This window comes from Salvelinus alpinus, chromosome 3, assembly GCF_045679555.1.
Source record: "Salvelinus alpinus chromosome 3, SLU_Salpinus.1, whole genome shotgun sequence".
NCBI classification, from domain to species: domain Eukaryota; kingdom Metazoa; phylum Chordata; class Actinopteri; order Salmoniformes; family Salmonidae; genus Salvelinus; species Salvelinus alpinus.
Genome location: NC_092088.1, coordinates 96207711 through 96265709, shown reverse-complemented (window position 1 = coordinate 96265709; position 57999 = coordinate 96207711). Strand labels below are relative to the sequence as shown.

At 44.0% G+C, this 57999-nt stretch overlaps 1 long non-coding RNA gene across 1 annotated transcript; it reads right to left on the bottom strand.

The window, feature by feature from the left end:
• Window positions 1-2591: 2591 nt before the first annotated feature.
• On the bottom strand, window positions 2592-33505 carry LOC139571587 (uncharacterized). Its single transcript, XR_011674323.1, has 4 exons — window positions 33397-33505; window positions 13898-14018; window positions 5245-5353; window positions 2592-2730 (listed from the first exon to the last, which is right to left on the bottom strand). It is a non-coding gene; the product is annotated as an uncharacterized lncRNA (long non-coding RNA).
• Window positions 33506-57999: the final 24494 nt, after the last annotated feature.

Genomic DNA, 57999 nt, shown 5'->3' with positions numbered 1-57999 from the left:
ATTCACTATCTCAATAAATATATCACACAGTATTTGCAATAATCAACACATTATCCCCAGTAACACAATGATCTAGCTAGCTAATGTAGACGTCAACAACTTGCTGTACCAGTAGACACTGAGATGAATAACTGTTTGAATCTACTGGCATTTCCACACGACCACGAGTCACGGACAATCAACGTTGTGTCTGAATATCATGATATATATCCACTCTAAATAACGAATGGCATCAAGACGGAAAGACTATTTCACTCACAGAGAGGGAGACTTTTCAATCAGACCACTGCTAGCCTACCTGCTAACCCCAGTCTCTCAGATCGACTTGTATTGATCTCAACGAGAGACAGCTGCTGTATGAGGAGGTGGTGAGGGAGGGAAAAGGTATCCTCTCCCACGGAATAACGCATCATTAGGATTCAGTCAAATCAACATCACGAAACAGCTACGTTCAATAGATGTCTTCCGTTGGCAGCTAGCTAACACAGGCCGCTGTCTGACAAACAGCTAGCTAACACAGGCCGCTGTCTGACAAACAGCTAGAGACCTTGACACACAGGCCGCTGTCTGACAAACAGCTAGCTAACACAGGCCGCTGTCTGACAAACAGCTAGCTAACACAGGCCGCTGTCTGACAAACAGCTAGCTAACACAGGCCGCTGTCTGACAAACAGCTAGCTAACACAGGCCGCTGTCTGACAAACAGCTAGAGACCTTGACACACAGGCCACTGTCTGACAAACAGCTAGAGACCTTGACACACAGGCCGCTGTCTGACAAACAGCTAGAGACCTTGACACACAGGCCGCTGTCTGACAAACAGCTAGAGACCTTGACACACAGGCCGCTGTCTGACAAACAGCTAGAGACCTTGACACACAGGCCGCTGTCTGACAAACAGCTAGAGACCTTGACACACAGGCCGCTGTCTGACAAACAGCTAGAGACCTTGACACACAGGCCGCTGTCTGACAAACAGCTAGAGACCTTGACACACAGGCCGCTGTCTGACAAACAGCTAGAGACCTTGACACACAGGCCGCTGTCTGACAAACAGCTAGAGACCTTGACACACAGGCCGCTGTCTGACAAACAGCTAGAGACCTTGACACACAGGCCGCTGTCTGACAAACAGCTAGAGACCTTGACACACAGGCCGCTGTCTGACAAACAGCTAGAGACCTTGACACACAGGCCGCTGTCTGACAAACAGCTAGAGACCTTGACACACAGGCCGCTGTCTGACAAACAGCTAGAGACCTTGACACACAGGCCGCTGTCTGACAAACAGCTAGAGACCTTGACACACAGGCCGCTGTCTGACAAACAGCTAGAGACCTTGACACACAGGCCGCTGTCTGACAAACAGCTAGAGACCTTGACACACAGGCCGCTGTCTGACAAACAGCTAGAGACCTTGACACACAGAGGACCCTGACAGAACAACACACTCTGACAGAACAACACACACTGACAGAACAACACACACTGACAGAACAACACACCCTGACAGAACAACAACACACCCTGACAGAACAACACACACTGACAGAACAACACACCCTGACAGAACAACACACACTGACAGAACAACACACACACTGACAGAACAACAACACACACTGACAGAACAACACACCCTGACAGAACAACACACACACTGACAGAACAACAACACACACTGACAGAACAACAACAAACACTGACAGAACAACAACACACACTGACAGAACAACAACACACACTGACAGAACAACAACACACACACTGACAGAACAACACACACACTGACAGAACAACACCCACTGACAGAACAACACACACTGACAGAACAACACACACACTGACAGAACAACACACCCTGACAGAACAACACACACTGACAGAACAACACACACTGACAGAACAACAACACACCCTGACAGAACAACAACACACCCTGACAGAACAACAACACACCCTGACAGAACAACAACACACCCTGACAGAACAACACACCCTGACAGAACAACACACACTGACAGAACAACACACACCCTGACAGAACAACAACACACCCTGACAGAACAACAACACACCCTGACAGAACAACACACCCTGCCAGAACAACACACACCCTGCCAGAACAACACACACCCTGACAGAACAACACACACCCTGCCAGAACAACACACACCCTGCCAGAACAACACACACCCTGACAGAACAACACACACCCTGACAGAACAACACACCCTGACAGAACAACACACACTGACAGAACAACAACACACACTGACATAACAACAACACACACTGACAGAACAACAACACACACTGACAGAACAACAACACACACTGACATAACAACACACACACTGACAGAACAACAACACACACTGACAGAACAACAACACACACACTGACAGAACAACAACACACACACTGACAGAACAACAACACACCCTGACAGAACAACAACACACACACTGACAGAACAACAACAACACACACTGACAGAACAACAACACACCCTGACAGAACAACAACACACACTGACAGAACAACAACACACACTGACCGAACAACAGTGTGTGTGTGTGTGTGAGTGTGAGTGTATGTGTGTGTGTACTTGCCGTGTTTGTCCTCGGTCTCTGTGATGGGGGCGGCAGCAGTGGCACAGGGGCACATGCCCTGGCATTTCACACTCAGCTCCTTCCCTGTTAGACAGCCCTGCTGCTCCAACTTACACTGGAGGAGAGAGAGAGATAGAAGGGGGGAGAGAGAGAGGATAAAGCAAGAGGGAGAGAGGGAGGGAGAGGGTGAGAGAGAGAGAGAGAGAGGATAAAGCAAGAGGGAGAGAGGGAGGGAGGGAGAGGGAGAGAGAGAGAGAGACAACAGGGAGAGAGAGACAGGACGGAGAGAGAGAGAGAGAGAGCGAGAGAGCGAGATTACACTGCCGTTCAACAACAGTACAAATCTACACACCATCTACACTACATGACCATGTGGACACCTGCTGGTCAAACATCTCATTCCTAAATCATGGGCATTAATATGGAGTTGGTTCCCCCTTTGCTGCTATAACAGCCTCCACACTTCTGGAAAGGCTTTCCACTAGATGTTGGAACATTGCTGTGGGGACTTGCTTCCATTCAGCCACAAGAGCATCAGTGAAGTTGGGGGTACTGATGTTGGGTGATTAGGTCTGGCTCGTAGTCGGCGTTCCAATTCAGAGAGAGTAGAGAGAGAAAGAGAGAGAGAGAGAGCGAGAGAGAGAGAGAAAGAGGGAGAGATGGGGAGAGATAGAGAGAAAGAGGGAGAGAGAGTAGAGAGAGAAAGAGAGAGAGAGAGAAAGAAAGAGGGAGAGATAGGGAGAGATAGAGAGAAAGAGGGAGAGCGAGTAGAGAGAAAGAGAGAGAGAGAGAGAGAGAGAGAGAGAGAGAGAGAGAGAAAGAGAACAGAGAGAGCAGAGAGTAGAGAGAGAGATTGGACAGAGAGTAGAGAGGAGATAGAGAGAGAGAGCGAGACAGAGAGACAGAGAGAGAGGGAGAAGCGGTGCCAGGTCCAGGGACACACACACAAACACACCTGAGGCGGTGCCAGGTCCTGGCTTGCCTGAGTTGAGCAGGCTTAGCTTGAATGCCGATAAAATATTTATGGGGGTGACCACAGAAAAACAGATTGCTCATTCAAATGACAGAGGAGGCACAGAGGCAGGAGAGAGGAGAGAGAAGCTGGAGAGAGAAAAATAGAGAAGAGAGAGCGAAAGACAGAGAAAATTAGGAGAGAGGATGGAGAGAGGAGGGAGAGGAGGGAGACAGGCAGGAGAAAGGAGGAAGAGAGGAGGGAGAGAGGAAAGAGAGAGGTAAGAGAGAGGAGGGAGAGAGAGAGAAGGGAGAGGAGGGAGATAGGAAGGAGAGAGAGAGAGAGCAAGAGAGAGAGAGAAGAGGGAGAGAGGAGGGGGAGGGAGAGAGAGAGAAGGGAGAAAAGAGAGACAGTAGGGATAGAGAGAGAGAGAGAGAGAGAGAGAGAGAGAGAGAGAGAGAGAGAGAGAGAGGGAGGGAGGGATGGAGGAGGGAGAGAGGAGGAAGAGAGGAGGGAGAGAGGAAAAGAGGCAAGAGAGAGGCAAGAGAGAGGCAGGAGAGAGGCAAGAGGGAGGCAGGAGAGAGGCAGGAGAGAGGCAGGAGAGAGGCAGAAGAGAGGCAAGAGAGAGGCAGGAGAGAGGCAGGAGAGAGGCAAGCAAGAGAGAGGCAAGAGAGAGGCAGGAGAGAGGCAAGCAAGAGAGAGGCAGGAGAGAGGCAGGAGAGAGGCAGGAGAGAGGAGGAAGAGAGGCAAGAGAGAGGCAGGAGAGAGGAAGAAGAGAGGCAAGAGAGAGGCAAGAGAGAGGCAGGAGAGAGGCAGGAGAGAGGCAAGAGGGAGGCAGGAGAGAGGCAGGAGAGAGGCAGGAGAGAGGCAGAAGAGAGGCAAGAGAGAGGCAGGAGAGAGGCAGGAGAGAGGCAAGAGAGAGGCAAGAGAGAGGCAGGAGAGAGGCAAGCAAGAGAGAGGCAGGAGAGAGGCAGGAGAGAGGCAGGAGAGAGGCAGGAGAGAGGTGGGAGAAGGGGCTGAGTGAGCAGTCATTCTCATCAAGGTCAGAATTAAAAAGTACATAAATCAATAAAGGGGGAAAGTAGTGGCCAGTGGTACGGTGCTACGCTGTTCAAACCTGAGACAGACATTCATCACACGCATGCATTCATCCTGACCTGGGTCCTAAATGACAGCCTATTCCTTATGGGCCCTGGTCAGAGTAGTGAACTATAAAGGGAATTAGGGTGCCATTTGGGACAAACACCTGCATTTGCATTCATCCAGCGGTACAGTGCACTTGTCCTCTTGCTACCAGTGTGGAACCAGATTACAGGGACAGACGAGAGAGGGGCGGAGAGAGAGAGGGGGGAGAGGGAGAATTGATTTGAGAGAGAGGAGAGAGAGGGGGAGAGAGAGAGGGGAGACGAGAGAGAGGCGGAAAGAGAGAGGGGGAGAGAGGGTGAGAGAGGGAGAATTGAATTGAGAGAGAGAGAGGAGGAGAGAGAGAGGTTGGGAGATAGGGGTATTTAATTGAGAGAGAGAGGAGGAGAGAGAGAGGGGGAGAGAGAGGGAGAATTGAATTGAGAGAGAGAGAGGAGGAGGAGAGAGAGGGGGAGATATAGGGGTATTTAATTGAGAGAGGAGGAGAGAGAGGGATAATTGAATTGAGAGAGAGAGGAGGAGGTATGTTAGTACCTGAGAGGCGTAGTTGTGTCTATCCGTACCACACACAGGGGAGGCAGCGGCCACAGGGCAGGGCTTACAGGTGTTCTCATGAGGCATCAGCTCTACAGGCTCTCTGCTTCTAAAGAGGAAACATGGAGATTAGTTAACAGACACAGACAACGCCTACTTGCTTATCTATATGTTACGGGATTTTTGTGTTTAATTACTAAAATATGTATACATTTGACTTGGAATTATAACTAAACAGAATACTACTATATTACTGTAAGAATGAATCTTATTATAATCATAATGTTGAATGTTATGTGTTCCTTGTTAGAAAGAATGGGTTTATCTTCAGACAGGCTAGAATGATGTCTCTACCCAGGGAGGGGAAAGACCTTGGGTTGGTTGCAGATAGTGTAACAGGTGGCAGACAGTAATGAGAACTCTAACTGTATTGCCATTGTATCCGAGAGGAGGTTGGACATTAAAACCTATGATAAAACCTATCTTTATTATATAACCTGATGTAAAATGTATTATGATCAGTACTCTCGAGAATAAACGCTATTGATTGATTGATTTTAAGACTGGTTTCTGTCCATTTAATGCTGATAATTATCTTACAAATTCTTATGTATGGGCAGAGTGTTTTAATTTAATTGGTTGATAAACAGGAATTAAAATTCCTTTAACACTATAATAACTCCTGTAATACAACTTCTAAACAATCACAAAGAGGAGGACATAAGATACAACTTTTTTTTAAACTACGTCAACTTGACTCTGCTTGGCTTGTTCATCTCCTCTACTGAACATTGGGGTTGATACTTAGTGAGCAGCACATCCACTTCCAAAAGCAAACCCCAATAGCTTCCTGTACTCTACATTAGCAGTAGCAGTAGTATGAGCAGTAGCATTAGCATTAGCATGAGCAGTAGCATTAGCATGAGCAGTAGCATGAGCAGTAGCATGAGCAGTAGCAGCAGTAGCATTAGCATGAGCAGTAGCATGAGCAGTAGCAGCAGTATCATTAGCATGAGCAGTAGCATGAGCAGTAGCAGCAGTAGCATTAGCAGTAGCATGAGCAGGGCCTCTTACTTAATGATGCTGAGCAGGGTTAGCAGTTAGCACGGCTGTGTTCATGCTTATAACTCTTCATTCCACACCACTGTGGCTCCCTCATCTCAAGGGTAGCGTCAAGAAGATGAAGCTGTTTATTGAGGAAGATAAATGTCTTGCTGTCGCTGCATATAGACTTTGCAGGGAATAATGTTGAAATCCGTTAACACGTCTTTTTCCGATTACGTTTGTTCCCGGCCACTATTTCTGTTTTTCACGAGAAGCAGATATATAGCGATACGAGAGATAGACAGCAGTGGGGCATTGTGTTGCCATGGCCACCATGGTTGTTCTGTTATTTAATTATTGCGACGCCGTCCTTTACATTTGGCCTTGAAAGCCTGAGGTTCAGAGACTAGGTCTCTATCAGAGGTATTTAAGTCTCATGCTTTCACTTAGATCAAAATGTGTCATAAATAATAATATCCCAAAGATTCATCTATAACCATCATGGTGTATCTGGTCTACTGGGTAAAGGTTTATCTATAAACATCATGGTGTATCTGGTCCACTGGGTAAAGGTTCATCTATAACCATCATGGTGTCTCTGGTCTACTGGGTAAAGGTTAACCTATAACCATCATGGTGTATCTGGTCTACTGGGTAAAGGTTAATCTATAACCATCATGGTGTATCTGGTCTACTGGGTAAAGGTCCATCTATAAACATCATGGTGTATCTGGTCTACTGGGTAAAGGTTAACCTATAACCATCATGGTGTATCTGGTCTACTGGGTAAAGGTTCATCTATAACCATCATGGTGTATCTGGTATACTGGGTAAAGGTTCATCTATAACCATCATGGTGTATCTGGTATACTGGGTAAAGGTTAACCTATAACCATCATGGTGTATCTGGTCTACTGGGTAAAGGTTCATCTATAACCATCATGGTGTATCTGGTCTACTGGGTAAAGGTTCATCTATAACCATCATGGTGTATCTGGTATACTGGGTAAAGGTTAACCTATAACCATCATGGTGTATCTGGTATACTGGGTAAAGGTTCATCTATAACCATCATGGTGTATCTGGTCTACTGGGTAAAGGTTCATCTATAACCATCATGGTGTATCTGGTCTACTGGGTAAAGGTTCATCTATAACCATCATGGTGTATCTGGTCTACTGGGTAAAGGTTGACCTATAACCATCATGGTGTATCTAGTCTACTGGGTAAAGGTTCATCTATAACCATCATGGTGTATCTGGTCTACTGGGTAAAGGTTGACCTATAACCATCATGGTGTATCTAGTCTACTGGGTAAAGGTTCATCTATAACCATCATGGTGTATCTGGTCTACTGGGTAAAGGTTGACCTATAACCATCATGGTGTATCTGGTCTACTGGGTAAAGGTTCATCTATAACCATCATGGTGTATCTAGTCTACTGGGTAAAGGTTTATCTATAAACATCATGGTGTATCTGGTCCACTGGGTAAAGGTTCATCTATAACCATCATGGTGTCTCTGGTCTACTGGGTAAAGGTTAACCTATAACCATCATGGTGTATCTGGTCTACTGGGTAAAGGTTAATCTATAACCATCATGGTGTATCTGGTCTACTGGGTAAAGGTCCATCTATAAACATCATGGTGTATCTGGTATACTGGGTAAAGGTTAACCTATAACCATCATGGTGTATCTGGTATACTGGGTAAAGGTTCATCTATAACCATCATGGTGTATCTGGTCTACTGGGTAAAGGTTCATCTATAACCATCATGGTGTATCTGGTCTACTGGGTAAAGGTTCATCTATAACCATCATGGTGTATCTGGTCTACTGGGTAAAGGTTGACCTATAACCATCATGGTGTATCTAGTCTACTGGGTAAAGGTTCATCTATAACCATCATGGTGTATCTGGTCTACTGGGTAAAGGTTGACCTATAACCATCATGGTGTATCTGGTCTACTGGGTAAAGGTTCATCTATAACCATCATGGTGTATCTAGTCTACTGGGTAAAGGTTAATCTATAACCATCATGGTGTATCTGGTCTACTGGGTAAAGGTTCATCTATAACCATCATGGTGTATCTAGTCTACTGGGTAAAGGTTAATCTATAACCATCATGGTGTATCTGGTCTACTGGGTAAAGGTTCATCTATAACCATCATGGTGTATCTGGTCTACTGGGTAAAGGTTCATCTATAACCATCATGGTGTATCTAGTCTACTGGGTAAAGGTTAATCTATAACCATCATGGTGTATCTGGTCTACTGGGTAAAGGTTAATCTATAACCATCATGGTGTATCTAGTCTACTGGGTAAAGGTTAACCTATAACCATCATGGTGTATCTGGTCTACTGGGTAAAGGTTAATCTATAACCATCATGGTGTATCTGGTCTACTGGGTAAAGGTTAATCTATAACCATCATGGTGTATCTAGTCTACTGGGTAAAGGTTAATCTATAACCATCATGGTGTATCTGGTCTACTGGGTAAAGGTTCATCTATAACCATCATGGTGTATCTAGTCTACTGGGTAAAGGTTAATCTATAACCATCATGGTGTATCTGGTCTACTGGGTAAAGGTCCATCTATAACCATCATGGTGTATCTGGTCTACTGGGTAAAGGTCCATCTATAACCATCATGGTGTATCTGGTCTACTGGGTAAAGGTTAACCTATAACCATCATGGTGTATCTGGTCTACTGGGTAAAGGTTAATCTATAACCATCATGGTGTATCTGGTCTACTGGGTAAAGGTCCATCTATAACCATCATGGTGTATCTGGTCTACTGGGTAAAGGTTCATCTATAACCATCATGGTGTATCTGGTCTACTGGGTAAAGGTTCATCTATAACCATCATGGTGTATCTGGTCTACTGGGTAAAGGTTAACCTATAACCATCATGGTGTATCTGGTCTACTGGGTAAAGGTCCATCTATAACCATCATGGTGTATCTGGTCTACTGGGTAAAGGTCCATCTATAACCATCATGGTGTATCTGGTCTACTGGATAAAGGTCCATCTATAACCATCATGGTGTATCTGGTCTACTGGGTAAAGGTCCATCTATAACCATCATGGTGTATCTGATCTACTGGGTAAAGGTTAACCTATAAACATCGTGGTGTATCTGGTCTACTGGGTAAAGGTTAACCTATAACCATCATGGTGTATCTGGTCTACTGGGTAAAGGTCCATCTATAACCATCATGGTGTATCTGGTCTACTGGGTAAAGGTCCATCTATAACCATCATGGTGTATCTGGTCTACTGGGTAAAGGTTAACCTATAACCATCATGGTGTATCTGGTCTACTGGGTAAAGGTTAATCTATAACCATCATGGTGTATCTGGTCTACTGGGTAAAGGTCCATCTATAACCATCATGGTGTATCTGGTCTACTGGGTAAAGGTTCATCTATAACCATCATGGTGTATCTGGTCTACTGGGTAAAGGTTCATCTATAACCATCATGGTGTATCTGGTCTACTGGGTAAAGGTTAACCTATAACCATCATGGTGTATCTGGTCTACTGGGTAAAGGTTAACCTATAACCATCATGGTGTATCTGGTCTACTGGGTAAAGGTTAACCTATAACCATCATGGTGTATCTGGTCTACTGGGTAAAGGTTCATCTATAACCATCATGGTGTATCTGGTCTACTGGGTAAAGGTTAACCTATAACCATCATGGTGTATCTGGTCTACTGGGTAAAGGTTCATCTATAACCATCATGGTGTATCTGGTCTACTGGGTAAAGGTCCATCTATAACCATCATGGTGTATCTAGTCTACTGGGTAAAGGTCCATCTATAACCATCATGGTGTATCTAGTCTACTGGGTAAAGGTTAATCTATAACCATCATGGTGTATCTGGTCTACTGGGTAAAGGTTCATCTATAACCATCATGGTGTATCTGGTCTACTGGGTAAAGGTTAACCTATAACCATCATGGTGTATCTGGTCTACTGGGTAAAGGTCCATCTATAACCATCATGGTGTATCTAGTCTACTGGGTAAAGGTTAATCTATAACCATCATGGTGTATCTGGTCTACTGGGTAAAGGTTCATCTATAACCATCATGGTGTATCTGGTCTACTGGGTAAAGGTTAACCTATAACCATCATGGTGTATCTGGTCTACTGGGTAAAGGTCCATCTATAACCATCATGGTGTATCTGGTCTACTGGGTAAAGGTCCATCTATAACCATCATGGTGTATCTGGTCTACTGGATAAAGGTCCATCTATAACCATCATGGTGTATCTGGTCTACTGGGTAAAGGTTCATCTATAACCATCATGGTGTATCTAGTCTACTGGGTAAAGGTTAATCTATAACCATCATGGTGTATCTGGTCTACTGGGTAAAGGTCCATCTATAACCATCATGGTGTATCTAGTCTACTGGGTAAAGGTTAATCTATAACCATCATGGTGTATCTGGTCTACTGGGTAAAGGTTCATCTATAACCATCATGGTGTATCTGGTCTACTGGGTAAAGGTTAACCTATAACCATCATGGTGTATCTGGTCTACTGGGTAAAGGTCCATCTATAACCATCATGGTGTATCTGGTCTACTGGGTAAAGGTCCATCTATAACCATCATGGTGTATCTGGTCTACTGGATAAAGGTCCATCTATAACCATCATGGTGTATCTGGTCTACTGGGTAAAGGTTCATCTATAACCATCATGGTGTATCTAGTCTACTGGGTAAAGGTTAATCTATAACCATCATGGTGTATCTGGTCTACTGGGTAAAGGTTAATCTATAACCATCATGGTGTATCTAGTCTACTGGGTAAAGGTTAACCTATAACCATCATGGTGTATCTGGTCTACTGGGTAAAGGTTAATCTATAACCATCATGGTGTATCTGGTCTACTGGGTAAAGGTTAATCTATAACCATCATGGTGTATCTAGTCTACTGGGTAAAGGTTAATCTATAACCATCATGGTGTATCTGGTCTACTGGGTAAAGGTTCATCTATAACCATCATGGTGTATCTAGTCTACTGGGTAAAGGTTAATCTATAACCATCATGGTGTATCTGGTCTACTGGGTAAAGGTCCATCTATAACCATCATGGTGTATCTGGTCTACTGGGTAAAGGTCCATCTATAACCATCATGGTGTATCTGGTCTACTGGGTAAAGGTTAACCTATAACCATCATGGTGTATCTGGTCTACTGGGTAAAGGTTAATCTATAACCATCATGGTGTATCTGGTCTACTGGGTAAAGGTCCATCTATAACCATCATGGTGTATCTGGTCTACTGGGTAAAGGTTCATCTATAACCATCATGGTGTATCTGGTCTACTGGGTAAAGGTTCATCTATAACCATCATGGTGTATCTGGTCTACTGGGTAAAGGTTAACCTATAACCATCATGGTGTATCTGGTCTACTGGGTAAAGGTCCATCTATAACCATCATGGTGTATCTGGTCTACTGGGTAAAGGTCCATCTATAACCATCATGGTGTATCTGGTCTACTGGATAAAGGTCCATCTATAACCATCATGGTGTATCTGGTCTACTGGGTAAAGGTCCATCTATAACCATCATGGTGTATCTGATCTACTGGGTAAAGGTTAACCTATAAACATCGTGGTGTATCTGGTCTACTGGGTAAAGGTTAACCTATAACCATCATGGTGTATCTGGTCTACTGGGTAAAGGTCCATCTATAACCATCATGGTGTATCTGGTCTACTGGGTAAAGGTCCATCTATAACCATCATGGTGTATCTGGTCTACTGGGTAAAGGTTAACCTATAACCATCATGGTGTATCTGGTCTACTGGGTAAAGGTTAATCTATAACCATCATGGTGTATCTGGTCTACTGGGTAAAGGTCCATCTATAACCATCATGGTGTATCTGGTCTACTGGGTAAAGGTTCATCTATAACCATCATGGTGTATCTGGTCTACTGGGTAAAGGTTCATCTATAACCATCATGGTGTATCTGGTCTACTGGGTAAAGGTTAACCTATAACCATCATGGTGTATCTGGTCTACTGGGTAAAGGTTAACCTATAACCATCATGGTGTATCTGGTCTACTGGGTAAAGGTTAACCTATAACCATCATGGTGTATCTGGTCTACTGGGTAAAGGTTCATCTATAACCATCATGGTGTATCTGGTCTACTGGGTAAAGGTTAACCTATAACCATCATGGTGTATCTGGTCTACTGGGTAAAGGTTCATCTATAACCATCATGGTGTATCTGGTCTACTGGGTAAAGGTCCATCTATAACCATCATGGTGTATCTAGTCTACTGGGTAAAGGTCCATCTATAACCATCATGGTGTATCTAGTCTACTGGGTAAAGGTTAATCTATAACCATCATGGTGTATCTGGTCTACTGGGTAAAGGTTCATCTATAACCATCATGGTGTATCTGGTCTACTGGGTAAAGGTTAACCTATAACCATCATGGTGTATCTGGTCTACTGGGTAAAGGTCCATCTATAACCATCATGGTGTATCTAGTCTACTGGGTAAAGGTTAATCTATAACCATCATGGTGTATCTGGTCTACTGGGTAAAGGTTCATCTATAACCATCATGGTGTATCTGGTCTACTGGGTAAAGGTTAACCTATAACCATCATGGTGTATCTGGTCTACTGGGTAAAGGTCCATCTATAACCATCATGGTGTATCTGGTCTACTGGGTAAAGGTCCATCTATAACCATCATGGTGTATCTGGTCTACTGGATAAAGGTCCATCTATAACCATCATGGTGTATCTGGTCTACTGGGTAAAGGTCCATCTATAACCATCATGGTGTATCTGATCTACTGGGTAAAGGTTAACCTATAAACATCGTGGTGTATCTGGTCTACTGGGTAAAGGTTAACCTATAACCATCATGGTGTATCTGGTCTACTGGGTAAAGGTCCATCTATAACCATCATGGTGTATCTGGTCTACTGGGTAAAGGGAGAATATTATTAATTATGCAGAATAACACCCAAGAGAGATACTCTACCTGCTTATTGTGTGTGTGTGTGTGTGTGTGTGTGTGTGTGTGTGTGTGTGTGTGTGTGTGTGTGTGTGTGTGTGTGTGTGTGTGTGTGTGTGTGTGTGTCTGATGCACAACAAAACAATACGAGGGAAGTGTCACGTTTAGTTTGACTACATTTTTATGGATGCACCCCAAATGGAAAACCTATTCCCTACAAAGTGCACTACTTTTGAGGAGAACCCTATGGTCAATAGTAGTGCACTATAAAGGAAATAGGATGCTATTGAGGATGCAGCCTATACCTTTTAAATTAATCATGGCACAGCAGGAATGTTCTAGTTGAAATGACATCATTCTGGAAGTACAGACGTACAGCACGTTGGCACGACGACAGCGATGTAATCAATAGTGCTGCTGTTCAGAAGACATGCTGACTGACGCCTGCTGTCAACGATAACACCACGGAATAAGCTCCCCTGGCGAGCACAGTTTTCCCTCCAGGACCAATGATATGCAGACTCCCCCCACCCAGATGCCTCTGCCTGTGAATCTCGGAGTGATTGACTCATTGATTGATTGATTACCCACCTGTGCTCCAGCTTTTTCCGGTTGACATTGACACACGTTGCTCTCTGGTAACCCTGGGTAACACAGATCTTGTGGCGGCTACACTTCACCTTCTGGCACGGATCCTTGGTGGTGTCCACAGCTGGAAGAGGAGGAGGAGGTGGAGGAGGGGGATGGGGAGGAGGGGGAGGGGGAGGAGGTGGAGGAGGTGGAGGTGAATGAATAGGAGGAGGAGGAGGAATAGGAGGAGGAGGAGGAGGTGGAGGAGGAATAGGAGGAGGATGAATAGGAGGAGGAGGAGGAGGTGGGGGAGGATTAGGAGGAGGAAGGGGAGGAAGAGGAGGAATAGAAGGAGGAGGTGGAGGAGGAATAAAAGGAGGAGGATGAGGAGGTGGAGGGGGAGGAGGAGGAATAGGAGGAGGAGGAGGTGGAGGAGGAGAGAAAAATAAAATATAGAAGAAGAAGAAGAAGGAAATCATTTTCTGATCATATAAAAAGCTAAAAAATAAATTAACCCCAGAGAAACACAGATGGTGCAGTTCCCCAGTTTTAGGGGTTAAGGGCCTTGTTCAAGGGCACAACGGCTGGAGAGACAATAGCAGGTATGATACATAGCAGATGTGACATATAGCAGGTATGATACATAGCATGTATGACACATTTTTAAAACATTTTTACCTTTATTTAACTAGGCAAGTCAGTTAAGAACAAATTCTTATTTATAATGACGGCCTACCAGGGAACAGATTTTTATCTTGTCAGCTCGGGGATTCAACTCAGCAAACTTTCGGTTACAAGTCAAACGCTCTAACCACTAGGCTACCTGCTGGTTACTAGTCCAACGCTCTAACCACTAGGCTACCTGCTGGTTACTAGTCCAACGCTCTAACCACTAGGCTACCTGTGTAACGATTGTTCTCCTCCTCGTCTGAGGAGGAGCATGGATCGGACCAAAACGCAGAATGTGTGGAATACATGATGAATTTATTTAGACAAGACGAACACGAAGCACACTTGAGAAATTACAAAACAATAAACGACGTAGACAGACCTGAACATGAGAAACTTACAGAACACGAAGAACAGAAACAGACTAGACAAACGAAACAGTCCCGTGTGGTACAAACACTGACACGGAAGACAATCACCCACAAACAAACGGTGTGAACAGCCTACCTTAATATGGTTCTCAATCAGAGGAAACGTCAAACACCTGCCCCTGATTGAGAACCATATAAGGCTAATTAACAATGAAACTAAACATAGAAACAAACAACATAGACTGCCCACCCAGCTCACGTCCTGACCAACTAAACACAGCTAAACAAAGGAAAATAAGGTCAGGAACGTGACAACCTGCTGGTTACTAGTCAAATGCTCTAACCACTAGGCTACCTGCTGGTTACTAGTCCAATGCTCTAACCACTAGGCTACCTGCTGGTTACTAGTCCAACGCTCTAACCGCTAGGCTACCTGCTGGTTACTAGTCCAACGCTCTAACCACTAGGCTACCTGCTGGTTACTAGTCCAACGCTCTAACCGCTAGGCTACCTGCTGGTTACTAGTCCAACGCTCTAACCGCTAGGCTACCTGCTGGTTACTAGTCCAACGCTCTAACCACTAGGCTACCTGCTGCCCCTAGCAGGTATGACACAGTACATAGCAGGTATGATACATAGCAGGTATGATACATAGCAGGTATGATACATATCAGGTATGATACATAGCAGGTATGATACATAGCAGGTATGATACATAGCAGGTATGATACATAGCAGGTATGATACATAGCAGGTATGATACACAGCAGGTATGATACACAGCAGGTATGATACATAGCAGGTTTGACACATTGCAGGTATAATCGATGCAGGTATGATACACAGCGGGTATGATACACAGCAGGTATGATACATTGCAGGTATGACAAATAGCAGGTATGACACATTGCAGGTATGATACATTGCAGGTATGATACATAGCAGGTATGATACATTGCAGGTATGATACATTGCAGGTATGATACATTGCAGGTATGATACATTGCAGGTATGACACATTTCAGGTATGATACACAGCAGGTATGATACATAGCAGGTATGATACACAGCAGGTATGATACACAGCAGGTATGATACATAGCAGGTATGATACACAGCAGGTATGATACATTGCAGGTATGATACACAGCAGGTATGATACATTGCAGGTATGATACACAGCAGGTATGATACATTGCAGGTATGATACACAGCAGGTATGATACATTGCAGGTATGATACACAGCAGGTATGATACATTGCAGGTATGATACACAGCAGGTAATATACATAGCAGGTATGATACATAGCGGGTATGATACACAGCAGGTATGATACATTGCAGGTATGATACACAGCAGGTAATATATGTAGCAGGTATGATACACAGCAGGTAATATACGTAGCAGGTATGATACACAGCAGGTATGATACATAGCAGGTATGATACACAGCAGGTAATATACGTAGCAGGTACGATACACAGCAGGTATGATACATAGCAGGTATGATACACAGCAGGTATGATACATAGCAGGTATGATACACAGCAGGTAATATATGTAGCAGGTATGATACACAGCAGGTAATATACGTAGCAGGTATGATACACAGCAGGTAATATAGGTAGCAGGTATGATACACAGCAGGTAATATAGGTAGCAGGTATGATACACAGCAGGTAATATAGGTAGCAGGTATGATACATAGCAGGTAATATAGGTAGCAGGTAATATAGGTAGCAGGTAATATAGGTTGCAGGTAATATAGGTAGCAGGTAATATAGGTAGCAGGTACAATACACAGCAGGTAATATAGGTAGCATGTAATATAGGTAGCAGGTAATATAGGTAGCAGGTAATATAGGTAGCAGGTAATATAGGTAGCAGGTAATATAGGTAGCAGGTAATATAGGTAGCAGGTAATATAGGTAGCAGGTAATATAGGTAGCAGGTAATATAGGTAGCAGGTAATATAGGTAGCAGGTAATATAGGTAGCAGGTAATATAGGTAGCAGGTAATATAGGTAGCAGGTAATATAGGTAGCAGGTACGATACACAGCAGGTAATATAGGTAGCAGGTAATATAGGTAGCAGGTAATATAGGTAGCAGGTAATATAGGTAGCAGGTAATATAGGTTGCAGGTAATATAGGTAGCAGGTACGATACACAGCAGGTAATATAGGTAGCAGGTATGATACATAGCAGGTAATATAGGTAGCAGGTAATATAGGTAGCAGGTAATATAGGTTGCAGGTAATATAGGTAGCAGGTAATATAGGTAGCAGGTACAATACACAGCAGGTAATATAGGTAGCATGTAATATAGGTAGCAGGTAATATAGGTAGCAGGTAATATAGGTAGCAGGTAATATAGGTAGCAGGTAATATAGGTAGCAGGTAATATAGGTTGCAGGTAATATAGGTAGCAGGTAATATAGGTAGCAGGTAATATAGGTAGCAGGTAATATAGGTAGCAGGTAATATAGGTAGCAGGTAATATAGGTAGCAGGTAATATAGGTAGCAGGTACGATACACAGCAGGTAATATAGGTAGCAGGTAATATAGGTAGCAGGTAATATAGGTAGCAGGTAATATAGGTAGCAGGTAATATAGGTTGCAGGTAATATAGGTAGCAGGTAATATAGGTAGCAGGTAATATAGGTAGCAGGTAATATAGGTAGCAGGTAATATAGGTAGCAGGTAATATAGGTTGCAGGTAATATAGGTAGCAGGTAATATAGGTAGAAGGTACGATACACAGCAGGTAATATAGGTAGCAGGTAATATAGGTAGCAGGTAATATAGGTAGCAGGTAATATAGGTAGCAGGTACGATACGTAGCAGGTACGATACGTAGCAGGTACGATACACAGCAGGTAATATAGGTAGCAGGTAATATAGGTAGCAGGTAATATAGGTAGCAGGTATGATACACAGCAGGTAATATAGGTAGCAGGTAATATAGGTAGCAGGTATGATACGTAGCAGGTAATATAGGTAGCAGGTAATATAGGTAGCAGGTATGATACACAGCAGGTAATATAGGTAGCAGGTAATATAGGTAGCAGGTATGATACACAGCAGGTAATATAGGTAACAGGTAATATAGGTAGCAGGTAATATACGTAGCAGGTATGATACAGGTACATTGAGATTCAGACATGCGGGTGCACAAGTCATCAATCAAATACTGTATATACACTATGTATACAAAAGTATGTGGACACCCCTTCAAATTAGTAGATTCTGCTATTTCAGCCACACCCGTTGCTGAGAGGTGTATAAAATTGAGCACACAGCCAAGCAATCTCCATAGACAAACATTGGCAGTAGAATGGCCTTACTAAAGAGCTCAGTGACTTTCAATGTGGCACCGTCATAGGATGCCACCTTTCCAACAAGTCAGTTCTTCAAATTTCTGCCCTGCTAGAGCTTCCCCGGTCAACTGTAAGTGCTGTTATCGTGAAGTGGAAACGTCTAGGACCAACAACAGCTCAGCCGCGAAGTGGTAGGCCACACAAGCTCACAGAACGGGACCGGCGAGTGCTGAAGTACGTAGCACGTAAAAATCATCTGTCCTCGGTTGCAACACTCACTACCGAGTTCCAAACTGCCTCTGGAAGCAAGGTCAGCACAATAACGGTTTGTCGGTAGCTTCAGGAAAAGGGTTTCCGTGGCCGAGCAGCCGCACACAAGCCTAAGATCACCAAGCGCATTGCCAAGCGTCGGCTGGAGTGGTGTAAAGCTCACCGAAATTTGACTCTGGAGCAGTAGAAACGTGTTCTCTGGAGTGATGAATCACGTTTCACCATCTGGCAGACCGACGGACGAATCTGGGTTTGGCGAATGCCAGGAAAACGCTATCTGCCTCAATGCATAGTGCCAACTGTAAAGTTTGGTGGAGGAGGAATAATGGTCTGGGGCTGTTTTTCGTGGTTCGGGCTAGGCCCCTTAGTTCCAGTGAAAGGAAATCAACGCTACAGCATACAATGACATTCTAGACGATTCTGTGCTTCCACCTTTGTGGCAACAGTTTGGGGAAGGCCCCTTTCCTGTTTCAGCATGACAATGCCCCTGTGCACAAAGCGAGGTCCATACAGACATTGATTGTCGAGATCGGTGTGGAGGAACTTGACTGGCCTGCACAGAGCCCTGACCTCAACCCCATCAAACACCTTTGGGATGAATTGGAACGCCGACTGCGAGCCAGGACTAATCTCCCAACATCAGTGCCCGACCTCACTAATGCTTTTGTGGCTGAATGGAAGCATGTCCCCGTATTAATGTTCCAACATCTAGTGGAAAGCCTTCCCAGAAGAGTGGAGGCTGTTATAGCAGCACAGGGGGGAACCAACTGCATATTAATGCCCATGATTTTGGAATGAGATGTTTGACGAGCAGGTGTCCACATACCTCTGGTCATGCAGTGTATTTTGACTTACTGCAGTGAGTCAAAACTGAATTTTATTGTCAGCTCTACAAGAGAAAACATACAGCTGTTTTCTAATGTCTCTAGACAGACAGCGCTTCTGTTTTACAGACTGTCTGATATAACAGCTGTTCTCTAGTGTCTCTAGACAGACAGGGATTATATTTTACAGATATAACTGTATATAACAGTAAGTAAACAACAACCAAGCAAATACATTTCCAGACGCTATTATCCAAAGCAATTGGGTATCTCTCTGATTACCAGTATCTCTGACAAGATTGATTGGGTATTTCTCTGATACCAGGATCTCTGACAGGCTGGATTGGGTATCTCTCTGATCACCAGTATCTCTGACAGGATTGATTGGGTATTTCTCTGATTACCAGGATCTCTGACAGGCTGGATTGGGTATCTCTCTGATTACCATTATCTCTGACAGGCTTGATTGAGTATCTCTCAGATTACCAGGATCTCTGACAGGATTGATTGGGTATCTCTCTGATTAGAGTATCTCTGACCAGATAGATTTTTGTCTTACTGAGATTTACTGTCAGGGCCCAAGTCTGACAGAATCAGTGCAGAAGATCTAGATGCTGCTGTAGGCCCTCCTTGGTTGGGGACAGAAGCACCAGATCATCAGCAAACAGTAGACATTTGACTTTAGAGTCCAGTAGGGTGAGGCTGGGTGCTGCAGACTGTTCAAGTGCCCTCGCCAATTTATTATATATATGTTGAAGAGGGTGGGGCTCAAGCTGCATCCCTGTCTCACCCCACGGCTCTGAGGAAGGAGATCTGTGTGTTTATTGCCAATTTTAACTGCACACTTGTTGCTTGTGAACATTGATTTTATAATATTGTATGTTTTCCCCCCAACTCCACTTCCCATCAATTTGTATAGCAGACCCTCATGCCAAATTAAGTTAAAAGCTTTTTTGAAAATCAACAAAGCATGAGAAGACTTTGCCTTTGTTTTGGTTTGTTTATCAATTAGGATGTGTACTTGGTCTGTCATATGGTATTTTGGTAAGAATTTGACAAGTCTGCTTTCTCTCTCTCTCTCTATTCCTATCTCTGTCATTATCGTTCCCTCTCTCTCTGTTTCTCTTTCTCTCTCACTGTTCCTCTCTCTCTCACAATTGTTACCTCTCTCTGTTCCTCTCTCTCTCTCTATTCCTATTGTCATGACGTGGCCCTCTTTGGATATAGCAAGCACCAACTCTCTCTCTCTCACCACCTCTCTCTTCCCCCTACACCCAGACTCTGTTATCTCAGGTCGTAAATTCCTGGAGGAGACTCTCTTCCCGCCCTGGCCATGCAGTATAGAGAGAGGGTTCACAGTAGAACAAAGGAACTTCTTCTATCTTACAGAGCTTGAGAACTGAACAATATCCATGTTTTGGGGAATGTGTAAACGGTCGGTGGAGAATCCAGCTACGACCCGGTCCATTTTGTTTAATGTTTGTGACCTCATGAGAGACAATACAGCCACATTACCATAACTCTGTCTATACAAGAGTCTCCGTTATGAGATTTGCATCTAATTATTGTATAAAATGAATGAGTAAAGATGAAACTATTTGTGAAATTATGTAATGTGATTTTAAACTGTTTAATGAAAGAGAATCCAATTCCCTTTAAAGTTTCACTAAGTCATTGGCCCGCCCCCATGAGCACAGACATCGATCTGGCGTCATGGGACAGCCTTTTTTACTGTGCCGAATAAAACCCCCACCTGGAGAAACCATCTTCAGACCATGCGTACCTCGATTACCGAGAGGGCTAAGGTTTGAGTAGAGACCATGCGTACCTCGATTACCGAGAGGGCTAAGGTTTGAGTAGAGACCATGCGTACCTCGATTACCGAGAGGCCTAAGGTTTGAGTAGAGACCATGCGTACCTCGATTACCGAGAGGCCTAAGGTTTGAGTAGAGACCATGCGTACCTCGATTACCGAGACGCCTAAGGTTTGAGTAGAGACCATGCATTCCTCAGTTGTTGAATTCCTAACCAAACCACGTGGAGCATTGGCTACACTGGTGGAAATGGGTAAACTCTGAGACTATCGATACCGACAGAATAAGAGCAAATCTTCGATACTAATTACTAGTCTGCAGCTAGAATTTATGTTGACTGAATGCGAAGACCGACAACCGCTGAAACATCTATACCATAAGATAATTTCTGAATGGGACTCTGAAGTATCCATTCTAACCGCAAAAGACTCCAGGGACGCAAAGAGAAGTTCAGATGAACTTTCCAACAGAAAGACGGACGATTCCAACAGAGATCATGACGACACACTGAGCGTAAATATATAGATTGATTGCAATTATTCCCAAATGAGTGAGCGTTCATGTGCAAAGGATTAGCATTTAAATTATTATAATTATCAACTGTGTAGTGTCTTTTGTCTTTCGCGCCCTTCTCAGTCCCTTTGTCTACCAAGCCGTCATACCGGTTTAGCCCACTAGGGCACATCCCCTATCATTTCCTTGTAACCATATCTACTGTTTGTTTGTTTGTTATGCATTTCTGTGATTATTTAGTTAGTTAGTAAATAAATGATTAAGACAATTGATGTATGGATGATTCATAGTGAAGGCGGGGTTCGTGCAGATAACCAACAATTTACGACGTTTGGAATGAGACTAACGTGAGGTAAAGAATAATTCATTCATTAGAAGACTAATTGATCAGATATTAAAATATCTGAAAAGTTATATTAGGAAAATTATAACTTTGTAATATGAAGATTTTCGCTATGCCCAACTTCCTAGTTAATTACATTTACGTGATTAGTTTAATCACGTCATAATAATTACAGAGAATTGATTTGATAAAATAACAGTCTTCACTTTAATGATGCCAAAGACACAACACTATCTCTCTCATTATCGTTCCCTCTCTCTCATTATCGTTCCCTCTCTCTGTTCCTCTCTCTTTCTGTCTACTCCCTCCCTCCCTCCCTCCCTTCACAGCAGGTTGAATGGTTCATTGCCAACCTCGCTTGTACTATCAGACCAAATTACCATTATAGTGTGTTACTTTTAACCAGAGAGAGCACAGAGCTCTGGTTAAAAGTAGTGCACTGTAAAAGATCTAGGGCGCCATTTGGGATGTCACTCTAGAGTGGATGGTCACCTGTCAGTATCAGTACGAGAGGGGATGTCACGCCAGGCTGTCTCATCGATTCCCTCAATACGCTGGCAGAAAGGTGTTTAGGAGGCTCGTTGAGGCAAATTGAAGCTGTCAAATCCCGAGTCAGCTTCTAGCAGCTGCTATGTAGTCAACAGGCAACACGGTCAACAGAGCTGGGCTCTGGTCAACAGTAGTGCACTATACAGGGAATAGGGACCATATGTCTCTGGTCAACAGTAGTGCACTATACAGGGAATAGGGACCATATGGCTCTGGTCAACAGTAGTGCACTACACAGGGAATAGGGACCATATGTCTCTGGTCAACAGTAGTGCACTATACAGGGAATAGGGACCATATGTCTCTGGTCAACAGTAGTGCACTATACAGGGAATAGGGACCATATGTCTCTGGTCAACAGTAGTGCACTATATAGGGAATAGGGACCATATGTCTCTGGTCAACAGTAGTGCACTATATAGGGAATAGGGACCATATGTCTCTGGTCAACAGTAGTGCACTACACAGGGAATAGGGACCATATGGCTCTGATCAACAGTAGTGCACTATATAGGGAATAGGGACCATATGTCTCTGGTCAACAGTAGTGCACTATATAGGGAATAGGGACCATATGTCTCTGGTCAACAGTAGTGCACTACACAGGGAATAGGGACCATATGGCTCTGATCAACAGTAGTGCACTATATAGGGAATAGGGACCATATGTCTCTGGTCAACAGTAGTGCACTATATAGGGAATAGGGACCATATGTCTCTGGTCAACAGTAGTGCACTATACAGGGAATAGGGACCATATGTCTCTGGTCAACAGTAGTGCACTACACAGGGAATAGGAACCATATGTCTCTGGTCAATAGTAGTGCACTATACAGGGAATAGGGACCATATGGCTCTGGTCAACAGTAGTGCACTATATAGGGAATAGGGACCATATGGCTCTGGTCAACAGTAGTGCACTATATAGGGAATAGGGACCATATGTCTCTGGTCAACAGTAGTGCACTATACAGGGAATAGGGACCATATGTCTCTGGTCAACAGTAGTGCACTACAGTGCCTTCAGAAAGATTGCATACAGTATGGAGATATGGGTGATAAACTGGAGGTGTGGGTGATAAACTGGAGATGAGGGTGATAAACTGGAGATGAGGGTGATAAACTGGAGATGAGGGTGATAAACTGGAGATGAGGGTGATAAACTGGAGATGAGGGTGATAAACTGGAGGTGTGGGTGATAAACTGGAGATGAGGGTGATAAACTGGAGGTGTGGGTGATAAACTGGAGGTGTGGGTGATAAACTGGAGATGTGGGTGATAAACTGGAGATGTGGGTGATAAACTGGAGGTGTGGGTGATAAACTGGAGGTGTGGGTGATACACTGGAGATGTGGGTGATAAACTGGAGGTGTGGGTGATAAACTGGAGATGTGGGTGATAAACTGGAGATGTGGGTGAAAACTGGAGATGTGGGTGAAAACTGGAGATGTGGACCATTTAACAAGATGTGCTTTAAGGGAAATTACTGTCAGATTTGACACCGTAGCCAATTAGCAAACCCCACTGGGCACAGACGTCTATTCCACATTGGTTCATTTCATTAAAATGACGTGGAAACATCGTTGATTCAATGTGTCGTGTACCCAGTAGGAAAGAGGATGAACGAGTTGTGTTTCTATAGAGAGGTCAGAGTAGGGGGTCTGTTGTGTCGTGTACCCAGTAGGAAAGAGGATGAACGTGTTGTGTTCCTATAGAGAGGTCAGAGTAGGGGGTCTGTTGTGTCGTGTACCCAGTTGGAAAGAAGATGAACGTGTTGTGTTCCTATAGAGAGGTCAGAGTAGGGGGTCTGTTGTGTCGTGTACCCAGTAGGAAAGAAGATGAACGTGTTCTGTTTCTATAGAGAGGTCAGAGTAGGGGGTCTGTTGTGTCGTGTACCCAGTAGGAAAGAGGATGAACGTGTTCTGTTTCTATAGAGAGGTCAGAGTAGGGGGTCTGTTGTGTCGTGTACCCAGTAGGAAAGAGGATGAACGAGTTGTGTTTCTATAGAGAGGTCAGAGTAGGGGGTCTGTTGTGTCGTGTACCCAGTAGGAAAGAGGATGAACGAGTTGTGTTTCTATAGAGAGGTCAGAGTAGGGGGTCTGTTGTGTTTCTATAGAGAGGTCAGAGTAGGGGGTCTGTTGTGTCGTGTACCCAGTAGGAAAGCTCTGAGGATGAACGAGTTGTGTTACTATAGAGAGGTCAGAGTAGGGGGTCTGTTGTGTTTCTATAGAGAGGTCAGAGTAGGGGGTCTGTTGTGTCGTGTACCCAGTAGGAAAGAGGATGAACGAGTTGTGTTTCTATAGAGAGGTCAGAGTAGGGGGTCTGTTGTGTCGTGTACCCAGTAGGAAAGAGGATGAACGTGTTGTGTTCCTATAGAGAGGTCAGAGTAGGGGGTCTGTTGTGTCGTGTACCCAGTAGGAAAGAGGATGAACGTGTTGTGTTCCTATAGAGAGGTCAGAGTAGGGGGTCTGTTGTGTCGTGTACCCAGTAGGAAAGAGGATGAACGAGTTGTGTTTCTATAGAGAGGTCAGAGTAGGGGGTCTGTTGTGTCGTGTACCCAGTAGGAAGGCTCTGAGGATGAACGAGTTGTGTTTCTATAGAGAGGTCAGAGTAGTGGGTCTGTTGTGTTTCTATAGAGAGGTCAGAGTAGGGGATCTGTTGTATCACACTATATCTGCATCCCAAATGGCACCCTATTCCCTTTATAGTGCACTACTTTTGACCAGGGCCCATAGGGCTACACGGGGAATAGGGTGTCATTAGGGATACAGGCAACCACCACACCCACTCTGCCTCACTTAAAAGGCATCCACTTTGCCTCAGAGGAGTGAAGATGCGTTAAGGACAATCCCTGTCATCTGTTTCTATAACAGAGGGAATAGCTAATGCAAGCCCCCCCCACACACACACCAAACAGGCTTACAAAAGTCCCTGTAGCTACGTGGGCGCTAACGTTCATTTGAATATCATTAATTCATCCCAGCTAGCCACCCCCCTGTGGGAGCGATTCTACAGAGCTACATTGATTCGGGGCTCGTCTTCATCACAAATTGAACAAGACAGTTGAAATGCAATGGCTGGTAATGTAGGTGGAACAGTGTTGTACCCTTGGATATTACAAAAGACCTTACAACCTCAGAGATCCCCCCCCCCCCCCCCCTTTAAAGTGCTGTGATTTAGACGTCGGCGCTGCTGCCTGCCTGAAGGCTGTCTGAGGGTCATTACGGTGTCTTGGAAGGGACAGAAAGCTGGTAGCACATTACGAGAGAGAAGCGACCATTTTCCACCTTGGAACGCTACACTGTAGCTTTGAACAAATGTTGAACGTATTGGCTCCTTGATCTGCCTTGAGAAAAAGACTGGTTTAACCTGTCATTTACTGACTAACTACACTGAACAAAAACATAAACGCAGCATGTTAAGTGTTAATACTATGTTCCATGAGCTGAAATAAAAAGTACATTTCTCTCAAATGTTTACATCCCTGTTAGTGAGCATTTCTCCTTTGCCAAGATAATCCATCCACCTGACAGGTGTGGCGTATCAAGAAGCTGATTAAACAGCTTGATCATTACACAGGTGCACCTTGTGCTGGGGACAATAAAAGGCCACTAAAATGTGCAGTTTTTTTCACACAATACACAAGGTGCAATAATTTAATGTTAATTTCCGTACCATAAGCCGCCTCCAACGTCGTTTTAGAGAATTTGCCAGTACTTCCAACCGGCCTCACAACCACAGACCATGTGTAACCACGCCTGCCCAGGAGCTCCACATCCGGCTTCTTCACCTGCGGGATCGTCTGAGACCAGCCACCCGGACATCTGATGAAACTGACGAGTATTTACGTCTGTAATAAAGCGCTTTTGTAGAGAAAAACTCATGCTGATTGGCTGGCCCTGGCTCCCCACTGTGCCCTCCCAGGCCCACCCATAGCTGCGCCCCTGCCTAGTCATGTGAAATCCATAGACTGGGGCCTAATGAATTTATTTAAATTGACTGATTTCCTTATATGAACCATAACTCAAGTAAAATCGTTGAAATTGTTGCATGTTGCATTTATATTTGTGTTCAGTATAGATAGCCACTTCACGTTGCACAGACAGCATTAACAACTGTTGTGTAGAGGTTGATTTAATGTGCATTCCAAATGACGCCCTGTTCACTACGTAGTGCACTACTTTAGACCAGAACCCTATGGGCCCCGGTCAACAGTTGTGCACTATATAGAACATAGTGTTCATTTGGGGATGCTTAAACATTCAAAAAGGTGCTTCCTGATTTAACATGGGGCCTGCAATTATGTTTTAACAATATGAAATAACCCTCTAATTTGACAGTAATTTTAGCCCCAGTTGAAAGTAATTCACTTAAATGATGAGTTCTCTTGTCTGAGGCTTTTAGGAAGAGTAAGACTGTAATCAGAAATTAATTTAGCTGCTTTTATTCTACAGTAATTTCCCTCTAGACCAATTATAGATCATTAACAGGCTGTTTCTTGTCCAATACGCGGGAGCCTAGCTGAAGCACGTCAACTGATGTGTATTACATCATCACCACGTCAACTGATGTGCATTACATCATCACCACGTCAACTGATGTGCATTACATCATCACCACGTCAACTGATGTGCATTACATCATCACCACGTCAACTGATGTGCATTACATCATCACGTCAACTGATGTGCATTACATCATCACCACGTCAACTGATGTGCATTACATCATCACCACGTCAACTGATGTGCATTATATCATCACGTCAACTGATGTGCATTACATCATCACGTCAACTGATGTGCATTACATCATCACCATGTCAACTGATCTGCATTACATCATCACGTCAACTGATCTGCATTACATCATCACGTCAACTGATCTGCATTACATCATCACGTCAACTGATGTGCATTACATCATCACGTCAACTGATGTGCATTACATCACCACCACGTCAACCGATGTGTATTACATCATCACCACATCAACCGATGTGCATTACATCATCACCACGTCAACCGATGTGCATTACATCATCACCACGTCAACCGATGTGCATTACATCATCACCACGTCAACCGATGTGCATTACATCATCACCACGTCAACTGATGTGCATTACATCATCACCACGTCAACTGATGTGCATTACATCATCACCACGTCAACTGATGTGCATTACATCATCACCATGTCAACTGATGTGCATTACATCATCACGTCAACTGATGTGCATTACATCATCAGCACGTCAACTGATGTGTATTACATCACCACGTCAACTGATGTGCATTACATCATCACCACGTCAACTGATGTGCATTACATCATCACCATGTCAACTGATGTGCATTACATCATCACCACGTCAACTGATGTGCATTACATCATCACCACGTCAACTGATGTGCATTACATCATCACCACGTCAACTGATGTGCATTACATCATCACCACGTCAACTGATGTGCATTACATCATCACCACGTCAACTGATGTGCATTACATCATCACCACGTCAACTGATGTGCATTACATCATCACCAGGTCAAATAAATGTGAAATAAAATAAAATGGTTGATGGTAAAGCCAGCATGTCATGGGGCCTAATTCTGTCTGATTCTGGGGGTTCATTGTCAGTACAGAATGTTTTAGTCATGAGGTAAATATCCCTGAAGTAGAGAACGTCCCTACAAAGCAGCAGTGGTGTTGCTGTTTACAACATCTTTTAATGTGAGTCAGTGTAATGAATACGCTCTGAGGAGATTCTGTGTGTCTCCTAAATGGCACCCTATTCCCTATATAGTGTACTACTATGGCACCCTATTCCCTATATAGTGTAATAGTATGGCACCCTATTCCCTATATAGTGCAATACTTTTAATAAATAGTGAATAGGATGCCATTTGAGACACAGAACAAGTCTACGGGACGTAAACAGTGTGCTGCGAGATGAGAGATGGCAGGGTACAGCCGCAGCAGCTTTTAATACAGGTTAAAACTGTCCTGTTTGGATTTAATTTGATTTCTCCTCTGAGCTGGATTTGGAAGTATTATAAACACTGAGGACTAATTTCAGGGTTTTAAGCTGCCGCCCGGCGCTCAGCGATCTCTCTCTCTCTCCTTCTGCTCTCTCTCTCTCCTTCTGCTCTCTCTCTCTCTCTCCTTCTGCTCTCTCTTATCTCCTACTCTCTCTCTCACTCAGTCTGTCTCTCAGTCTGTCTCTCAGTCTGTCTCTCTCTCTCTCCTTCTGCTCTCTCTCTCTCTCTCTCCTTCTGCTCTCTCTCTCTCTCCTTCTGCTCTCTCTCTCTCACTCATTCTGCTCTCTCTTATCTCGTACTCTCTCTCTCCCTCTCTCTCACTCAGTCTGTCTCTCAGTCTGTCTCTCTGTCTCTCTCTCTGTCACTCAGTCTGTCACTCTCTTTGTCACTCAGTCTGTCTCTCTCTCTTTCTAAAGCCTGGTTGGGAGGACGGGGGGATGGGTTCTGGAAGAGAGGCGTCTCATAAATACAGGAGAGAGCGTGATGCGAGCTGCAAATCAGCGTCCAGAAACGAGTCCCTCTACGTATCAACGAGCTGAGTTTCTATGGAAACATAAACCCGATTAGATGAGCTTTAAGGCGCTGGAACCTGCGAGGAGAAAGAACATTTCTAAACCTGTGTTCTGTCTGTCATTCAATAAGAAAATACAGTGACAGCGATAATGATAATAACCATTAAGAGAAAGCTAGGTGATAATGTCCTTGCATCGATCACGGTCAGTGAGGAATTGGAATGAGATGGCCCACACAGCCAGGGGATAGTATGGACCTCTCCATTCTGTGCTGTTGTCTGTTTTGATATAGCCAGGGTAGATAGCTACAGTACATGTCACGCCCTGACCATAGAGATCTTTTTATTCTCTATGTTTGGTTGGTCAGGGTGTGACTCGGGTGGGAAACTCTATGTTCTTTGTTTCTATGTTTTGGCCGGGTATGGTTCTCAATCAGGGACAGCTGTCTATCGTTGTCTCTGATTGGGAATCATACTTAGGCAGCCTTTTTTTCCTTTTGTTTTGTGGGTAGTTGTCGTTGTTAGTGGCATTATAGCCTAAGTAAGCTTCACGGTCGTTTCCTTGTTCTTTGTTTTTTTTTTGGCGACATTTATCAAATTAAGAAAATGTAAGCTCACCATGCTGCACCTTGGTCTGGTCATTTCCACCACGACAGCGATCGTGACAGTACAGCTTGGCTTACCCTGCACTTCCTCCTCACCTTACAGCTCAGGGAGTTCTTTTCAAAGGACAAGCTTTTTTTGTAGAAATACAAATGTACATGCTTATTTTCTTTCTGTTCATTTCCTATAGCTAATAGGGATATCTATACAATAATACCTATCGCTTTCTGTTCATTGTTCATTTCCTATAGCTAATAGGGGTATCTATATAATAATATCTATAGCTTTCTGTTCATTGTTCATTTCCTATAGCTAATAGGGATATCTATACAATAATATCTATAGCTTTCTGTTCATTGTTCATTTCCTATAGCTAATAGGGATATCTATAAAATAATATCTATAGCTTTCTGTTCATTGTTAATTTCCTATAGCTAATAGGGATATCTATAAAATAATAGCTATAGCTTTCTGTTCATTGTTAATTTCCTATAGCTAATAGGGATATCTATACAATACTACCTATAGCTTTCTGTTCATTGTTCATTTCCTATAGCTAATAGGGATATCTATAAAATAATATCTATAGCTTTCTGTTCATTGTTCATTTCCTATAGCTAATAGGGATATCTATAAAATAATATCTATAGCTTTCTGTTCATTGTTCATTTCCTATAGCTAATAGGGATATCTATACAATACTATCTATAGCTTTCTGTTCATTGTTCATTTCCTATAGCTAATAGGGATATCTATAAAATAATATCTATTGCTTTCTGTTCATTGTTCATTTCATATAGCTAATAGGGATATCTATACAATAATATCTATAGCTTTCTGTTCATTGTTCATTTCCTATAGCTAATAGGGATATCTATAAAATAATATCTATAGCTTTCTGTTCATTGTTCATTTACTATAGCTAATAGGGATATCTATACAATACTATCTATAGCTTTCTGTTCATTGTTCATTTCCTATAGCTAATAGGGATATCTATATAATAATATCTATAGCTTTCTGTTCATTGTTCATTTCCTATAGCTAATAGGGATATCTATACAATAATATCTATAGCTTTCTGTTCATTGTTCATTTCCTATAGCTAATAGGGATATCTATAAAATAATATCTATAGCTTTCTGTTCATTGTTCATTTCCTATAGCTAATAGGGATATCTATACAATACTATCTATAGCTTTCTGTTCATTGTTCATTTCCTATAGCTAATAGGGATATCTATACAATACTATCTATAGCTTTCTGTTCATTGTTCATTTCCTATAGCTAATAGGGATATCTATACAATAATATCTATAGCTTTCTGTTCATTGCACAGTTGATGTCCTGTATTGAAGTGATCTGATTGGTGTTTGTCTGAGCCAGCAGCAGAGCAGCAGAACCCAGGGTGTTCAGTAGTGGTGGTCCTATGGGAATTCACTGAGCTGAGCCTCAGCTGAAGCAGAAACAATTGCCCAACCAGCTCTCCATCCTCTCCAAGCTAAGAAGAGCCAGTCCCTCGTGTATCATCAACATTCTGCATCCCAAATGGGAACCTATTGCCTATGTAGTGGGAGCCAAATGGGACCCTATTCCCTATGTAGTGCACTACTTTTGACCAGGGCCCATAGGGCTCCCATAGGTAGTGTACTGTATAGAACAGGGGTCCCCAACGACAGTACATTCAGCCACGGGACGATTTTGTCTTGAGTGGATGGTCAGGGGGCCGAAACATAATTACAAATAATTTACATTGACCGCAAGTAGCACAAACAAATAGAGTATTTTTGACAAAAACAGAATCATTTCAAACCTTGATTACATTGATATATGTCTCTCTATTTACGCATAGGAACACTTGGGAACAGATTTCCTAAATTAAAATCACTTGGAGCTGATTTCCTCGTGTTTTTACAGTTTTTATGTCCAACAATGAAAATCCAACAACAACAACAACCAAAAATAGATTTTATAAAAACGTTTTTTTTTGCTCAGAAAACATGAGGGGAGGAAGAGGTCCAAATGATATAACCAGTTGGGGAACCCTGATATAGAGAAGAGGATGCCATTTGGGACGGACCCTCAGTCTCCACGTCTTCTCCCAGAATCCCAGCAACGCTCCATCAGATCAGGGCCATGTTCATTAGGGCACAGCGTAGCAAAATGTTTTTGAAATGTTTCTTATTGGAACAGTCTAGGTCATGGGTGTCAAACTCTGGCCCGCGGGCCAAATTTAGCCCGCGGGGTAATTATATTTGGCCCGCGAGACAATACCAAATTACTACTAGAGCTGGCCCGCCGGTATTATACAGCGCATTCACCGCTAATACTACGAATCCCATAATGCTCTGCTGTTGTTTTCGCGCGCCAATCAGGACAGGACCCAGAAACGCCCTCTCCTCTGTGACAGTAGTCATAGCAACATAGACGCTACAACTGTCAGCGCGCTATCCCTTCCCAAAAATGGCGAAAAGAAAGGCAGAAAACAGGAGCTTTCTGGACAAGTGGGAGGCAGAATATCTGTTTACATATGTAAAAGACAAACCTGTTTGTCTTGTTTGTGGAGTCAACGTGGCTGTAAGTAAGGAGTACAACATTAGATGACACTATGAAACGAAACACCATGACAAATACAAGGACATGGACATGACTCAAAGGAGCCAGAAAGTAGAGGAGATGAAAATTAGTTTGGTTCCACAACAGAATATGTTCAAAAAAGCCACATCACAAAGTGAGGCTGCTGTAAAGGCTAGTTATTTAGTGGCAGCAGAGATCGCAAAATCAGCCCGGCCCTTTAATGAGGGAGAGTTCGTGAAAAAGTGCATGATGAAAGTTTGTGACCTCGTATGTATGCCCAGAGAAAAAGCAAGCATTTTCAAACGTGAGCCTGAGCAGGAACACAGTAGCTGATCGCACATGTGATCTTGCCACCAATCTGTATGACCAGCTGATGGAAAAGGGAAAAGATTTAGAGATTCAGAGCCTGAGCCCAGACATTGATGAACTAGCATCCAAGAAGAGATGCCAGGTATCTGGCTTGGGCACATCAGATTAGATCAGTGTGCAATAATTAACGTTTTCTTTGTGCACTTTTTCTTCCTACAAGGCATGGGCTTGAATGGTTGATTGATTTATTATCATTTTATTTGTAAAATTATTAGCCAGTGGAAAAAGTTTATTTTGGTATTTAAATCAGAAGGCTGCAAATAGAAAAGAGGCATACGATTTTTATTTAATTTTTATTTATTTAATAAATGAATGCCATTGATGTGTTTTTTCATTTGAAATTCGATTTTGCATGTCTCCACTATTAAATTATATATTGTATGGTAATAAGCGATGCTTGTTCCATATTCAATGTTAAAGCAAAACTTGTTTGGGTCCATATTAAAAGGTTCATTTGTTCAATGTTGGCCCGCGACTTTGTTCAGGTTTTACATTTTGGCCCACTGGGTATTTGAGTTTGACACCCCTGGTCTAGGTAGTTCCTCCCTTGTTTTATTTAGTCAGTTTTCTTCCGTTTGTTGCGTAACAAAATGGTGACTCCATGGCTCTTTTTCACTCAATCCAGGAACCCATTTTAACAACATCTGTACTGTACATTACTTTTCATTTTAAAAACGTTTTTTTGTTGATAACATGAAGACAGAGAAGGTTATATGACATCATTTCCTTTAACTTACTTTCATCCGAGCCTGGGGTTTCCTCCACAGTCCTGATGTAATCATCCTAGAGAGACGTGAGAATCGGAGTTTGTGTCACTGCAGAGTTGCAGAGCGTAGCGTAAACAACAACAACATATCCAAGGACAAAACAGAAGATCACAGACGTCTCACTCTCTGTAAGTGGTGATTTTAGCTCCCTCCCTGTCACACAGGGAATATACACTCTCAGAATGAGTACCAAATGGCACCCTATTCTTCATTATTGTTTACTACTTCCCTTTATAGTGCGATATAATAGTAGTGCACTATGTTGGGAATAGGATGCCATTTGGGAAACAGAGAAACTATATTTTAGACTGGTCTCTGGGGGTGTTATACTGGTCTCTGGGGGTGTTATACTGGTCTCTGGGAGTGTTTGACTGGTCTCTGGGGGTGTTTGACTGGTCTCTGGGGTCTCTGTGTTAGACTGGTCTCTGGGGGTGTTAGACTGGTCTCTGGGGGTGTTTGAGGGTTAGAATTATGATAAAAATACTAAATCTCCCATCGTATCCACTTCTACTGACCCATGTGTGTGTGTGTGTGTGTGTGTGTGTGTGTGTGTGTGTGTGTGTGTGTGTGTGTGTGTGTGTGTGTGTGTGTGTGTGTGTGTGTGTGTGTGTGTGTGTGTGTGTGGATGAGGACCCACAGGATTATGTTTGTTACGACTGGGCTGGCCTTATCCTACACTGGGATCCCAGCAGTATAACACAGAGCTCTCAAGTCAAGCTGAACAACTTAAGCCAAAGGCGTTTCATATATTCAGAGGAAGTGTTGAGACAAGATCCATTAAAGGGATACGTCTCAAATGGAACCCTGTTCCCTTTATAGTGCACTACGTTGTCACCAGGGCCAGTATATAGGGAACAGGGTGCCAATTGGGACACATACATAAATCTATATTTCTGGGCTGATGAAATGTAATAGTTTAATGTCTGGTGTTATGATGCGGTTAGGCAGTTTAATGGCAGGTGTTATAATGCGGTTAGGCAGTTTAATGTCTGGTGTTATGATGCGGTTAGGCAGTTTAATGTCAGGTGTTATGATGCGGTTAGGCAGTTTAATGTCAGGTGTTATGATGCGGTTAGGCAGTTTAATGTCTGGTGTTATGATGCGGTTAGGCAGTTTAATGTCAGGTGTTATGATGCGGTTAGGCAGTTTAATGTCTGGTGTTATAATGCGGTTAGGCAGTTTGGTTAGGCAGTTTAATGTCAGGTGTTATAATGCGGTTAGGCAGTTTAATGTCAGGTGTTATGATGCGGTTAGGCAGTTTAATGTCAGGTGTTATAATGCGGTTAGGTAGTTTAATGTCAGGTGTTATAATGCGGTTAGGCAGTTTAATGTCAGGTGTTATAATGCGGTTTGGCAGTTTAATGTCAGGTGTTATAATGCGGTTTGGCAGTTTAATGTCATGTGTTATGATGCGGTTAGGCAGTTTAATGTCAGGTGTTATAATGCAGTTAGGCAGTTTAATGTCTGGTGTTATAATGCGGTTAGGCAGTTTAATGTCAGGTGTTATAATGCAGTTAGGCAGTTTAATGTCAGGTGTTATAATGCGGTTAGGCAGTTTAATGTCAGGTGTTATAATGCGGTTAGGCAGTTTAATGTCAGGTGTTATAATGCGGTTAGGCAGTTTAATGTCAGATGTTATAATGCGGTTAGGCAGTTTAATGTCAGGTGTTATAATGCGGTTAGGTAGTTTAATGTCAGGTGTTATAATGCGGTTTGGCAGTTGAACTAAGACCATGAGACTTAAAAAGTGATATTCTTCATGAATCAATGGCTATATAGAAGTGGCTAGCTTGTTCCTATCAAGCAGAGACATTGACTACTCTTGACTGAAAGGGGCAGGTAACATCTGCAGTCCAAAGAGAGAGAATTGGACAGATTCCCATTCCTCCTCCTCCGGTTTAAAGAGAAACATCAACATGAAAAGACCGAACAGACAAACCAGATCTAGAAGGTGTTTACTAACCTCAACTTCCTGTAGCGATGAACGGTGATGTGGGGAGGAGAGAAAGAGAGAGAGAGAGAAAGAGAAAAGCAGAAGGTCATTGTAAGAGTAAAGACAATGACTTCTTCACAAAAACATTTCCATTGAGGTTTTCCCCATTCAGCGTTTGATTCAGCAGCAGCAGTTAAACTGTCAACTCCTAATGCACACTGATTGAAAATACAGGCCTTAGTCTGCCTGCTTCTTATCCTGGGGGAATCTGCCTCCTTTCAGAAGACATTTGGAGGGGATTATAGAGCCCTATTAACACTCCCACACACTGACACACACACACACACACGCACGCACACACATATACACACAGTGTGAGGATTGTGGCCTATTAAGGAAAGGATGATCAAGTTCCACTTCTATGAGTTGGCAGGAAGCCCAATCACCACCTAGCATGGATCATTCTCTCACCATGTTAACCAGCAGCTGCCCAATCACCACCTAGCATGGATCATTCTCTCACTGTTTACCAGCAGCTGCCCAATCACCAACTAGCATGGATCATTCTCTCACTGTTTACCAGCAGCTGCCCAATCACCACCTAGCATGGATCATTCTCTCACTGTTTACCAGCAGCTGCCCAATCACCACCTAGCACGGATCATTCTCTCACCATGTTTACCAGCAGCTGCCCAATCACCACCTAGCATGGATCATTCTCTCACCATGTTTACCAGCAGCTGCCCAATCACCACCTAGCACGGATCATTCTCTCACCATGTTTACCAGCAGCTGCCCAATCACCACCTAGCATGGATCATTCTCTCACTGTTTACCAGCAGCTGCCCAATCACCACCTAGCATGGATCATTCTCTCACTGTTTACCAGCAGCTGCCCAATCACCACCTAGCACGGATCATTCTCTCACCATGTTTACCAGCAGCTGCCCAATCACCACCTAGCACGGATCATTCTCTCACTGTTTACCAGCAGCTGCCCAATCACCACCTAGCACGGATCATTCTCTCACTGTTTACCAGCAGCTGCCCAATCACCACCTAGCACGGATCATTCTCTCACCATGTTTACCAGCAGCTGCCCAATCACCACCTAGCATGGATAATTCTCTCACTGTTTACCAGCAGCTGCCCAATCACCACCTAGCATGGATCATTCTCTCACCATGTTGACCAGCAGCTGCCCAATCACCACCTAGCATGGATCATTATCTCACTGTTTACCAGCAGCTGCCCAATCACCACCTAGCATGGATCATTCTCTCACCATGTTGACCAGCAGCTGCACAATCACCACCTAGCATGGATCATTCTCTCACTGTTAACCAGCAGCTGCCCAATCACCACCTAGCACGGATCATTCTCTCACTGTTTACCAGCAGCTGCCCAATCACCACCTAGCACCTCTCACCGTTTACCAGTGGCTGCCCTATCACCACCTGCCATGTCTACGGCCTGTCTGTCCACCTGCCATGTCTACGGCCTGTCTGGCCACCTGCCATGTCTACAGTCTGTCTGTCCACCTGTCATGTCTACAGTCTGTCTGTCCACCTGCCATGTCTACAGTCTGTCCACCTGCCATGTCTACAGTCTGTCTGTCCACCTGCCATGTCTACAGTCTGTCTGTTGACCTGCCATGTCTACAGTCTGTGAAGTAGTGCTATCAACGAAGACAAAGTCCTTGAAAACTAGAAAACTGTCTGGAGCCAAAGTCAATGGACCGCACAGCACCAAAGCAGGCGACGAAGTGATTTGGATTTCCTTAACCGTTAAGTAGGAACAAAACACACTGAGTATGGACTGAGTTGGTGTCCCAAGCGGGCCGATACGGCCCTGATTAAAAGTATATGTAGTGCAATACACAGGGAATAGGGTAGAATTTGGGACACATACACTCAGTGTCACACAGAAGCATAGAACTGACGGGATAGACAGTATTTGGTGTAAAATACACCATTGAGTTAACACAGGACGTCCTTTCTATTATTCCATTTCACTGTTCTGGAATCAGTCCAAGGTCATTTACACAACAATACACACACGCGCACACACACACAAACAAACACACACACACACACACACACACCACAGCCCTACCATATTTGTTCCGTCATTCACTGGCTCGCTCCCCTGCAATGTTCAGCAGAAATACAGCCCCTTCCCTTCCTCCCTTAACTCAAGCTAGTAAATAAACATCGTTCTCTGTCTAGTTAGCAGTACTGAGACCCCATGTACAATATATCACTATGGGACGTTTACAGCCCACACAGGGAGAGCCAGAGAGGCAGCCCGCATCCCAAATGACGCTCTATTCCCTACATAGTGCACTACTTTTAACCAGAGCCCTATATGGGCCCTGGTCCATATAGGGAACAGGGTGCCATTTGGTAGCCCACAGAGAGGCAAAGGGAGGAAGGCTATAAAGTCTGACATCAGGTTACATCACAGAGCAGAGTAGAGTCGTTGGACTTCAACCATTATATTTCAGACTAGGCTGTTTCTTTAAGGTAAATAACATGTTTTGTGTTGTCAGTATGGGACCAAGTCCCATATCTTTAAAATCTATATCACCTGGCCCCATATCTATTAAAGTCTATATCACCTGGTCCCATATCAATTAAAGTCTATATCACCTGGCCCCATATCTATTAAAGTCTATATCATCTGGTCCCATATCTATTAAAGTCTATATCACCTGGTCCCATATCAATTAAAGTCTATATCACCTGGTCCCATATCAATTAAAGTCTATATCACCTGGTCCCATATCTATTAAAGTCTATATCACCTGGTCCTATATCTATTAAAGTCTATATCACCTGGTCCCATATCTATTAAAGTCTATATCACCTGGTCCTATATCTATTAAAGTCTATATCACCTGGTCCCATATCTATTAAAGTCTATATCACCTGGTCCCATATCTATTAAAGTCTATATCACCTGGTCCCATATCTATTAAAGTCTATATCACCTGGTCCCATATCAATACAAGTCTATATCACCTGGTCCTATATCTATTAAAGTCTATATCACCTGGTCCCATATCTATATCACCTGGTCATATATCTATTAAAGTCTATATCACCTGGTCCCATATCTATTAAAGTCTATATCACCTGGTCCCATATCTATTAAAGTCTATATCACCTGGTCCCATATCTATATCACCTGGTCATATATCTATTAAAGTCTATATCACCTGGTCCCATATCTATTAAAGTCTATATCACCTGGTCATATATCTATTAAAGTCTATATCACCTGGTCCCATATCTATTAAAGTCTATATCACCTGGTCCTATATCTATTAAAGTCTATATCACCTGGTCCCATATCTATTAAAGTCTATATCACCTGGTCCCATATCTATTAAAGTCTATATCACCTGGTCCCATATCTATTAAAGTCTATATCACCTGGTCCCATATCTATTAAAGTCTATATCACCTGGTCCTATATCTATTAAAGTCTATATCACCTGGTCCTATATCTATTAAAGTCTATATCACCTGGTCCCATATCTATTAAAGTCTATATCACCTGGTCCCATATCTATTAAAGTCTATATCACCTGGTCCTATATCTATTAAAGTCTATATCATCTGGTCCTATATCTATTAAAGTCTATATCACCTGGTCCCATATCTATATCACCTGGTCATATATCTATTAAAGTCTATATCACCTGGTCCCATATCTATATCACCTGGTCATATATCTATTAAAGTCTATATCACCTGGTCCCATATCTATTAAAGTCTATATCACCTGGTCCCATATCTATTAAAGTCTATATCACCTGGTCCCATATCAATACAAGTCTATATCACCTGGTCCCATATCTATTAAAGTCTATATCACCTGGTCCCATATCTATTAAAGTCTATATCGCCTGGTCCTATGTATATTAAAGTCTATATCACCTGGTCCCATATCTATTAAAGTCTATATCACCTGGTCCCATATCTATTAAAGTCTATATCACCTGGTCCCATATCTATTAAAGTCTATATCACCTGGTCCCATATCTATTAAAGTCTATATCACCTGGTCCCATATCTATTAAAGTCTATATCATCTGGTCCTATATCTATTAAAGTCTATATCACCTGGTCCCATATCTATTAAAGTCTATATCGCCTGGTCCTATGTATATTAAAGTCTATATCACCTGGTCCCATATCTATTAAAGTCTATATCACCTGGTCCCATATCTATTAAAGTCTATATCACCTGGTCCCATATCTATTAAAGTCTATATCACCTGGTCCCATATCTATTAAAGTCTATATCACCTGGTCCCATATCTATTAAAGTCTATATCACCTGGTCCCATATCTATTAAAGTCTATATCACCTGGTCCCATATCTATTAAAGTCTATATCACCTGGTCCCATATCTATTAAAGTCTATAGCACCTATTAAAACGTGGTCCCGTGTGGCTCAGTTGGTAGAGCATGGCGCTTGCAACGCCAGGGTTGTGGGTTCATTCCCCACGGGGGGACCAGGATGAATATGTATGAACTTTCCAATTTGTAAGTCGCTCTGGATAAGAGCGTCTGCTAAATGACTTAAATGTAAAATGTTAAAAAATATTTAATTGCCTTTTAACAGTGTATGGTAGTAGGTGCCAGGCGCACCGGTTTGAGTGTGTCAAGAACTGCAACACTGCTGGGTTTTTCACGCTCAGCAGTTTCCCGTGTGTATCAAGAATGGTCCACCACCCAAAGGTTATCCTGTCTGTTAACCTGTCTGTTAACATGTCTGTAATCATGTTATCCTGTCCGTTGTCTGTCTCCTGTTATCCTCTCTGTTAACATGTCTGTTATTCTGTCTGTTATCCTGTCTGCTATCCTGTCTGTAATCATGGTATCCTGTTCGGTATCCTGTCTGTTATCATGTTAGCCTGTCTGTGATCCTGTCTGCTATCCTGTCTGTTATCATGTTTTCCTGTCTGTTATCATGCCTGTTGTCATGTTAGCCTGTTATCATGTTAGCCTGTCTGTGATCCTGTCTGTTATCATGTTAGCCCATCTGTGATCCTGTCTGTTGTCCTGTTTGTTATCCTGTCTGTTATCATGTCTGTTGTCATGTTAGCCTGTCTGTGATCCTGTATGTCATCGTGTCTTAAAACGGCCTCTCTGTTTTCAGTGTAGAGGGAGAAGTGTACCAACTGTAACCTTTAACAGCAGAACAGCAACACAACCTAATACAGTGTAGGGCAGTTAGAGGGAGAAGTGTACCAACTGTAACCTTTAACAGCAACACAACCTAATACAGTGTAGGGCAGGTAGAGGGAGAAGTGTACCAACTGTAACCTTTAACAGCAGAACAGCAACACAACCTAATACAGTGTAGGGCAGTTAGAGGGAGAAGTGTACCAACTGTAACCTTTAACAGCAACACAACCTAATACAGTGTAGGGCAGGTAGAGGGAGAAGTGTACCAACTGTAACCTTTAACAGCAGAACAGCAACACAACCTAATACAGTGTAGGGCAGTTAGAGGGAGAAGTGTACCAACTGTAACCTTTAACAGCAACACAACCTAATACAGTGTAGGGCAGGTAGAGGGAGAAGTGTACCAACTGCCAACCTTTAACAGCAGCACAGCAGCACAACCTAATACAGTGTAGGGCAGGTAGAGGGAGAAGTGTACCAACTGTAACCTTTAACAGCAGAACAGCAACACAACCTAATACAGTGTAGGGCAGGTAGAGGGAGAAGTGTACCAACTGTAACCTTTAACAGCAACACAACCTAATACAGTGTAGGGCAGGTAGAGGGAGAAGTGTACCAACTGTAACCTTTAACAGCAACACAACCTAATACAGTGTAGGGCAGGTAGAGGGAGAAGTGTACCAACTGTAACCTTTAACAGCAGAACAGCAACACAACCTAATACAGTGTAGGGCAGTTAGAGGGAGAAGTGTACCAACTGTAACCTTTAACAGCAACACAACCTAATACAGTGTAGGGCAGGTAGAGGGAGAAGTGTACCAACTGTAACCTTTAACAGCAGAACAGCAACACAACCTAATACAGTGTAGGGCAGTTAGAGGGAGAAGTGTACCAACTGTAACCTTTAACAGCAACACAACCTAATACAGTGTAGGGCAGGTAGAGGGAGAAGTGTACCAACTGCAACCTTTAACAGCAACACAACCTAATACAGTGTAGGGCAGGTAGAGGGAGAAGTGTACCAACTGCAACCTTTAACAGCAACACAAACCTAATACAGTGTAGGGCAGGTAGAGGGAGAAGTGTACCAACTGCCAACCTTTAACAGCAGCACAGCAACACAACTTAATAATGGAACTGTATAATATGGACGTGGCATTTCAGCAAGGCTTCAGATAAAATATTAAACATATCATTTCAGATGACACTTTGGAACATAGCTACTGCATTAAGTCAAAAATAGCTGTGATATTGAAGTAGCAAACTGTTTCAGAGAGGAACTTTCATAGAGTCCGAGCCGTGGGAAGTAGAGGTGCTGGGGGGGCTGCAGCACCCCCTGAAAAATCACATTGATTTTCTTCACTAAAGTAGTGGGCCTTTTACGAGTCTTGTACTAGAGGACCAATATAGCTGTCTGTAGAGTAGGGGGGGGGATGATGTGTATCACTTCACTTAGGCAACATTGACGTTGTCCTTCGTGCCACTAAAGCATATTGAATTTGAATTGAGAGAGAGAGAGAGAGGCTGAGAAAGAGAGAGAAAGGGAGAGGCTTGGGCCAGGGGGGAGAGAGAGAGACAGAGAGAGAGAAAGAGAGAGGCTTGGGCCAGAGAGAGAGAGAGAGAGAGAGAGAGAGAGAAAGAGAAAGAGAGAGAGAGAGAGAGGCTTGAGAGAGAGAGAGAGAGAGAGAGAGAGAGAGAGAGAGAAAGAGAAAGAGAAAGAGAAAGAGAGAGAGAGAGAGAGATTGTGGGGAGCAGTGATCAGTGGTATGATATTCACACTACGAAGCAGAGGTCCCTTGAGTTATGTGATTCATATCATGGATAGCACCTCTCCTGCCGTTGGTCAACAGCCCTGTAATATAGCTGGTGTAAAACAGCAGTAATGGAGCCTGACTGGCCAGATGCTGTGTACCTCTCCTCTAGGACTGGCCAGATGCTGTGTACCTCTCCTCCAGGACTGGCCAGATGCTGTGTACCTCTCCTCCAGGACTGGCCAGATGCTGTATACCTCTCCTCCAGGACTGGCCAGATGCTGTGTACCTCTCCTCTAGGACTGGCCAGATGCTGTGTACCTCTCCTCTAGGACTGGCCAGATGCTGTGTACCTCTCCTCTAGGACTGGCCAGATGCTGTGTACCTCTCCTCCAGGACTGGCAGATGCTGTGTACCTCTCCTCCAGGACTGGCCAGATGCTGTATACCTCTCCTCCAGGACTGGCCAGATGCTGTATACCTCTCCTCTAGGACTGGCCAGATGCTGTGTACCTCTCCTCTAGGACTGGCCAGATGCTGTATACCTCTCCTCTAGGACTGGCCAGATGCTGTATACCTCTCCTCCAGGACTGGCCAGATGCTGTGTACCTCTCCTCTAGGACTGGCCAGATGCTGTGTACCTCTCCTCCAGGACTGGCCAGATGCTGTATACCTCTCCTCCAGGACTGGCAGATGCTGTGTACCTCTCCTCCAGGACTGGCCAGATGCTGTATACCTCTCCTCTAGGACTGGCCAGATGCTGTGTACCACTCCTCCAGGACTGGCCAGATGCTGTGTACCTCTCCTCCAGGACTGGCCAGATGCTGTGTACCGCTCCTCCAGGACTGGCCAGATGCTGTGTACCGCTCCTCCAGGACTGGCCAGATGCTGTGTACCTCTCCTCTAGGACTGGCCAGATGCTGTGTACCTCTCCTCCAGGACTGGCCAGATGCTGTGTACCGCTCCTCCAGGACTGGCCAGATGCTGTGTACCTCTCCTCAGGACTGGCCAGATGCTGTGTACTTCTCCTCCAGGACTGGCCAGATGCTGTGTACCGCTCCTCCAGGACTGGCCAGATGCTGTGTACCTCTCCTCCAGGACTGGCCAGATGCTGGGTACCGCTGCTCCAGGACTGGCCAGATGCTGTGTACCTCTCCTCCAGGACTGGCCAGATGCTGGGTACCGCTGCTCCAGGACTGGTCAGATGCTGTGTACCGCTCCTCCAGGACTGGCCAGATGCTGGGTACCGCTGCTCCAGGACTGGCCAGATGCTGTGTACCTCTCCTCTAGGACTGGCCAGATGCTGTGTACCTCTCCTCCAGGACTGGCCAGATGCTGGGTACCGCTGCTCCAGGACTGGCCAGATGCTGTGTACCTCTCCTCTAGGACTGGCCAGATGCTGTGTACCTCTCCTCCAGGACTGGCCAGATGCTGGGTACCGCTGCTCCAGGACTGGCCAGATGCTGGGTACCGCTGCTCCAGGACCCCTCAGCTTGCTGGTATTAGCCTGGAAATGTCTGGCCGCAATCCTGGCTGACTGAGCTGCTCTGAATTCAGGTCTATCTCACCTCACAGCACAGGCCTGGTGAGGGGGTCCGTTTGGGATTTTAATACCCACTGACACCCCCTCCCCCTTACTCCATAGGTCACCTCCCAAATGGCACCATATTCCCTACATAGTGCACTACTTTTGACATTTGGGACACAAAGACAATGCCATCTAGCCAGAGGCTCATTTCACCTGCAACAAAGTGCTAAATAAGGGGTTGTTTGAAAGTCGCTCATATAAACATTGCCTTACATTTTTTACAGGTAACATACCACACCTTCTGTCTAAAATGAGTATTCTGTCTGAAATGGGTATTCTGTCTGAAATTAGTATTCTGTCTGAAATGGGTATTCTGTCTAAAATGGGTATTCTGTCTGAAATTAGTATTCTGTCTGAAATGGGTATTCTGTCTGAAATGGGTATTCTGTCTAAAATGGGTATTCTGTCTGAAATTAGTATTCTGTCTGAAATGGGTATTCTGTCTGAAATGGGTATTCTGTCTGAAATGGGTATTCTGTCTGAAATGGGTATTCTGTCTAAAATAGGTATTCTGTCTAAAATGGGTATTCTGTCTGAAATGGGTATTCTGTCTGAAATGGGTATTCTGTCTGAAATGGGTATTCTGTCTAAAATGGGTATTCTGTCTGAAATGGGTATTCTGTCTGAAATGGGTATTCTGTCTGAAATGGGTATTCTGTCTAAAATAGGTATTCTGTCTAAAATGGGTATTCTGTCTGAAATGGGTATTCTGTCTGAAATGGGTATTCTGTCTGAAATTAGTATTCTGTCTAAAATTGGTATTCTGTCTGAAATGGGTATTCTGTCTGAAATTAGTATTCTGTCTGAAATGGGTATTCTGTCTGAAATGGGTATTCTGTCTGAAATGGGTATTCTGTCTGAAATGGGAATTCTGTCTGAAATGGGTATTCTGTCTGAAATGGGTATTCTGTCTGAAATGGGTATTCTGTCTAAAATGAGTATTCTGTCTAAAATGAGTATTCTGTCTGAAATGGGTATTCTGTCTAAAATGGGTATTCTGTCTGAAATGGGTATTCTGTCTGAAATTGGTATTCTGTCTAAAATGGGTACTCTGTCTGAAATGGGTATTCTGTCTGAAATGAGTATTCTGTCTAAAATGGGTATTCTGTCTAAAATGGGTATTCTGTCTAAAATGAGTATTCTGTCTAAAATGGGTATTCTGTCCAAAATGGGTATTCTGTCTAAAATGAGTATTCTGTCTAAAATGGGTATTCTGTCCAAAATGGGTATTCTGTCCAAAATGGGTATTCTGTCTAAAATGGGTATTCTGTCTAAAATGACTATTCTGTCTAAAATGAGTATTCTGTCTAAAATGGGTATTCTGTCTTAAATGACTATTCTGTCTAAAATGAGTATTCTGTCTAAAATGGGTATTCTGTCTGAAATGGGTATTCTGTCTAAAATGGGTATTCTGACTAAAATGGGTATTCTGTCTGAAATGGGTATTCTGTCTAAAATAGGTATTCTGTCTGGAATGGGTATTCTGTCTGAAATGGGTATTCTGTCTAAAATGGGTATTCTGACTAAAATGGGTATTCTGTCTAAAATGAGTATTCTGTCTAAAATGGGTATTCTGTCCAAAATGAGTATTCTGTCTAAAATGGGTATTCGGTCTAAAATGGGTATTCGGTCTAAAATGGGTATTCTGTCTAAAATGGGTATTCTGTCTAAAATGGGTATTCTGTCTAAAATGGGTATTCTGTCTAAAATGAGTATTCTGTCTAAAATGGGTATTCTGTCCAAAATGGGTATTCTGTCTAAAATGAGTATTCTGTCTAAAATGAGTATTCTGTCTAAAATGGGTATTCTGTCTAAAATGGGTATTCTGACTGAAATGGGTATTCTGTCTGAAATGGGTATTCTGTCTAAAATGGGTATTCTGTCTAAAATGGGTATTCTGTCTAAAATGGGTATTCTGTCTAAAATGGGTATTCTGTCTAAAATGGGTATTCTGTCTGAAATGGGTATTCTGTCTGAAATGGGTATTCTGTCTGAAATGGGTATTCTGTCTAAAATGGGTATTCTGACTAAAATGGGTATTCTGTCTGAAATGGGTATTCTGTCTAAAATAGGTATTCTGTCTGAAATGGGTATTCTGTCTGAAATGGGTATTCTGTCTAAAATGGGTATTCTGACTAAAATGGGTATTCTGTCTGAAATAGGTATTCTGTCTGAAATGACTATTCTGTCTAAAATGGGTATTCTGTCTAAAATGGGTATGCACCAGCAACACTTAGCACAAACACCCCACCATGCCTCGTCTAGACGGGGTGCCTCCAGACAGCCCTGTCACTGAGACTTATTAGCCTGGTCACAGTGCCCTGTCACTGAGACTTATTAGCCTGGTCATATTACCCTGTCACTGAGACTTATTAGCCTGGTCACAATGCCCTGTCACTGAGACTTATTAGCCTGGTCACAGTGCCCTGTCACTGAGACTTATTAGCCTGGTCACAGTGCCCTGTCACTGATACTCATTAGCCTGGTCACAGTGCCCTGTCACTGATACTCATTAGCCTGGTCACAGTTCCCTGTCACTGAGACTTATTAGCCTGGTCACAGTGCCCTGTCACTGAGACTTATTAGCCTGGTCACAGTTCCCTGTCACTGAGACTTATTAGCCTGGTCACAGTGCCCTTTCACTGAGATGTATTAGCCTGGTCACAGTGCCCTGTCACTGAGACTCGTTAGCCTGGTCACCGTGCCCTGTCACTGAGATGTATTAGCCTGGTCACCGTGCCCTGTCACTGAGACTTATTAGCCTGGTCACAGTGCCCTGTCACTGAGACTTATTAGCCTGGTCACAGTGCCCTGTCACTGAGACTTATTAGCCTGGTCACAGTGCCCTGTCACTGAGACTTATTAGCCTGGTCACAGTGCCCTGTCACTGAGACTTATTAGCCTGGTCACAGTGCCCTGTCACTGAGACTTATTAGCCTGGTCACAGTGCCCTGTCACTGAGACTTATTAGCCTGGTCACAGTACCTCTGAGAAAGGCACAGCTCGGAAAACAGGCCTCTGTGAAATGCACCACTCTGTGAAATGCACCACTCTGAAAACAGGCCTCTGTGAAATGCACAGCTCTGAAAACAGGCCTCTGTGAAATGCACCACTCTGAAAACAGGCCTCTGTGAAATGCACAGCTCTGAAAACAGGCCTCTGTGAAATGCAGGCCTCTGTGAAATGCACCACTCTGAAAACAGGCCTCTGTGAAATGCAGGCCTCTGTGAAATGCACCACTCTGAAAACATGCCTCTGTGAAATGCACCACTTGCCAAAATGCTTGTTACTTTGTCAGGGAGGGTAACAGTGATGTCTCTCCTCTCTGTCAGGGAGGGTAACAGTGATGTCTCTCCTCTCTGTCAGGGAGGGTAACAGTGATGTCTCTCCTCTCTGTCAGGGAGGGTAACAGTGATGTCTCTCCTCTCTGTCAGGGAGGGTAACAGTGATGTCTCTCCTCTCTATCAGGGAGGGTAACAGTGATGTCTCTCCTCTCTGACAGGGAGGGTAAAAGTGATGTCTCTCCTCTCTGTCAGGGAGGGTAACAGTGATGTCTCTCCTCTCTATCAGGGAGGGTAACAGTGATGTCTCTCCTCTCTGACAGGGAGGGTAACAGTGATGTCGCTCCTCTCTGTCAGGGAGGGTAACAGTGATGTCTCTCCTCTCTGTCAGGGAGGGTAACAGTGATGTCTCTCCTCTCTGTCAGGGAGGGTAACAGTGATGTCTCTCCTCTCTATCAGGGAGGGTAACAGTGATGTCTCTCCTCTCTGACAGGGAGGGTAACAGTGATGTCTCTCCTCTCTGTCAGGGAGGGTAACAGTGATGTCTCTCCTCTCTGACAGGGAGGGTAACAGTGATGTCTCTCCTCTCTGACAGGGAGGGTAACAGTGATGTCTCTCCTCTCTGTCAGGGAGGGTAACAGTGATGTCTCTCCTCTCTATCAGGGAGGGTAACAGTGATGTCTCTCCTCTCTGACAGGGAGGGTAACAGTGATGTCTCTCCTCTCTGTCAGGGAGGGTAACAGTGATGTCTCTCCTCTCTGTCAGGGAGGGTAACAGTGATGTCTCTCCTCTCTGAGTGCATTGTAAACTCCTCTCCACTGCCAGCAGTGATCTTCACAGTGATGGAGTTATCTCTCTCTCTCTCTCTCTCAAGGAATCAGCGGCTTTTGAAATGAGAGAGAAGGTGAGTTGTAGCCCTACAGCCGTTATCCACATAGAAATGCATTGAGAGCGGAACTCAAAAGGGAACTATATCGATCTGTCCAGGCCTGTAGAATGCACAACAGTGAAGCATAGCGGTTTCTCACCTGGACATGAAAAAGGGAACTAAAAGTGTATCATTCTGTCCAGTTCTGGACATGAAACAGATTTTCACAGCTGAAATATTTTGCCATTTTTCTTTTATCTCTCAAAGCGATTCCTGGGACGGCTCTCTGAGACGTGGCAGTGAAGACGTCCCCTGTTCTCTGTCATTCAGCCATGACCATGAGGACAGACACACAAACACACACAAGAAAACCCTCAACAAGACGTCCTGCCAAACAACATTTGGTTTTCTGCCATTGGTTAAACATGACCTCATTTCAGGAAGTTGCATCACAAAGACGTGTTGTGTTCCCTCCCACATGCTCTAATGCTCAGAGTCTTCCTACTAGGGACCTCTAATCATGGAGCAGTGTGGCACATCAAAAGATATCACACACACACACACACACACACACACACACACACACACACACACACACACATAAAGTACAGTACTGTAGGTGCAGCAGGATGGAGCGAGGCTCTGCAGGCTCTGAGACATCCTGTAATTGGAGAAGAATTGTGAGGAAAGGATTCCAGTAGAAAACTAGCCTCCTCTCTTCCTCTCCTCTCTTCCTCTCCTCTCTTCCTCTCCATTCAACGGCATTATTTAGCAAATGGAGGTGAGACACACACACACACATACACACACACACCTTAGGGATCGCAGGGAGCTTATGCATGAGGAGTCTATCTACAGTGCCTTCAGACCCCTTGACTTTTTCCACATTTTGTTACGTTACAGCCTTATTCTAAAATTTGGGGAGTTTCTCCTATTCTTCTCTGCAGATCCTGTCAAGCTCTGTCAGGTTGGATGGGGAGCGTGGGTGCGCAGCTATTTTCAGTTCTCTTCAGAGATGTTCAATCGGGTTCAAGTCTGGGCTCTGGCTGGGCCACTCAGGGACATTCAGACACTTGTTCCGAAGACACTCCTGTGTTGTCTTGGCTGTGTGCTTAGGGTCATTGTCCTGTTGGAAGGTGACCCATCGCCCCAGTCTGAGGTCCTGAGCGCTCTTGAGCAGGTTTTCATCAAGTATCGCTCTGTACTTTGCTCCGTTCATCTTTGCCTCGATCCTGACTAGTCTCTCAGTCCCTGCCGCTGAAAAACATCCCCACAGCATGCTGCTTCCACCAGCACGATTCACCGTAGGGATGGTGACAGGTTTATTACAACTGAAGGAAATGGCTCTGAAGGGCTGATTCTGTGTTTTTCTTCAGTTCTAAGATGCAACATGGCTGGGTGATGCTACAGTGTTCTTCTGTGTGACATTTCAAATGAATGACAACAACCTGGTCTGCATCCCAACAACACCATATTCCCTATAAAAAGTGCACTACTTTTGAACCAGAGCCCTATGGACCTGTTAAAATCATTACAGACATAGTCATGTTCTCCTCATCTGATTTATAATGTAATCTAAATCCCCAAATGAATTCAGCTGGGATTAAAACAGATCTACTGATTTGTAGAAAGTTTGGCTCATTCTTTTTTATTACCCCTTTTTCGTGTTTTCCAATTGGTAGTTCCAGTCTTGTCTCATCGCTGCAACTCCCCTACGGACTCGGGAGAGGCGAAGGTCGAGAGCCGTGCGTCTTCCGATACACGACCCCGCCAAGCCGCACTGCTTCTTGACACAATGCCCGCTTAACCCGGAAGCCAGTCGCAACAATGTGTCGAAGGACGACACTGTACACCTGGCGACCGTGTCAGCGTGCATAGCACCCGGCCCGCCACAGGAGTCACTAAAGCGCGATGGGACAAGGACCTCCCTGCCGGTCAAACCCTCCCCTAACCCGGACGACACTGGCTGCGACAGAGCCTGGACTCGAACTAGGATCTCTAGTGGCACAGCTAGCAATGCAATGCAGTGCCTTAGACCACTGCACCACTCAGGAGGCTGTTTTCTCATTCTTATCACATTTTGAGAGTGTTTTCTAATTTTTATGAACATTTGGGGTCAATATTAATTAGGCTTACTGGCTAGGTCATATGGAGACAGATTAATTTCCATTTATAAACTGTTATTAATTATCATGGAATGGCTGAAAGCAAACGATGATGATAACCACCACAGTGGGAGTGTGTGTGTGTGTGTGTTTGTGTGTGTGTGTGTGTGTGTGTGTGTGTGTGTGTGTGGTCACAGGGTTCATTACAGGACACTAAATCACAGGGATGCCAAGGTAAACACACTCCCTGGCTAATTATCTGTCTGTCTGTGTGTGTGGGGAATGAGAACAAATGACATTGTACTGGCCCCTGATAAGTGGAAAAAGTACCTAATTGTCCTACTTGAGTAAAAGTAAAGATACCTTAATAGAAAATGACTCAAGTAAAAGTGAAAGTCACCCAGTAAAATACGACTTGAGTAAAAGTCTAAAAGTATTTGGTTTTAAATATACTTAAGTTTCAAAAGTATAAATCTATTCACATTCCTTATATTAAGCAAACCAGACGGCACCATATTCTTGTTTTTATAATTTACAGAGAGCTAGGGGCACACTCAGACACTCAGACACTCAGACACTCAAACATCATTTAAAAACAAAGCATTTGTGTTTAGTGAGTCCACCAGATCAGATGCAGTAGGGATGACCAGTTCTCTTTAAGTTCGGGAATTGGACCATTTTCCTGTCCTGTTAAGCACTCTAAATGTAACGAGTACTTTTGGGTGTCAGGGAAAATGTATGGAGTCAAAAGTACATTATTTTCTTTAGGAATGTAGTGGAGTAAAAGTACAAGTTGTAAAAAATATAAATAATAAAGTACAGCTACCCTAAAGAACAACTTAAGTAGTACTTTCAAGTATTTTTACTTAAGTACTTTACACCACTGGATAATGTAAATCTTCCACAGTAGCTGGTGGATATTAAAACAGTACAACAGACCACACTCTGGGTCCCTTCCCAAATGGCACCCTATTCCCTACATAGTGCACTACTTTTGACCAGGGCCCCCCATAGGGAATAGGGTGCCATTTGGGACACTGCCTCTGTGTATTGCTATGAGGCAGAAGTACATCAGGCCTCAATGGGACTGTGCTGCTGCCCTTTCAGCTGAGGAGAACAGCTACTGGTGATTTAGCCGGCTGGCCTGTTGCTGCTGTACGATCTGCTTGATTAAGGTCAGTTCAATATGACTGTTGCTGCTGTACGATCTGCTTGATTAAGGTCAGTTCAATATGACTGTTGCTGCTGTACGATCTGCTTGATTAAGGTCAGTTCAATATGACTGCGTACTGCAGATGCATTACACTGCCAACTCTGCAAAAGAACCAGTTTGTCCTACGAACACACACGCACACACAAAACACACACACACACACACTATAAACACAGCTTTTGGACAAGCAGGGTCAACACATCATGTCCTTGTCATCTCGTTAAGCATCTCAAATGGCACTGTATTCCCTATATAGTGGACTACTGTTGACCAACAGTAAATACTGAGGCCAGGCAGAGCCTGAATGCACACACAGACACATATACCCACAAGCACACACACACACACACACACACCTCCATAACTCACAGTAGGGATCCAGATGCCAGGGTATTGAGAGGGTACTAAGAGTAGTCTGGATAATAGTACATGATAAAAATGATTGTCAAACCTTGCAGTGACATTAGAAGAGGGCCAAAACAAGGAGAGGGGTGGTGTTACCATTTCACATTTCTCTGGGCAAGAGAGTTACTTCTATAAGTCTGTCCCTTTTCTGCTGCTGTTTCCACATAGAATACATGTCTGTCCTAAAGTCCAACAGAACCCCCCAGTGTCCTAAAGGCCAGCAGAAACCCCCCAGTGTCCTTAAGTCCAACAGAACCCCCCAGTGTCCTAAAGGCCAGCAGAAACCCCCCAGTGTCCTAAAGGCCAGCAGAAACCCCCCCAGTGTCCTAAAGGCCAGCAGAAACCCCCCAGTGTCCTAAAGGCCAGCAGAAACCCCCAGTGTCCTAAAGGCCAGCAGAAACCCCCAGTGTCCTAAAGGCCAGCAGAAACCCCCCAGTGTCCTAAAGGGAAGCAGACCCCCCCCCCCCCCCCCAGTGTCCTAAAGGCCAGCAGAAACCCCCAGTGTCCTAAAGGCCAGCAGAAACCCCCCAGTGTCCTAAAGGCCAGCAGAAACCCCCAGTGTCCTAAAGGCCAGCAGAAACCCCCAGTGTCCTAAAGGCTAACAGAACCCCCCAGTGTCATAGAGGCCAGGTTAAACCCCCCCAATGTCCTAAAGGCCAGCAGAAACCCCCAGTGTCCTAAAGGCCAGCAGAAACCCCCAGTGTCCTAAAGGCCAGCAGAAACCCCCAGTGTCCTAAAGGCCAGCAGAACCCCCCCAGTGTCCTAAAGGCCAGCAGAACCCCCCCAGTGTCCTAAAGGCCAGCAGAAACCCCCCAGTGTCCTAAAGGCCAGCAGAAACCCCCAGTGTCCTAAAGGCCAGCAGAACCCCCCAGTGTCCTAAAGGCCAGCAGAAACCCCCAGTGTCCTAAAGTCCAACAGAAACCCCCAGTGTCCTAAAGGCCAGCAGAAACCCCCAGTGTCCTAAAGGCCAGCAGAACCCTCCAGTGTCCTAAAGGCCAGCAGAACCCCCCAGTGTCCTAAAGTCCAACAGAACCCCCAGTGTCCTAAAGGCCAGCAGAACCCTCCAGTGTCCTAAAGGCCAGCAGAACCCCCCAGTGTCCTAAAGTCCAACAGAACCCCCAGTGTCCTAAAGGCCAGCAGAAACCCCCAGTGTCCTAAAGGCCAGCAGAAACCCCAGTGTCCTAAAGGCCAGCAGAAACCCCCAGTGTCCTAAAGGCCAGCAGAACCCCCCCCCCCCCCCCCCCCCACACACACAAAGCCAGGCATATTGAACCCATTGTTCCATACATACAGTACAGTGCCAGTAACAAGTTTGGACACACCTACTCATTCAAGGGTTTTTCTTTATTTGTACTATTTTCTACATTGTAGAATAATAGTGAAGACATAAAAACTATGAAATAGCACATATGGAATCACGTTGTAACCAAAAAAGCGTTTAAACAAATCAATATATTTTAGATTCTCCCAAGTAGCCACACTCGTGTTATTTAATAGTGTTGATGTCTTCACTATGATTCTACAATGTAGAAAATAGTACAAATAAATAATAAACCGCTGAATGAGTAGGTGTGTCCAAACGTATGACTGGTACGGTCTACCCTGTGTCTCAAATAACACTCTAATCCCTATATCTGTGTTTCCCAACTCCGGTCCTCCAGTACCACCTCCCCCCCCAAGTACCTATTTTCTTTCTTGCGACCCGGGACAAGCAAACCTGATTCAACTTTTCAACTAATCATTAAGCCCTTGACAAGTTGAATAAGGTGGTCTTTACTCCGGAGCTACAACAAAAACATATTCTGTTGGGAGGACTGGAGTAGGGGAACCACTGCCCTATATAGTGCAGAGAGCTGTATGGGCCCTGGTCAAAAGTAGTGCACTACATAGGGAATAGGGAATCATTTGGGATGTAGGCACAGAGTCTATAAGGGAAGGGTGCGACCTCCATTTACCATGGCCAGGTGTTCAGAGCAGCTGAGCCATAAATAATTCACTATGATGATACAATGGAGTCCTGAGGACACACACTGTCAAAAGTCATTTAGCCTTTAAGTTGTTTCAGTTGTTGCAGCTAAACACACACACACACACACACACACACACACACACACACACACACACACACACACACACACACACACACACACACCCCCACACACACACACACACACACACACAAATACAGACATAGGTACAGACACACAAACACGCAGGTACACTAAAACAGACGCAGACACACACACCAACACTGACACACACAACAGTGCGAACCCTCCTGAGTCTGTGGCTGGATATAAAGGCTGTTACAACAGGATATAATCATCACTTTGATTAACTCAGTTATCCTCTAATGGTACTGTTTGTGTGGTGGTGTGTGTGTGTGTGTGTGTGTGTGTGTGTGTGTGTGTGTGTGTGTGTGTGTGTGTGTGTGTGTGTGTGTGTGTGTCAGGATGTGTTTGCTAGCAGAGCCTCTAGAGTGGTTTGGATAGATAGAAAGCAATAGCAGACACACAGAACAACAGAGAGTCCCTTAGATGTTAAGATGTTACTGTACCAGGTGTACAGCAGCTGTTTACACATTCACCCCTGGTCTAGTGACAATGTGGGATTTTAGCCCTGTGTCTGTCTTGGGTAGCAACAGAGGTCATTACAGATAGACAGGTAAGGCCACGGACACACCGTAGCGTTTGGCGGCTGATAGTACTCAGCATCTCTGAACAGAGTGACGGCCATCATTTGCAAACCGAGTGCAAACTGATTCTACATGATGAAACGTGTGACAACGTTAGCAGTCAATGACACCACCTGTGGGTGGTCCTAAAACACACCGCGTCGAACGAACGGAGAACGAACGGCAGGCGAACAGTAGCCTGTCACTCAGTGTGATGCGTTTTCTCCTGTACATAGACAGATAATTATATAGACAGAAGATAATTACATAGACAGAAGATAATTACATAAACAGATAATTACATAGACAGCTAATTACATAGACAGAAGATAATTACATAGATAATTACATAGACAGAAGATAATTACATAGACAGAAGATAATTACATAGATAATTACATAGACAGAAGATAATTAAATAAACAGAAGATAATTACATAGACAGATATAAGGGTCAATCCATATGATGTAGCCTGATAATCACCTGAGTCAAAGTCAACGTTTCTTTGTTTAATAAAATAAGAGTCAAATGGATCTTCTAACCGTGTAGTAACACTGTACATTCCACTAGTAACAACATATTGTTCTATTTTCCAGAGAAGAAGAGTTCAGTCTAATTTCCCCTTGTCCTGCTAGTGTAATGCTCTTTGTCTTTGAGAGAGGAAGATCTTTAGTGAATCTATATCCTGTACTAAGTCCATCAATTCCCATTAAAGAGTCATCATCAGTGCATTTCCAGGTCACTTTGTTCATTAGAGAAGAGCAGTATTGATTCAGTCCTGTCCTGGCAGTATCACCACTCAACACATAGTCTATGTCCCAAATAGTATATTCACTATATGGTGCACTACTTTTGACCAGGACCCATAGGGAATAGGGTACTATATGGGGAATAGGGTACCATTTGGGACACAACGTTAGATTGAAGACAAAGCTTTTAAAAGACAAACGAGAGGCATCATGGTCTATTATCATGCCTCCTGAAAGACAGGAGAGATGCATCATGGTCTATTATCATGTCTCCTGAAAGACAGGAGAGATGCATCATGGTCTATTATCATGTCTCCTGAAAGACAGGAGAGATGCATCATGGTCTATTATCATGTCTCCTGAAAGACAGGAGAGATGCATCATGGTCTATTATCATGTCTCCTGAAAGACAGGAGAGATGCATCATGGTCTATTATCATGTCTCCTGAAAGACAGGAGAGATGCATCATGGTCTATTATCATGTCTCCTGAAAGACAGGAGAGCTTCAACAGGGCAGCAGAGAAGAGCCAACTTCCAGGCAGATGTCATGATAAATAATGCATTACAGACGGGGCTGAAAGAAGACTTTGGAAAGGCTAATTATTCAGCTGGACATTTAAGACCAGATTCGCAAGAAAATAGCCCCAAAAATATATTCTGAACGCTGAATTCAAACCATCCAGTCAGTCAGTCAGTCAGTCAGTCAGTCAGTCAGTCAGTCAGTCAGTCAGTCAGTCAGTCAGTCAGTCAGTCAGTCAGTCAGTCAGTCGATCAGTCAGTTAGTCAGGCAGGCAGGCAGTCAGTCAGTCAGTCAGGCAGTCAGTCAGTCAGTCAGTCATCAGTCAGTCAGTCAGGCAGGCAGGCAGGCAGTCAGGCAGTCGATCAGTCAGTTAGTCAGGCAGGCAGGCAGGCAGGCAGGCAGGCAGGCAGTCAGTCAGTCAGTCAATCAGGCAGTCAGTCAGGCAGGCAAGCAGTCGATCAGTCAGTCAGTCAGTCCACATTATCCCCATACAGGAGACTCACACAAACAGCCTCCTCTACTAAACATATTGAACATACTAAACATATAAATATTTGGAACATTTGTAAAATAATAAACCTATGGGCTGAGGAACATGTCTACAGTTATAATAAGGTGTCCTTCCAGTGGGCTGAGGAACATGTCTACAGTTATAATGTGTTCTCCCAGTGGGCTGAGGAACATGTCTACAGTTATAATGTGTCCTCCCAGTGGGCTGAGGAACATGTCTACAGTTATAATAAGGTGTCCTTCCAGTGGGCTGAGGAACATGTCTACAGTTATAATGTGTTCTTCCAGTGGGCTGAGGAACATGTCTACAGTTATAATGTGTTCTCCCAGTGGGCTGAGGAACATGTCTACAGTTATAATGTGTTCTCCCAGTGGGCTGAGGAACATGTCTACAGTTATAATGTGTTCTCCCAGTGGGCTGAGGAACATGTCTACAGTTATAATGTGTCCTTCCAGTGGGCTGAGGAACATGTGTACAGTTATAATGTGTTCTTCCAGTGGGCTGAGGAACATGTCTACAGTTATAATGTGTTCTCCCAGTGGGCTGAGGAACATGTCTACAGTTATAATGTGTTCTCCCAGTGGGCTGAGGAACATGTCTACAGTTATAATGTGTCCTTCCAGTGGGCTGAGGAACATGTGTACAGTTATAATGTGTTCTCCCAGTGGGCTGAGGAACATGTCTACAGTTATAATGTGTCCTCCCAGTGGGCTGAGGAACATGTCTACAGTTATAATGTGTTCTCCCAGTGGGCTGAGGAACATGTCTACAGTTATAATGTGTTCTCCCAGTGGGCTGAGGAACATGTCTACAGTTATAATGTGTTCTCCCAGTGGGCTGAGGAACATGTCTACAGTTATAATGTGTCCTCCCAGTGGGCTGAGGAACATGTCTACAGTTATAATGTGTCCTCCCAGTGGGCTGAGGAACATGTCTACAGTTATAATGTGTTCTCCCAGTGGGCTGAGGAACATGTCTACAGTTATAATGTGTTCTCCCAGTGGGCTGAGGAACATGTCTACAGTTATAATGTGTTCTCCCAGTGGGCTGAGGAACATGTCTACAGTTATAATGTGTTCTCCCAGTGGGCTGAGGAACATGTCTACAGTTATAATGTGTCCTTCCAGTGGGCTGAGGAACATGTCTACAGTTATAATGTGTTCTCCCAGTGGGCTGAGGAACATGTCTACAGTTATAATGTGTTCTCCCAGTGGGCTGAGGAACATGTCTACAGTTATAATGTGTCCTCCCAGTGGGCTGAGGAACATGTCTACAGTTATAATGTGTTCTCCCAGTGGGCTGAGGAACATGTCTACAGTTATAATGTGTTCTCCCAGTGGGCTGAGGAACATGTCTACAGTTATAATAAGGTGTCCTTCCAGTGGGCTGAGGAACATGTCTACAGTTATAATGTGTTCTCCCAGTGGGCTGAGGAACATGTCTACAGTTATAATGTGTTCTCCCAGTGGGCTGAGGAACATGTCTACAGTTATAATGTGTTCTCCCAGTGGGCTGAGGAACATGTCTACAGTTATAATGTGTTCTCCCAGTGGGCTGAGGAACATGTCTACAGTTATAATGTGTCCTCCCAGTGGGCTGAGGAACATGTCTACAGTTATAATGTGTTCTCCCAGTGGGCTGAGGAACATGTCTACAGTTATAATGTGTTCTCCCAGTGGGCTGAGGAACATGTCTACAGTTATAATGTGTCCTCCCAGTGGGCTGAGGAACATGTCTACAGTTATAATGTGTCCTCCCAGTGGGCTGAGGAA